Raw genomic sequence first — 72089 nt, 5'->3', positions numbered from 1 at the left:
CCATATTTGGAACGACCCGTTCCCAATTAGGGTTACAAGCCTTTTTGGTAATTTGGAACGCCCCGTTCCAATTTGGAAACGACCCGTTCCCAACTAATATTTGTAGGCAATTATAGTATTTTGGAATGGCCCGTTCCAATTCGAGAACGGCCTGTTTTGAGATACAAAATCACCCTCGTTTTAGTAGTTTGGAACAGCTCGTTCCAATTTGGGAACGACCATTTTGGGCTACTAAATTACCCCTATTGGGCTTTGGGCCCTCATACAATCTGTAAAAATCGAGCTGTTATATTGAGTTTAAAGTTCTTAATGCATATAGATCAAGTCTCAAATTTTTTAAAGGATTTGATAACCATTTGATATTTTGTTTCACTAATTCAAATCAACATATAAAATGATTTTATGATTATATGTCAATTTGAATTAAGGAAATATGGTATCAAATAGTTTTAAAATTTTTAAAAATTTTGAATATACTAATCTATGCATTAAAAACTTTAAATTCAACAGTTAGATCGTTAAAATTTGATGTAGAACAGGAGTTATTGAATAGAGTAAGTTTAGATAGACTTATTTTTGAAGTAAATGGATCATTCCTCTATTATTATTATTATTATTATTATTATTATTATTATTATTATTATTATTATTATAAAGGAAGTAAATAGTAACTGGTGTTTATTTTTGTGACCGTTGGTTGGGCTAAAGGGAGGTTGAGTCAATTTTTTATATCAAAAACAAAGAACACACCACATTTTACTCATGATTTCATTTTTCATTTTACGCTCTGAAGAACAAGGAGGAGAAGCGATATGCAGAATCTTAATAGATCATTTTAAAAATGCTTACTCGATACCAACATTCTACAAAAGGAAAGAAATACTTGCTTTGCATAAGCAAAGGTTAAACGAATTTGTGCAAATACAAATGGTCGTATACACATTTCTTTATGCATGGCGTATACACATTTCTTTGCCAAAAATCATATAGGAAAGCTACCTGACCCATTAAGGAGCTTTCCAAGAATTCTTGCACCAAAAAAGTATGCTATGACCTGGAAAACCGAGATAAAGGATTATACCAAAGACACCTTCACTTGGATGTGTCCATGGTTTCAGCCAAGTCAAGTGTTGACTTGATGTGGTAAGTTCCCTAATTTACCGTTGATGGGACTAAGAGGATGCATAGCTGTCGCAACCAAAAATTTTTGATCTCGCGACTAATGGTTTAGACATCCTTTCAAAAATCTCATCAATTAAGGAATGCTCGGAGACCTGACTAATCCTTAATTAATGGTTTTGAAAAATGAGTTCATGGATTTGCCACAAATGTTTTACTCAAAACATTGGAAAAAGAAAAGGTTTTTTAAAAGTCTAATAATGGCCTTGATAACCAGAATTGGGTTCGGGGGTCGGTTACGTGTAGGAAAGGTATTAAGCACCCCTACAACGCCCTTAATCGGTACCCTATGATGAAGTTAGCATAGTAAAAACTAATAATATAAATATTTAATCCCCTTTATGAATGATTAATTACATGCTCAAATTTAAATTAAGCGATTGACTCTAAAATGTTTACATGATTGCTTTTATTATAATAATATTTATCAAAGATAAGAAATAAAAGGGAGAGAAGAAGATTGATTGAAATACCTCTTGAACGACCTCTATTGAATCTTCAAATATGGAGACTTTTAGGCCTTTTTTGGCACCTTTCACACCACAATATGCCTCATAAAACTCAAGAAATATAATAAGAGGGAGAGAGAGACAAATTTTGAGCTCTAAGGAGTCTTGGATGACATTTTGTGGCCCTGAGAGCTGTGCCCGAGCCTTCTATTTATAGACATCAAAAAGTGGCCAAAACAGCCCAGTCCAAAATCAGAACTACCCATTCTGGATCTGACCGTTATGTGTTAATTTTGTAATTGGAACAGGCCGTTCTTAAACTAGAATGGCCCGTTCCAGAGATGAGTTTAACACATAACTGACTACGCTGGAACTGCCATTCCAAACAAGGGTTTTTAGGCCTTTTTAATAACTTAGAACGGATCGTTCCATTTTAGGAATGGCCTGTTCCAAACTTAGGTTTTAGCCATGTTTTAGGAACTTGGAACGACCCGTTCCAAAAACTAGGGTTTTAGGCCCTTTTAGGAACTTGGAACAGCCCGTTCCCAATTGGGAACGACTTGTTCTAGTTTTGCAACAGCCCGTTCTTGGCTATTAAAACCAGCTTGTTTGGACTTTAGGCCTTCTGATGTAATGTCCTTTTGTTTCCATGCTTCAGGAGCTCCTTTCCTTGATAATAGATGTCCATTTCATTGCTTTTGTGGGTCCAAAAAAAATTGGGTGTCTATAATAACCTATTCCCCGAGGCTAGTATTAAGGCAGCTTGGGAGAACACAAACCTTGCCGAACCTAGAAGAACTTGGAGGGATGTGTTTCTTCTATGCCTTTGGGTAATAGTCGCGGATTGATGCATCAAGGAAGCTTGGAGAAAGCCATTCTACTTCAGAGATAATGAGCTTGGTAGACCTCGAATAATTTAATCAGATGATTATCAACAATGGAGAAGAAAAAAAGGATTCACAGATATAACCAAGTCGATGGATCAAAGCGAGTAGCAACGAGTCGACTCCTTGACTAAGAGAATGGAAATCTTAGAAGCTTAAATAAAAGCCTTGGAATAAAAGGATGAGGAATCCAAAATTTACATTGAAAATCTACAAAGGAAGTGCAAGAAAAAGGAAATGGAGATCGAGCAATTAAAAGATGAATACGCCGATAGAAATACACAACCGACGGAAACACCAAGAGTTGATTTAGGTAAATAACTCTTGGAAGCCTTATCAAAGGTAGCACAGCTCAAAATCGAACTCTCAAGGCAGACATAAGAAAAAGAAAAAGCATAGGAGGACCTATCCAAGGCCAGATTTGAGGTGCAGGTTTGGTGGGAGATTACCTAAGAACAAGCCGCAACCATTTCTAACTTTCAATAAAAGGAAGAAAAAGGGCTCAAACTTTTCAAAGAATGATGGAGGACCACCCTCGAAGCTTCACGTGGGACCCATTACTAGGTCCATGGCTAGGAGAATGGAGGAAGATGGAGGAGACACCATGCCTAGAGCTATACTCATCATGAGTGTGGAGTATTCACCCTCTCCTAGGCCTATTTTGAGTTTATATCCCATTTTGCCCTTGTATTTTGGGGTACTTTAGATGATAGGATTTTATTTGTATTTTCATTTAGTCTTTGTATTTTGGGGCAAATTAGCTTAGGATTTATTTTTGGGCTTAAACCTTGACTTGTGAGGTCAAAGTCCACTTTTTTCTATTTTTAGGTCAAAGGGTTGTAGACACCCAATTTCGTCCGGGGGCATACAAACAACAAGATAGGACATCAGAGGGCCCAAAAGCCCAAATCAACTGTTTCTGATAGCCCAAAATGGGGTGTTCCAAGACTAGAACGGGCTGTTCCCAAAACGGAATGGGTCGTTCCAAAACAGGTTGTTATAAGCAAGATTTGAACCCAGAACGGGCTGTTCCACTTTAGGAACGGGTCGCTCCAGATTCTTATTTTACCTATAACAAACTTTCCTAGAACGGGCCGTTCTAAAACTGGAACGGGCCGTTCTCCTAGTTTGGAAAGGGTCGTTCCAGAACAGCTTTGTGTAAGTAAAGTTCGAACCCAGAACGGGTCGTTCCACTTTTAGAACAGGCCGTTCCAGTTTCTGATTTTACCCACAACGGAATAACCCAGAACGGGCCATTCTGAAATCGTAACGGGCCGTTCTAGCCCCCTTCTGATGCCTATAAATAGAAGACTCGGGCACAGTTCACCAAGCAACTAGAGAAATTTTGAATAAGACTCCTTTGAGCACGAAAATTCTCTATATCTCTCCCCTTTATTGTATTTCTTGAGATTTGTGTCGCATCTCTATCTTCTCTCTCTCCTATTGTATTTCTTGAGATTTGTGAGGCATACTGCAGTGTGAAAGGTCGCCACAAAGCACCTTCTCCATATTTGAAGATTCAATAGAGCTCCTTCAAGAGGTATTTCAATCAATCTTCTTCGATATCTTTTATTTCTCATCTTTATCTCTATATTTTATGATGGAAATCTAATCCCTAAAGATCCCTTTGGAAGAGGTAAGACCAAGAAGGGTGAAGGTTGATCCAAGGAGGCTCACACCTGAAGACCATTGGGCCTTTAACTAGGTCCATGGTTAGGCTAGAGGAGGCTTCTACAGAGGAGGTGCTTCTTAGACCTATGCTCAATATGAGTATTGAGTATGATTCCTCTTATTAGTCTCTTGAGTCTCCATTGTACATACATTGTATAGTTTGTTTTCTTGTACTTTGTATATAGTAGATACTTGTATATGTGTATTTTTGCCTTTATATTTGTGAGGCACTTTATTTCCTTTTATTAGCTATTGTATATTGTTTCTAGGGTAGGTTATTTGGGCACTTTGACTCCATTTAACCTAACCTAGAAATACACTCTTTTCTTAGTTTTCTAGTAGTAGGATTAGGAGTGGCATTAGCAAGCTAGAGAGTGTCACTAGCAAGCTAGAGAGTGCTACTAGCAATTTAGCCAAGAGGTGGTCCTAGGCTAAATTTTACATATTGGACTCATTTTAATCCTAATTTTTCATAGATTTTATTTTGTTAGGTTCCATTCACATTGGATGAACCTAACTAAACCAAATTAACATTTTCAAAACCGGTTGGAGTAAATTAAGTCCAAAAAGCCGCCTACCTTAGTTGTGTTCACATTGGCCGGATTGCTTGGCTCTTCTCAACCTTAGAAGCTTGAAGCACAAGCTTCTCCTTAGCTAGCTTACCAAGCAAGCTAAGTGAGAAGCTTGCTCTCCAAGCCTCTAGACCATGGACGGATTAGCTAAGACCTTACCATGGTTCCTAGTGAACCATGGTTAAGGCTAGCTTGCTCTCTAAGCTTCCTACTCCTATATACTTGTATTCCTTTCATTGTAAGACACTTTTGGATGTATTGAGATTTATTTTCTGAAGATTGTTCAGATTTCTCTCTTCTAAAAGTCCCTAAACCTCTTTGATATTCATCCAATTCTCTTATCTCTTCACTAGAAGAGTGTGGTGAGAATTGAAGAGACTTATCTCTTCATCAAGGAGTGGCATCTCTTGGGAGAGTTCTCCACCAAACCGTGGTGGTTCTAAGGTCTCCTCCTCCATTGGAGACCTTAGCAAAGCTTAGGAAGAATCAAGGAGCCGAAGATCTAGGGAGGAACTTGAAGAGGATTCACATCAATCCGGATTCTCCTACAAGTTTTCCATCATTTGGTATCAAGAGCTAGGTCTCCTTGGTAAATTCGTTCTTAATCTTTCTTGTCTTGTTTTTTTCAGTTCAAATCATGTTAAAATGTGTCTAAACTGTTCCTACATGTATTTCCTTTCATTGTCTTGAGTTTGTGTGCCTTGAGTGGTTCTTGTGTCACATCTATAAATCTATAGAACACACTCACTTTGTCTTGCTTGTTTTTGGTTCATGTTCTAAATTCTTGTGAATAAATCTTTGTGTGTGCCTTAGGTATTCTTTGTATGTATTTTTAAACATTTTAGGATTGATTTTATCTTCCATTGGACTCCTATTAATTTCTGACTAAAAAGAAACTCCTAAAAAGAAACAAGAATACAAGCATTTTACATTTCTTAATCTTCTAGTTTTGTCTTAGAGTCATGTGTAGTTGTTTTGCTTGTCATTAAATCCTTGTTGTGCCTTTTTATTTTTGAATCTAAATGTGTTAACCTCTGTTCATATATGGTGTCATTGTTGGCTGAACATTAATAAATCTTAGAGTGCTCATAAAATGATTCCAATGCATGTTGTTAGACCTAACATGTTCTAGAGTCAATTTTTTTGTGAACTTCAATTGCTATTTGTTTCTTAGCAATTTGTGACCAGCAATTCCTTGTGTGTCTTGTGCTTGTTTTGAAAAAATAAAACAGAGTTAGAAGTGTATTAAAAACGAAATCAAAGTGTACAAAAGATAAGAATAAACTAGTATCAAAACTAGTAACATTTTGTGGTTGAAATTTTTGACTAGTACACTTACACTTCTACTCTTCTTACTTCTCTTTTCTCCACCACTTGGAAACCTCTTTATTAATTGTGTGGCCTCTGTTTTAAGTGCTTACTCTCTGTATTCAAAGAAAAGAAAGAAAGAAAAGAGACAAAAATACCCGAAAAATAAAAGAAAACAAAAGAAAAAAACCTAGAAAAAGCAAAGGTGAAAACAAAACATCACTAGTAGCACAAAACATTAGCACAATTTTTCTTTTTGGTTTTTATAATCAATTCTAGTGCCATTCCTTGGACTATTCTTTTGTGTGCTAGCTTTTGAAATTAGCCTTTAATTGTTGCTTTGTGTCTTCATGGCTCTCTTTGTTTTGTCACATTAATTCCTATAAGAGTGTAGCCTATTATAATTGAGCTTTTCAGTTTTAATTTCTTGGCCTCTACTCTCTCTTGATTGATTGTTGAGCCTTGGTGAGATATAATACTTTTTCAAGCCATTACACTTGGAAGGAAGGGCTAATTGAGATATATTGGGTTAATCTCAAAGGGGTCTACACTTGAAGGAGATTGAGGTACAAATTAATTGAGTGAAACACCTTGTGAAGGCTCACTTGTTTGTTCTTTTTGCAGCCAAGACTTGTTTTAAATTTTAGGTCAAAGTTAGAGACGGATTTTGGAAGCAATTTAGTGACGGATTTGAAGAACTTGGTGACGGATTTGGAAACCTTAGTGACGGATTTGTGGAGAGCAATTTTCCACCTTCAAGTTGGTCATTCATCTTGACTCAAAGGCTGTTCCAAGCTTGTCCCTAACCGCCCTTGGTGGACATTCTTCAAGAAGTTTTGATTTGTGTTGTTTCCATTGTCTTGTAACTCCTTAACCCTACCTTGGGTTAACTTTTTAGTTTACTCTTGTTAAAACAAACCTACATTTAGGAGTGGTTGTTTTGGAAATTGATTAAGTCCCACCACTTCCTAAATAGTATTAAATAAAGATTCCTAGACACGTTTAGTACTTGTGGAAGGGTCCCCAAAGGCTTTAAGTGCCATTTGGGCTTCCACTAGGACACGCCTAGTTTTACTAGCTTTCATACTACGTTTAGAACTTGTGGAAGTGTCCCAAAAGACTTCAAGTGTCACTTGGACTTCCACCCTAGGACCCTACGACTAGTATATGCTCTACTTGCTTTCCTTTTACTTGTTTAATTTCTAAGTTCATTTAGAAGGCTTCCTTTGCCTACTAGGGGTTTCGTGCACACACACACAACTACTTGACTTGCTTGTGTGAAAAATTTGTTTTGTAAGAAAGGTATAAGGGGGTTTAGTAATTTCCACTTGAAAAGGCTTGGTTATTAAGTGGCTCCTTGTAGCTCACCTCCCTTGATAGTGCAACTTGTATACTTAGACCTCCAAGTACTTAGTATTGCACCAAAAAGAGAAAATCTTTTGTGAAAATCTTTATCACTCACTTTGCAAAATTCTTTAAGATTTGTGAAAACCTTTCCCTTGCAAAAATGAGTGATCATTCTCATGAAAGTAGTGTGCATGATCATCATTCTCCTAGGATTCATAAAAGCACTAAAGATGAACTTAGAAACTTAGGAATTATATTAAGAAAAAAGAGATAGAAAATGAAAAAAATAATGAAACAATAAGAGAGTTGTTGAATAAGCTTGTGGTGGGGGGTGAGACTAGCAAACCCCATGGCAATGAGGGTCATGGGCCTACTAGGCCCAAAATACATGATGGTGAAAGGCCTTCTAGGTCCCCTAGACATAAACATGAAGAAGAAACATCTAGGTCCAATAGTCACCATTCACACACTCACTCATCCTCAAGTGAAGGGTTTTATAGTAGTCACCATGATGATGGCTACTATCAAAGACCCCCTAGGCAACATAGGCCTAGGCATGAAACAACATCTTCTAGAGAACCTAGGTTTGACCTTCCTCCCTTCCATGGAAAAGAAAATGTTGATGATTATCTAGATTGGGAGATGAAGGTTGAACAACTTTTCACTTGCCACAATGTGAGTGAAGAGAGAAAGGTTCCCATGGCTACCCTAAGCTTTCAAGGGTATGCCATGTATTGGTGGACTTCCCTTGAAAGGGAAAGAAGAACTCATCATGAGCCTTCAATTCAATATTAGAATGAGCTTAGAAGTGCCTTAAGGAGAAGGCACATTCCTCCATATTTTGAGAGGGAGTTGATGGACAAGCTCCAAAGACTCCAACAAAGAAACCTTAGTGTTGAGGAATATAGGCAACAAATGGAGTTGCTTATGATGAGGGCTGGAATTAGGGAAAAGGAGAGAACCACCATAGCTAGGTTTCAAAGTGGTCTAAACCTAGAGATTAGGGATAAAGTTGAACTATTACCCTATAGAGACCTAAATGAACTAGTTCAACTTTGTGTGAGAGTAGAACAACAACTTAGGAGAAATCCTACCCTTAGGAAGGAATCTACCTCATACCCTAGAAAGGACTTCAAGAAGGAGGGTCATTCCCTCCTATTCAAAAGATAGACCACTAGAAAAACAAAAAGAAAAACAAAAAGAAAACCCATCCAATGAGACTAGAACTAGTTCTATTAAGTGCTTTAAATGCCTAGGGAGGGGACACATAGCTTCCCAATGCCCCACAAAAAAGACCATGATCATTAGGGGCAATGAGATCTTAAGTGAGGAAAGCACTTCATCTTCTTCATCATCCTCAAGTGAAGAAGATGCTAGTCTTAGTTCTAGTGAGGAAGCACCATGTGAAGGTGACCTATTCATTGCTCAAAGGTTACTTACCAACCAACCCAATGATCAAGACCAATCACAAAGAGAGAACCTTTTCCATTCTAGATGCAAAATTTTTAAGAAAACTTGTTCTCTCATTGTTGATAGTGGATCTTGTAATAACTTTGTAAGCCAAAGGTTGGTTGATAAGCTTAACCTAACTACTATAGCCCATCCTAAATCTTATAAACTTCAATGGCTTAATGAGGATGGACCTATAGAAGTTAAGGATCAAGTAAATGTTCCTTTCTCCATTGGAAAATATAAAGATGAAATTTTATGTGATATAATTCCAATGGATGCAAGACACATTTTACTTGGAAGGCCTTGGCAACATGATAGGAAGGCCATTCATGATGGTGTTACAAACAAAATTCGCCTAGTCCACCTAGGCAAGAAACACACCTTGACTCCTCTTTCACCTTCACAAGTGTTGGAGGATTAAGTATTTATGAAATCAAAAAAAAAAGAAAAGAGGAAAAAAAGAATGTTCTAGAGTTGGAGGGTAGTGTCTCCTCCAAGGAAGTTGTTCCTAGAAGTCAATTTTTAATAGAACATTCTATTAAAAAATGTCTTCTAGTTGAACAACCTCTTTACCTTCTCAATGATAAAAAGACACTACTCTTGGAAAAGAGTAAGGAGGATAGTGTCTCCTCCAAAAATCTTGTGATAAAGGAAAGTCACTTTTCTATTAAAAATGATTGCAAAAAGACTTTTCTTCTTCACCAAGATTTTAGCTCTTTTTCTATTGTTGCCACGGACTTAGAGCTTAAGATCCACAACCTAAATAATTTTGAAAATAAAGGATCTCAAGTTCTTAGTCTAGTGAAGAAGAAGTGGACTTCACCTAGTTTTACTTCTTATGCTACTACTTTGGTGGTGCCAAAAGTAGACAACCATTGCCTCTTTAGGACTTCTCTTACTTTAGTTGTTCTAATAAAGCACCCAACCTATGTTTTATATTGTTTATTAGATACATCTCATGGTGTCTTATTTTCTATTTTTGATCTTAAGGGAAGTTCAAACTTCTTTGAACTTAACTATACTACTTCCCTTCAAGACCAAATTAGATTCTATGACTTTTCTAAACTCTTTACACCCTCTTCCATGATGTATCTAACATATAATATGATCAAGGGTTGTCTAGGTAGTTTCCTTATTATATTCACTTTGTTTTCTTATAGAAGCCTAGGATACTACATAGGGTACTTTAGGCAAGATATCTTAGTATGTAGGAGTACTTCATTAGTTTTTTATAGTTTTAGTACTTTAACATTTTTAGGATTTAGCTTTACACTTAGACTACACTATAGTGAGGATCCTATTCTTATGCTTAGAGAACCCATCCTTCCTAGTCTAAGAACCCTTGTTAGGACTATAAAATGGATTCCTCATAGGGTGCACTTTCCACATGTATTATATGTATATATCATTACTAATGCTTTGTTTCTTCTTTTTGTAGGTGATGTTATCCTTGTGGAAGGACCACGGGATTTGACGACAAATCCTTTCGAAGGGGGAGGGTATGATGGAAATCTAATCCCTAAAGATCCCTTTGGAAGAGGTAAGACCAAGAAGGGTGAAGGTTGATCCAAGGAGGCTCACACATGAAGACCATTGGGCCTTTAACTAGGTCCATGGTTTAGGAGGATAGAGGAGGCTTCTACAGAGGAGGTGCTTCTTAGACCTATTGATGGAAATCTAATCCCCAAGGATCCATTTGGAAGAGGTAAGACCAAGAAAGGTGAAGGTTGATCCAAAGAGGCTCACCCATGAAGACCATTGGACCTTTAACTAGGTCCATGGTTAGGAAGCTAGAGGAGACTTCTACAGAGGACGTGCTTCTTAGACCTTTGCTCCTCATGAGCATTGATTATGATTCCTCTTATTAGTCTCTTGAGTTTCCATTGTACATACTTGCATAGTTTAATTTCTTGTACCTTGTATATAGTAGATACTTGTATAGGTGTATTTTTGCCTTTGTATTTGTGAGGCACTTTATTTCCTTTTAGTAGCTATTGTATATTGTTTCTAGGGTAGGTTACTTGAGCACTTTGACTCCATTTAACCTAACCTAGAAATACATTCTTTTCTTAGTTTTCTAGTAGGAGTGGCATTAGCAAACTAGAGAGTGTCACTAGTAAGCTAGAGAGTGTTTCTAGCAATTTAGCCAAAGGTGGTCCTAGGCTAAACTTTTCATATTGGACTCATTTTACTCCTAATTTTTCATAGATTTGATTTAGCTAGGTTCCATTCACATTGAATGAACCTAACTAAACCAAATTAACAAATTTCAAACCAAATGGAGTAAAATAATTCCAAAGAGCCGCCACCTAGGATGTGTTCACACTTGTGTTCACACTTGTGTTCACACTTCTGTTCACACTTGTGTTCACACTTGGCCAAAATGCTTGGTGCTTCTCAAGCTTGGAAGCTTGAAGCACAAGCTTCTCCTTAGATAGCTTACCAAGCAAGCTAAGTGAGAAGCTTGCACTTCAAGCCTCTTGACCATGGATGGTTAGCTAGACCTTACCATGGTTCCTAGTGAACCATGGTTAAGACTAGCTTACTCTCCAAGCTTCCTACTCCTATATTTTCGTTTTTCCCTCCTTGTAAAACACTTTTGGATGTATTGAGAATTGATTTCTGAAAATATTGTTCAGATTACTCTCTCCTAAAAGTCCCTAAACCTCTTTGATATTCATCCAATTCTCTTATCCCTTCATAGAAGAGTGTGGTGAGAATTGAAGTGGCTTATCTCTTCATCAAGGAGTGGCGCCTCTTGGGAGTGTTCTCCACCAAACCGTGGTGGTTCTAAGGTCTCCTCCTCCCTTGGAGACCTTAGCCAAGCCTAGGAAGAATCAAGGAGCCAAAGATCTAGGGAGGAACTTGAAGAGGATTCACATCAATCCGGATTCTCCAACAAGTTTTCCATCATTTGGTATCAGAGCTAGGTCTCCTTGGTAAATTCGTTCCTATGCTTTTTGTCTTGTGTTTGTTCGGTCAATATCATCTTGTACAATAAATATTAATAAAGGGGATTCAATATTTAATTTATTAATTCTTATCATGTTAACTTCATCATAGGGTACCGATTGAGGGCGCTGTAGGGGTGTTTAATACCTTCCCTACACGTAACCGACCCTCGAACCCAATTCTGGTTATCAAGGTCATTGTTGAATCTTTAAAAACCTTTTCTTTTTCCAATGTTTTGAGTAAAATATTGGTGGCGACTCCATGAACCTATTTTCAAAATCATTAATTAAGAATTAGTCTGGTGTCCGGGCATTCCTTAATTAATGAGACTTTTAAAAGGATATCTAAACCATAGGTCGCAAGATCGGAAATTTTCGGGTTGCGACAGATGGCGACTCCACTGGGAATGTTTAAAGAGGGTTAGGCCCATTTAATTGATGAAGTTAATAAAATAAAAATATTAATTTAAATATTTTTCCCCTTTACTTTGTTTGCTTTATTTGTTTGGCTTTAATATCTGTTTGCCTGTTTAAATTCCGCATATGTTTGAAATAAATTGCACACAAACCTTTGCACACAACAGTTCTCCCTACACCCGGGGGCATGAGGTTATTAAACATAGGGAGTGGTTGACGTACGACCTGTAACACCCCAGTTTTCAAAAAGGTTATTGTTATTATTATTATTATATGGTATTTGATCATAATTATTTTAATAATTATATAGAAATATTATTTTGTAGGTTTTAAATAATTATTATTTTGGACAATTATTTTGTACGTATTAAATAAGTATTTTTATTAGTATTTTTAAATAAATATTTATATGTTTTAAGAGAAGGTTGATTTTATATGATATTTTGTTATTGAAATTTATTATTATATTTTGGGTCAGAAATATATTATTATTATAGAGGAAAAATATTTTATAATATACATGTATTTATTTTATTTAATTATTTTGAGGAGAAAGAGAAGTGGGTTAGAAGAGAAGGAAAATGGGTTGGGTTGACCCAGCCCAATAGATTAATTTTAAGAAAGGAATCAGGTAGTGTTAACCCTATCTGCCTCATTTGCATTCTGAGGGATTAGGGAAAAAAAAAAAGAGGAGAAACAAAGAGCTCTAAGGAAGAGTACTCAGGAACGATCTTAGATCACACCAAGACCATCCGTCTTCTTCTCATCCAGGTAAGGGGGGAGTGAGAAACCTCGCTCTGGGTGTGGGATTGTATGCTGGGTAGTGGGATTGACCCCCAATCCTGTGTTTGTTGTTTTTTTGTATGCTCATGTATGAGGGATTTCTCCCAATTGTATCTGTTTTGCTTATTAATTTTCTTATATGCAATTAATTGTATGATTTGAGATCTCTATGGGTTCTTATGGGAAACCCTATGAGAAACAGGCAAAATATGAATATTTTCTATTTTGCTATCTGACTGCTCTATTGTATTCCTTGTTGAATGTAATGTGTAAGTATGTGATTAATTTTGAGAATAAATATGTTTTGATATGATTTAGAGTGCTCTGTGGGTTTCTACGGGAAACCCTATAGAAAACAGGAAAAATATAAATGTTTTCTGTTTTGCTTTTTGAATGTTCTGTTACGTTCCTTATGTGATGTATAATGTAAATATGTATTTAATTTTATAAATAAACGAGTTTTGATATAAATTAAAGTGCTCTGTGGAGGCTTTGTGAATATGATGAGATAATATGAAATGTGATAATGAAATGTGATGACGAAATGTGATGATGTGAAATGACCATGGGAAATGATAATGTTATATGAGAATGCATAAAGTCGTGATTGACATGCATCATTTGCATAAGTGTTTTAAGGGTACGATATGGAATACACCGCCAAAGAAGGCCCCCTAGTGTAAAAGATTTGGGGATTAGTCCTTGGAGATAGCTCGGTTTGGAAGTCCCAGTCTCGCCCATTGTGTGCATGGGATGTATCTTGCGCGGCTTAGCTATCCCGACGAGACTCTGGTAGTATATCCTTCTAGTGAGAGTGCGCAGAGGGTGTGACCCGGCATGTACTCCTAGACTACTCTTCGTGTATTGCTAGCGGCAATATGCCATGTGATGTTTTACTGGCGCCACATGCATGATAATATGTAGTTCGTGTCCATGCATATGCATTCTTAATGTTATATGATAAAGTGATGGTTTATGTCTTGGATGAGTGTGATGTTATTATTAATTTATCTATGTTATACTTGTTTTTGTTTTTGTTTGGCTATTTGGCATATATTTCTACACTGTGAGTCAAAGTGAGATGTTTCTCACTCCTTTTTCTCTTGTGTTGTTTTCTCTAACTGTCATACAAGTTATTATCAGCATGAGGCTGAGGATGTTGGTGATGAAGCTTAGGCTTCTATGTTGGGATTTGCTCTGATAGGACATGTGACATCGGGGCTTAAATAGGATTAGATTGGAATGTTATTTTTATTAAATCATTTTGAAAAAAACTCAGTTTCATTTCCTTGTAATTTCTCTACATGTTATTTGGATTAAGTTTATAAATGTGAACTCTTTACCCTTATGTTGTTGGAGATTTGATCGTCTTATGTTGAAGAATTGTATTTTATTTTATTTATTTTATACAATTACTATATATGTATGTTGGGGTAGAGGGTGTCACATTAAGTGGTATCAGAGCAGGTCGATCCAATCGACCGTGTGTGTTATGTGCTTATCACGACTCTGTTGTGTGCTCTGACTATGTCTTGTTTGTTGTGTACTATGATGATGTTTTGCTTTGATGATGATGATGTTCTTCTTGTGTTGATATTGTTGAGTTTGATATTGTTAAGTTATTTTGTAATTAGAAGAATGATAGTCATGATAGTGTTAGCTAATACCATTATGACCGTTTTTCTTCATTCTTATAATTTCTTATTTGTTTGATACTTCTTGCTTACGTAAGAAGTAGTGGTTGAGTGATATCCTTGTGTTGTAATCATGTGTGCGAGTAGTGATAGACGAGATATTGTGCTAATATTTTAGGAACTATTGAGGCCTTAGCTTTAGTTAAGACATAAATGAGAATAAAAAGAGAAATCAACCTATGTGCGTTAATCGGAAGTAATGGAAAGTGAGCCATGTATAAAGAGTTTAGGAAAAAGAAATCCACAATCATCAAGATGATAACTCTTGCCCTAAAAGGATAAAGCCATGTCGTACAATCGTGAAATCCAAGCAGAATAGAACTTGAGGAGGACGAATCCCTCAAACACTGAGTCAAAATGAATAGAGCTTTCTTGAAAGATGATTTTAACAAGAGAGAAGCATTGCCTGTTAACAAGCTGCTAGAATTAAAACTCGCAAAAAGAATTTTAGGCAAAAAAAAAAAATCGAGATGAAATATTTGTTCAAGCTGAAAATCGGTAGACCACTTGAATGTTCCTCTTGAGAAGCAAGACTCTATGGAAAGTTCTATCATTGCTTCTACCTATTCCTACTTCTTAGGAAAGGCTTAGGATATGGGTTGAAAATACCTTTATGAGAGAAGAAGCCAAAGGACCTCCCTCTACACGAGATCTTCTGAAGCACCCTCCATCTACACGAGATCTTCTGAAGCGCCACATCCATGCAAGTGGGGAGGACTAGCTCTACGGTTAGATGACTTAGGCCTCTCTAAGGGGCGACCTCCTTATTTTACTTTGTGTACGAATCACGAACTTGGGGCATGCCTGGGCCCTCAAGCTATATTAAATGGGCACGTGTAAATTGAAAATTCTATTTTAATGTCATACACTTTTCTACTTCATTTCTCTTCTCCCTTTTATCTACTCTAAGTCTCGTCAACACCTTAAATGAACAAGTACATTTGAAATAAGGACGTCATTAGAAACAATGGCTTAATACGCAATAAAAAACACATAAAGATCAATCAAATTGGGCATGACTTGTGGATAAAATTCCAAATGAAATCAATGCAAAGGGCATCCCCCTTTAATGAAGGAATGAAAGATGATCACAAATGCTGCAAAGACAAAAGCCTAGCAGGAAACCCACTAAGGGGGCTGTGCAAAAAATAGGGCAAGGTCCGCTAAGAGACCCACAAGCAAAAAGGGTAGCCTGGGCAAAAGTGAGGATCAAAGAAAATAGAAAATGTCTGCTAGGTAACACATCTCAAGTAACCTAGGAAAAAGTTAGGACAAAGCAGCATCCCGAGCTGAAAACTGAAAGGCGGCTCGAGAAGATCATTTAATCAATATGCAATCCCAAGTCATCGCTTAACTTTGAAGGAAATAATAAGCTAACGCGGAAAATGATTTCCTCACTTTGAATGTGCTTGTTCATCAGCCTGAACCACTAGCCTACCTCGGCCAGCCATTCTTCTATAAACCATTTTTGAAAAAATCCTTTCTAACAAAACTTTTACAAAATATATATATATATATATATATATATATATATATATATATATATATATATATATATATATATCTCCTTCCTCTCATTCCTCTTGACCTATATGGCATTAAGATAAATTTGAGAAATACACAGAATATGCACAGTGAACACTCACAAGGAAAAGATGGGGGTGTCCTAGAACAGAGTCTAGGTACACCTGATCTAAGGGCTAATATATCATATTCGGTACAAGCGAAAGGGCCGAACTACACAAATCTCAGGTTCAAGAAGCAACACTGAATTCAACAGGGCTAAAGGCTAACAGTCTATGTCAATGATCAATGCGCATAGATTAATTTCTTGAAAGTAAAAATAAATTTGCATTTTAAGCATTAGCATAGAAGCATCATTTCATAGCATGCATATGGCACGAACGTGCACAAAAGGGTATAAGTTCATTTATAAAAAAAAATATAAAAAAATAAAAAAAAATAAAAAATAAAAAAATTCAATCCATTCCTGTTTTGCATTTTCTTTTGCATTCTTGCATTCTTTGTGTATTTCTATCCATCACTTGTTGGACGAATCAAGAGGCCGAAGCACTCGCAAAAAAGATCAACAGCCAGATAGTGCCTTAAGAGCCAAGATCATGTAAAAAAAAAACGTAGCCCCAACAAGGGCATTCCATACAAGTGGTTTCATATAGCCACCAAGAAAAGAAAGACACATCAATAGCAAGACGGGATAGAACCAGACGAGGAAGAATAATCAAGCCTATAAGCATGAAGAGGCTATCACGCGTTACTTCTTCACCAAATGAAGGATAATCCAAGAGAATGCCAAAACCAGGAATGACTTCCTAACCAAAGCCAGGAGTAGCTTCCAAAATAATACTCATCAACAAAGATTCAGCAAATAACATCATGGGAATAGATCCTTCCACCAATGATGAAAATAAGAAAGCAAAAACATGAGAAAAATGCAAGCTTCACAAATGTTGAAAAAGCTGAAGCATTTAGAAAAATAGCAAAAAAAAAGGCAAGCTTCAAACATGAAAGAGCCGAAGCTAAACAAAAAATGAAATTAAAAAAAAAAACCTACCACAAGCAAACGCCTGGAGAGGCATCACAATACTTACATGGCATGGGCAACACCAGAATCCCTGTCAACCATCTACTCCTTTGCCCGCCAGCACAAGGGCACCACCTACTAGCAATCCTCGTCAAGGGGCAATAACATCATCATCACTAACAGATGGCCTGGAGAGGCTATGAAAATACTATGGCTTGGAGAGGCTATGAAAATACTACGGCCTGGAGAGGCTATGAAAATACTACGACCTGGAGAGACTATGAAAATACTACAGCCTGGAGTGGCTACGAAAATACTACGGCCTGGAGAGGCTACGAAAATACTACGGCCAAGAGAGGCTACGAAAATACTACGTCCTGGAGAGGGTACGAAAATACTACGGCCTGGAGAGGCTACGAAAATACTACGGCCTAGAGAGGCTACGAAAATAATAGGGCCTAGAGAGGCTATGAAAATACTATGACCTGGAGAGGCTATGAAAATACTACAACAACAAAGAGGATTACCTACCTTTAGAAGAGGTCGACTGAAGCCTTAAAATATCAGTCCAACCTGGAGAGGCTACAAAAATACTCCCTCTTAAACAAGCTATAAATAAAGGGACACACTATCACAAGAAAAACAATGGAGCATCTACTCGAAGACTGAAGATCAAGTGTATAGTTTGTCACCCGTGTTACCCCATAGAGTATACAACCCAAAACTCAGCTGCTCTAAAGGGTAATGATACGAGCAAATACACCTATCCAAGGGAAGCAACGTAGAAGCATCAACACAGAGATGAGAAGAAGACCCGGACAAAATGTCTACGTCTTTACTTGCCTTTGGAAAAGCAACACAGCTATTCCAAAGGACAGGTAAAGAGGGGCAGCTGTAAACACCCAATTTTGTCCGGGGACATACAAACAACAAGATAGGACATTAGAGGGCCCAAAAGCCCAAATCAACTATTTTTGATAGCCCAAAACAGGGTGTTCCAAGACCAGAATGGGTTGTTCACAAAACGGAACGGGCCGTTCCAAAACAGGTTGTTATAAGCAAGATTTGAACCCAGAACGGGCCGTTCGACTTTAGGAACGGGTCGTTCCAGATTCTTATTTTACATATAACAAAATTGCCCAGAACGGGCCGTTCTAAAACTGGAACGAGCAGTTCCCCTAGTTTGGAACGGGTCGTTCCAGAACAGCTTTGTTTAAGTAAAATTCAAACCTAGAATGGGCCGTTCCACTTTTTGAACTGGTCGTTCCAGTTTCTTATTTTACCCACAAAGGACTAGCCTAGAACGAGCAGTTCCGAAACTGGAACGGGCCGTTCTGGCCCCCTTCTGATGCCTATAAATAGAAGACTCAGGCACAGTTCACCAGGGGGCCAGAGAAATTTTGAATAAGACTCCTTTGAGCACGAAAATTCTCTATATCTCTCCCCTCTATTGTATTTCTTGATATTTGTGTCGCATCTCTATCTTCTCTCTCTCCTATTGTATTTCTTGAGATTTGTGAGGCATACTGTAGTGTGAAAGGTCGCCACAAAGCACCTTCTCCATATTTGAAGATTCAATAGAGCTCCTTCAAGAGGTATTTCAATCAATCTTCTTCTATATCTTTTATTTCTCATCTTTATCTCTATATTTTATTTATAACAAACGCAATCATGTAGATATTTTAGGGTTAGTCGGATAATTTAAATTTTAAATATGTAAATAAATATTAATAAAGGGGATTCAATATTTAATTTATTAATTCTTATCATGTTAACTTCATCATAGGGTACCGATTGAGGGCGCTGTAGGGGTGCTTAATACCTTCCCTACATGTAACCAACCCCCGAAACCAATTCTGGTTATCAAGGTTATTGTTGGATCTTTAAAAACCTTTTCTTTTTGTAATGTTTTGAGTAAAATATTGGTGGCGACTCCATGAACCTATTTTCAAAACCATTAATTAAGAATTAGTCTGGTGTCTGGGCATTCCTTAATTAATGAGACTTTTAAAAGGATGTCTAAACCATAGGTCGCAAGATCGGAAATTTTCGGGTTGCGACAAGGGTATTTTAGTCTTTTAGGAGGAAGGGTACCCACACATCATTTAGGGTTCATTTAGGGTGCATTTAGCTTGCATTTGGGCTTGCATTACTCAGCCATGCAACCCTAGATGTTTTCCTACTCCTATATATACCCTTGGCCTACCGCCATGTACACAGTTTGGATTATATGCATTTGAGTGAGCATTTTTCCTCAAAAGCCATCCTTAGTCACCTAGGTCCTCATGGCCACAACCTCCCCTCTCCTCTTAGAGTGAGTTTAGGGTTTCATTGAGTGGCCTTCACCCACATTTGGTGAAGAGCGCCAACTAGAGCACCCAAAAACACCATCCTCCCATCTTTTCTCCTATTTGCCCATTTTCTCTCTTCCACCCCTTTCCTTAGTTGTTTATCATCCTTGGAGAAACATCCTACCCCATAAACATCATATTAACCATGGAGAAGGAGTTCTTCTCATCCTTGGACGTCATATAATCCCCCATGGAGAGAAGGAGTTCATCATTTGGTATTAAAGCCAAGGCTGTCTTCAAGGGGTAACTAGTTTTCTTCTTCTTGTTAAGTCAGACGAAGACGAGAGCAATTCCTAGCAAGGTTTTGAATGGGACAAATATAATACATGTTGTTATTTCTAACAAGCATGTTAGTGTTTCAGAAGAACATGAGTACAGGAAAGATGAAGGACAAACATATGCATCAAACGATACAAGAACAAGACAAAAACACAATTTAAGGCGAAACATAAGGACTTAGACTGAAGATGGTCAATGACCAAAAAGAAATTCCAGAAAAAATTGAAAGTCTGATCATATACAAGGTTGACAAAGATGAAAGGAAAAGACAATATGTTAATGATCAGACAAAGGCCAAAGTATTGAACTAAATGTCAGACGCAAACGAAGAATGTCACGCAATCACCTGAGAAATCAAGCTTCAAAAGACAATTTGAATATCGTCCACACTCACAGGAGAACACACGAAGTCATCTGAATTTCAAGAAGAAAAGAAGAAAGGAGAAAATCAAAGCGCAGAACTAGAAGCATGCATGTGTCAGGAAACATACGTTACTTTTTCAGACAAGGACAAAACTTCACAACTATGAGACCAGAAAAGGAAAAAAAGGTTCCTAGGTCTCTGCTAAACTTAGACACTGCTGCTACCAAGACAGAGAACACTTCACACAAGGTCTATAACTAGAAGCAACATTCAATGCAAGAATTTGAGCATTAGATGACAAGAACAAACTGGTCATGAACGACTAAATCTGCTTCAACGGACACTTTAACTGGCAGATTTCACAAGACTATATATAGGTCTTAACATCAAACCTTAAGAGGCTGGCTGTTTAGCCCGAAATGTTGCAAGCATGAAGAAAAGTTATATTCAGACCATGAAGCAACAAAGGCAGAGATAAAGCAAGTAGAGTCAAATGTACCTTAGTGTAATTCTCTCTGTAAACTAAGGAATTCTAAATGTGTACATCTTAGAAAGAAAAATCTTAGTGAGTGTAGATCATATATGTATCCTCTCTATGAGAGTAACCCAAAACACTCGAACCCGACTATACATCTATCATTTGTAAAGCCTGAAGAGGCTAGGAAAAGAATACTTGTAAAGCCTGGAGGGGCTTGTCAAAGAATACTCACTGCTAGCCAGAAGTGGTTGATAAGAGAATACTAGTGTTGGTGAATGAAGCCAACGGGCCAGGAGTGGTCGAGAATACTTGGAGAACCAGAAGCGGTTTAAGAATACTAACGTTGGTGAGTGAAGCTAACGGGCCAGGAGTGGTCGAGAATACTTGGAGAAGTAGAAGTAGTTTAAAAATACTAGCATTGGTAAGTGAAGCTAACGGGCCAGGAGTGGTCGAGAATACTATTAGAACCAGAAGTGGTTTAAGAATACTAGCGTTGGTGAGTGAAGCTGGCGGGCCAGGAGTGGTTGAGAATACTCAAGACCAGGAGTGGTCAAGAATAATCAGGTCCAGGAGTGGATGATAATACTCAAATGTTCTTCAATTTGATATCTAGTGGAACATTTCAGTTGAAGGATACTAGACGTAGCTCAATTGAGTGAACTAGTATAAAATAGTTGCATTACTTTTCTTGTTTAACTAGGAACAAATCTTCCTTATTGAGTAAATCTTTGTGAAAAACTTCGTCCAATATTTATATATAGTTAAAACCAATTTTCAGATGAAGACACAAGTTCATTTAATAGATATATTACACTCAAAAGCTTTATCTACTGCTTGTCCTTAAATGAAACTATCTTGAAAAGGAAAACGTAAGAATTTCAATAATTATCATTATTTTCCTTAGCAGATGATAAACCCTTCAGATGCATTGACCTTATGTTAAAAAAATTTTGTATAACAGTCTGACGTTTAAAAGTGCATTGGACGAAGAACATCACTCTTGTGAAAATTATTTGAAAATTCCTTCGTACACACATATTCAACCCCCCCTTCTATGTGTTTTTCCACTAACTTCAATTGGTATCAGAGCTTGACCCCTTCGGTTGAGCATTTAACAATGCAGGGGAATACCAAGATCCATAGAAGAACGAAGGACAAAGGAAGCTGAAAAGCAAGCAAGACAAATGACTGATATAGGTAAAACAAGTATCATTTTACTTACTCAAATAAAGCATAAATCTACATTATATTAGGATAGATATCATCATACATTCTAGAATATTCATATACATTTATTGTCCATGCAGACAGAGACACAGTGAATTACTGCGTCTGTTTACACATACATTACTGGTCACCTTTTCATGATCATCATTGCATGATTATTCCTTTGTCCTTTGTGCACATGTGTGAGTGTTGGAATCTTTGACAAAAAATCTACACAAAAGGAATATAGTACAAGACACACTCCACTCACAATATGCTCCATCACCCACTCATGTGTTGCCACTTATCTCTTCCTTTTTGACTCCTATTGTGTGCTGAATTTTTAATCACCCGCAAGTGTAAAAACCAAGCAACATTTTAAAAGAAAAATGAAAAAAAATATGGATAGAAAGTGAAGAGAAAACCGTGACCTAAAAACAAAAGAAAAGAAAAGAAAAACAAAAAGGAATTGTTGCTAGACTTATGGACATTTGACCTAAATACCCTTGCACATTGGAGTTGGACTTGGACTGATTTTTTGACCTTATTTGAGACCCAAAACTGTGGCTGGACCTTATAAAAAAAGAACTTAAATTTTATAAGTGCAAAACCCACAAAGTTTTAATTTTATTCTAGTGTCATTCTAGGACTTTCTCTTTTAGTGCTAGCCTTTTAATGTGCCTTAATTTTTGCTTGTCTTCTTTGAAACTCTTATGTTTGTCTCATTAATCTCCCATTGAGTTTAACCTTTCTAATTGAGCCTTTTTAGTTTTATTTCCTTTGGCCTCCTTCTTACTCTTGGTTGATTTGTTATCTTTGGGTGTAGGTGAAGTATTACCTCAAAACTCCTTGGCAAATTTATTTGGGGATTGAGTGGAGATGAAATTCGTGGAGACCTAAAGTGTTTTGGAAAGGTTACCATATCTCAAAGAGTGCAAACACCAAAGGAGAGGACTAACATAATTTGTTCCTTGTAAAGGAAGCCGACTTGGAGAAGTTGAAGACTTATTCTTAATTTTGCTTGTTTCTTGTTCAATTTATTTTAGGCCATTTGTATTGGGCCTTTGATTTGCTTCCTTGGTTTGTAATTGGCCTTTTGATAAGTAGTGTAGGATAAAATTTGTGTAGTACTTGTGGGAGTGGCTTGAATACTACCGAGGTTACTTCAAGCTCCCACCCTAGGGAAATCTGACTAACACATGATCTATTACTTTCCTTGCATGTTTTATTGCTTTGGTAGTATACTTGCTTAATTATGATCTTTTACTTTGCTTGTTTTCATTTAGAAGGCTTCATTTTTCCTACTAGGGGGTCATGCACACACACACACACATACACTTAATCTTTGTGCAAAAATTGTTTTTGTAAGAAAGTGTAAGAGGGCTTAGTGAGTTTTACTTGAAAAAGCTTGGCTTTTAAGTGATTCCTTGTAGTCCACCTCTCTTGATAGTTTAATTTGTACACTTAGGGATTTTTACACTAATCTTAAACCTTAAAACATTTGTGAAAACCTTTTATCACTCACTCTTTGTGAAAATCTTTTGGAACCTCTTTTTGAAAACCTTTCTTGATCAAAGATGAGTGATCATTCAAGTGGACATGGGCAAAACTCATATAGTAGTAGACCTAGTGTTAGGGAAGAACTTAGGGAATTGAAAGAATACCTAATAAAAAAAAGAAGAGGAAAACCTAAAAAGAGAGGAAGAACTTAGGAAAAGAGAAAAAGAAAATGAGAAAAACAATGAGGAGATAAAAATGTTGCTTGCAAAACTAGTTGTGGGGGGAGAAGCTAGTGGTTCAAAACCTAGAGTCCCTCCAACAATGTCACAAAGAGGCAAAGGGGTTAGGATCCCTACAAGCATACATAAGGAGGAAAGGCATGAAACCCAATCTCCAAGTGAAAGCCTCCATAATAGTCATCACAATGATGATTACTTGGTGTTATGGGATGCCCCTCGGATCATCAAGTAGGGGAATGCTTGAGATGCCCTCCATTTTGGGCTAGGACTAATGGGATGTGTGATGCCCCGCTAGGTGAGTATTGTAATGCCTCTCCATGTGTCTGCTTGTGGTAGGGTTTTTTTGATTTTTTGATTTTTTTTTTAGCTTCGGCTTTTTCATGTTTGAAGCTTGCCTTTTTCTGCTATTTTTCTAAATGCTTCGGATTTTTCAACATGTACAAATTTTTCCTTTTTTCGTTTTATCTTTTGTTGTCATCATTGGTGGAGGGATCCTATCCCATGATGATGTTATTTGCTGAATCTTTATTGATGAGTATTATTTTGGAAGCCACTCCTGGCTTTGGTCTTGTAATCCATGTAGGCTTGCTTATTCCTCCTTGGCGAGTTTTTCTCTATCTTGTTGTTGATGTGTCTTTTTTCTTGGTGGCTATATGAAACCACTTGTATGGAGTGCCCTTGTAGAGTTAGGCTTCTAACGCCTTCTTGTTGACACGTGGCCTTACTTGATGGTCGAGATTTCTGGCGCTTGTGGGTACTTTGGCTTAAGAGTTCCCCATGATAGCAACAAACAAAACAAGGATACAAAATGCAAAGAGAGTACAAAGCTAGAATGGATTGGGTGATCTTTTTTGTTGTTGTTGTTGTTGTTTTTCTTTTTTTTTGTTTTTTTTTTTGTTTTTTTATACCCTTTTGTGCATCATTGTGCCATATGCATGTTATGCAATGATGCTTCTATGATAATGCTTAAAATGTAAATTTATTTTTACTTTCAAGAAATTAATCTATGCGCATTGATCAATGACATGGATTGTTAGCCTTTAGCCGTGTCGAATATATTGCAGGTGTTGTTTCTTGAACCTAAGGCTTGTGTAGTTCGACCCTCTTACCTATACCGGATATGATTTGTTAGCCCCCGGATCAAGTGTTCCCAGACCCTGTTCCAGGACACCTCCATTCTCTCTCTATGAGTATTCACTGTGCATATTCCGTGTATTTCTCAATACTATCTTAATGCCATGTCGGTCAAGAAAAAAGAAAGAAAGGGATATTTTTTATTTTTCAAAAGATTTGTTTTAAAAGGATACTTTTTTTATCTTGTTTTTAGAAGAACGGCCGGCCAAGGTTGGCTAGTGTTTAGGCTGATGAACAAGCACATTCAAAGTAAGGAAACCATTTTTCGTGTTAGATTAGTATTCCCTTCAAAGTTAAACGATGACTTGGGATTGCGTATTGATTAAATGATCTTCCCGAGCCGCCTCTCGGTTTTAAATTCGAGATGATGCTTTGTCCTAACTTTTGCCTAGGTAACTTGGTATGTGTTTCCTAGCAGACATTTTCTTTTCGATCCTCACTTTTGCCTAGGTTACCCTTTTTTTTTGTAGGTATCGTAGCGGACCTTGCCCTAATTTTTGCGTAGCCCCCTTAGTGGGTTTGCTACCGAGCTTTTGTTTTTATAGCGTTTGTCATCACCTTTCGCTCTTTCATTAAAAAGGGATGCCCCTTACACATATTTTGTTTGGGCTTTTATCCTCAAGTCATGCCGAATTTGTCTGATGTTATTTGTCCTTGTTGTACATTAAGCTATTGTTTCCAACAACAACCCTATTTGAAATGTACTTGTTCATTTAAGGTTTGTTAAAAGGGCTTGGAAGCTAAGGGTTGCTAAGGAAACCTTCCTCTCTTCACTTACCCCATGGTAAGAGAAGAGTTGCTCAACCTTCATTTCCAAATCTAAATAAGTTTCAACATTGTCTTTTCCATGAAATGAAAGAAGGTTAATGTTAGGTTCCTTATTGGAAGACTCCCTTAGTTTGTGTGTTCTTGGTGGCCTTTGATAATTATCATCATTGTGATTACTACTATAAAGGCTATCACTTGGGGGTTGTGTAAAATGTTGACTACCTTCACTTTAAGTTCTAGAAATTCTTATCCCTTTGCCCTTTTGGGACCTAATTGGGGGTGTTGGAAGCCGAAAAATTTTGATCTTGCCTATAGATGATTTAGACTTCCATTTTAAAATTTTCATTAATTGAGGAATGCTCGGACACTAAACTAATTCCCAGCTAATGGTTTTGAAAAGAGTTCATGGAGTCGCTACCGATGTTTTGTTCAAAACATCGAAAAAAAATAGAAAAGAAGAATTTTAAAACACCAAAACGACCCTTACAACCAGAATTTGGTTAATGGGTTGATTATGTGTAGGAAAGGTGTTAGGCAACCTACAATGCCCAGAACCACTACCCTATAATGAAACTAGTGTGCTTGCAAATAATAATTTAAATATTAAGTTTCCTTTTTATTAATAATTATTTACATATTTACATGATTTGCCCTAAAATTCCTATATGATTGCTTTCGTTTATGATAGAAAAGATAAATAGTAAAGAAAAATACCTATTAAAACGAGCTTTTATAGATGCTTCCATTGTGTAGTAAATTTGAGGTGCTTTTTGGCTACCTTTCACACTTTATAGTGCCTCACAAATCTCAAGAAATATAACAAAAAGAAATAGAAGAGTTCTAGATTTTAGAGGGACTTTTAGAGACTAAATTTTTTGGCCTTGAGAACTGTGCACGAGCCTATTGTTTATAGGCACGGAAAACCACCAGAATGGGCCATTCCGAATTCGGAATGGGCTATTCAAGACCTTTCTGTTACATGTAAAATTTGAACCTGAAATGGCCAGTTCTAGATTTGAATTTTGCTTGTAACAGACTAAGCCAGAATGGGGCATATTTTGACCTAGGGTTATAGGCCTTTTTCTAAGCTTCAAATGGCCCGTTCCGGTTTGGGAACGGCCCATTCTGAGCTACTAATTATGGCACTTTGTGTTTTGGATCTCTGGATGTCATGTTAGCCTACTCTTGTGTTGTTTTCGGGCCTTTGGAAACTTCTTCATGTTGAAAGTCCATTTCTTTATTTTGGTGCCCCGGACGAAATTAGGTGTCTACAGGGGAACCCTTGGTTTGGATCCCCCACTTTTTCCCCCTTATGACCAATTTAGCAAGCATTTCTTTTATTTCTTTATTGTTTTTCTCATTTTATCTTTCTTTCCTGCTATGCTCTTCCTATCTTTTTTCACTCTCCTCTTCTTTTCTTCTTATGTATTCCCTAAGTTCTCTAAGTTCATCTTTAAGACTATTTTTACTATTGTGGGTGTTTTTACCACATACACTTGAATGATCACTCATCTTTGATCAAGAAAGGTTTTCACAAAAGTTTCTTTGAAAAGGTTTTCATAAAAAGTGAGTGATAAAAGGTTTTTAGAAAAATTTTGAGTGCATGAATAGTGTTTAGAGGCCTAAGTGCACAAAGTAAACTATCAAGGTAGGTAGACTACAAAGAATCTTTTAAAAGCCAAGCCTTTTCTAGTAGAAACCACTTAGCCCCCTTACACCTTTCTCACAAAATCAATTTTGGCACAAAATTGAGTGTGTGCATGAACCCTTAGTAGGAAAATTGAGAGCCTTCTAAACGCATCAGAGGGCCTAAAACATGCATAATAATAACAAGAAGGAGTAAAGGAAAGCAATAAAACATACTAGTCAGAGGCCCTAGGGTGGAAGCTTGAATTGACTTTAGGGGTATTCAAAACACTTCCACAAGTACTAAACGAGATTATTATAAAAATTAATTAGTTAAGAGGTCAATTACAACCCAAACAAATGAATAAGGACCAAGACAGAAGTGGCCTAACAAAAAAAACAAGAAAAGGAAAAAAAATGGCACAAAAAAAAAACATGGAAATTAAAGTCTTCAAGCCTCCAATGGTGGTTCCTTCACAATGAGCAAACTTGGTTAGTCCTCTCCCAAGGTGTCTACACTCCAAGACTTTTAGTAATCCCTTCAAAGCACTTGGGCTACACAGACAACTCCTCCCACTCAAATCTCCCTAAAGTTGCAAGGGAACATTGAAGTATACTTCATCTACACCAAGTAAACCAACCAAGAGCAAGAAAGGAGGCCAAAAAAATAAAAACTAAAAAGGCTAAACTCAAGGGGAATTTTTATGAGACAAAACACAAAGAGTTCCATGAAAGAAAAGCAAAAATTAAGGCATATTTGAAAAGGCAAGCACTCAAAGGAAATCCTAGAATGGCTCTAGAGTAGAATTAAGTGTTTAATGTTTCTTGTTTTTATAATTTCATGTCCAACCTCCCAAGTCTAGCCAAGGTTTTGGTTTCAAATAGGGTACAAATATTAGTCCAAGTCCAAGTCCAAATGTGCAAGGGTATAATGGTCCAAGTCCACAAGTCTAGCAATAATTACTTTTTTTTCTTTTCTTTTCTCCAATTTTCACGCCAGCTTTGTGCATTCTTAGGAAAAGAAAGTAACAAACTAAGGAGAGGGCTCAAAATCCACAGATGATGATCATAGATTTTTGTGTGGTGTGCCCTTCATCTTCCTCCACTCTCCCAGCCATAGACCTCGTGATAGGCCCTATGTGATGCTTCAAGGATGGTCCTCCATCACTTTCTATACTAGATTGCATTGTGTAAGGTGCTTGGAAGAAATGTTGAACCAGATTCTGTGGGAGGACAGTTGCACCAGCTACCCACCCATAACATTATTTCAATATTATGTGTATTGTTGGGCATGTAAATAAAACGTGAGTAATTGTTTCCTCTGCATTCTTGCAAAATACACACATGTTGCTCTCCTCCTCCAACATTATATTTCTTCTCCTAAGGTTGTCTACCATAGCTAAAGCATTGTGATGTAACCTCCAACAAAAAGCTACAACTTTTGGTGGAATGTTGATGTTCCACAAAACATTAAGGAATAGCCATCCCCTAGTCTACTCCGGGTAAACTTAATAGTTTTGTATGCTAAACTGACAAAGTACACGCCATTTGATTCATGTATCCATTTCCAAGCAGGTACTACTTCCTTTTGAGGAATTTTTGTCTGTAATAGTTGTTGTAGTTCCTCCTAATTTTGCATTTCCCTACCAAACCACTCTCTCCCCCACAGTAAATTGCATTTCCACACATTGTCCACCCATGCTCCCATTGATGCTACTGTGTTATTTTGTTGGATCGAATTTAGAAATAGTCTAGGGAACCTATGAATTAAGGATTGGTTCCCAACCCAAGGATCATGCCAAAACCTTGTGTGTTCTCCTTGACCAATGATCCATTCTATTCCTTGGTCAAACCAGTTGTTTTGTTGTTCACCCCCATATACATTAGAGATATCCTTCCACCATATAACCAATGCGGGGTTGGGTGTCCCATCTTGTAGGTTTCTCCACCCATCATATCTGGAATTTAAAATCCTATTCCATGGTGATTGGTGTTGATGGAATAACCCCCACCGCCACTTACCTAATAGTGCATCATTGAACATTTCAATATCCTTCACCCTAAACCCTCCCTATTTCTTTGATTGGCATACTTTCCTCCAACTCACCCAAGATATTTTACGGGTACCTTCCTTTGCACCCCATAAGGAATTCCTTTGGATTATGACAATCTTCCTTTCTACCTTTTTGGGCATCTCGAAGACAGAAAGGTACTATAGTGGTAGATTTGTTAGGATAGAATTTATAAGGCAAACTCTTCCTAGCATTGACAAAAACTTGCTCTTCCAGCTAGATATTTTTTTTGTTGAACTTGAGCAGCACAAGTTTCCATGTATTAGCCTTTCTTGGGTTTGATCTAATTGGTAAGCCCAAATACAAAAATGGCAAATGCATTATCCTATCAGCATGGTCGCGAATCTCTCAACTTTCACTAGTTGTGCATGAACAGCCCCAAACAAGCACTTGTTGAAATTCACTTTTAATCTAGAAACGAGCTTAAACCACCTTAAAATACTTTTTATAGTAATGATGTTAGTCTTTGTTGCTTCACCTAAGAAGAGTGTTTCATCTACAAATTGAAGCATATTAACCTCCATTTTGTCGTTACCCACTATGTAGATTGTGTATAAACCTTTGTTAACAGCCTCTATCATCATCCCAAACATCCCTTCGGTAACAACTAAAAATAAGAAAGGTGCCAAGGGGTCACCTTGGCGTAATCCTCTTTGTGTGAAAAATTCCTTTGTTGGGCTCCCGTTGACAAGAACGGATACTTTGGCCAACACAAGACACTCTATAATCCATTGTCTACTTTTACTCTATAATCCATTGTTTGGTCCGAAATAGTGCAAGCATGAAGAAGAGCTATATTCAGCCCATGAAGTAACAAAATCAGAGACAGAGCAAATAGAGTCAAATGTACCTTAGTGTAATTCTCTCTGTAAGCTAAGGAATTCTAAATGTGTACATCTTAGAAGGCACAACCTTAGTGAGTGTAGATCATATATGTATCCTCTCTGTGAGAGTAACCCAAAACACTCGAACCCGACTACACATCTATCAGTTGTAAAACCTGAAGAGGCTAGGAAAAGAATACTTGTAAAGCCTGGAAGGGCTTGTCAAAGAATACTCACTGCTAGCTAGAAGTGGCTGATAAGAATATACTAGCGTTGGTGAGTAAAGTTGAGGGGTCAGGATTGGTCGAGAATAATACTTCGAGAACCAAAAGTGGTTTAAGAATACTAGCACCGGTGAGTGAAGCTGGCGAGCCAGGAATGGTCGAGAATACTTGGAGAACCAGAGGTGGTTTAAGAATACTAGCCTTGGTGTGTGAAGCCGACGGGTTAGGAGTGGTCGAGAATATTTGGAGAACCAGAAGTGGTTTAAGAATACTAGCGTTGGTGAGTGAAGTCGATGGGCCAGGAGTGGTCGAGGCTACTCACACTACTAGAAAAGTGTAATTTTCTTGTAAATTTTTCTGCAAAAAAATATTCATAGAAATTTTTTGCGAATTTTCTTGCAAAAAAATATTCGCAGAAACTTTTTGCAAATTTTTCTGTAAAAAAAATATTCGTAGAAATTCTTTACGAATTTATTTACGAAAAATAATTTACAGATATTTCTTACAAATTTTGCTACAATTTTAATAATCATAGAAATTTTTTTCCATCGTAAAAATTTGCAGAAAATATTGTAAAAATTTTATTTTGTTTCTTGTAGATTTTCTTGCAAAAATAAATTCGCAAGTAATGTTTACTAAATGGTAGAAAAATTTTGCAGGTAACTTTTCCTACGGATTTTCCTGCAAATTTTAATCCGTAGGAAAAATAAAAAAAAATATATTTAAATTTAAAGTTTAATATTTTAAAAAAAACTTCAAGTCCCACATCAATTGAAAATAAAGCAATTAAAGAGTATATAAGTTGGGGCAACACTTACCTTATAAGTTGATTTATATGGTTGAGTGTTAGACTTATAATCTACCATCTTAGAATTTAAATGATTATGTATCACATGTTGGAGGCATGGAAACAAATGCTTCGGATGAATTCATTGTGAGCATTTGAAATTTGAAAAATTATTGATAGAATTTATAGTAATTTCTTTATTTTTTTCGTAAAAAATATTCTTGCAAAATTTCTTACGAAAAAATTCGCAGGAAACTTTCCTGCGAATTTTTTTCGCAAGAAATTTCGCAGGAAAATTTCCTGCGAATTTTAAATTCGCAAAAAATTATTATTCACGAAGGTATTACCTGCAGATAAAATTCGCAGGAAAATTTGCAGGAACGTTTCCTGCAAATTTTTATAAAAAATTCGCAGGAAAAGTCGCATGTAATAAGAGAAATTCTAGTAGTGTCAGGGCCAGGAGTGGTCGAGAATACTCAGGTCCAAGTGTGGACGATAATACTCAAATGTTCTTAAACTTCATATCTAGTGGAACGCTTCAGTTGAAGGAGATTGGACGTAGCTCAATTTGAGTGAACCAGTATAAAAATACTTGTTCTGCGTCTTAATGTTTCAAATGCAATTTATTTGATTAATCTAATTCACTGAAAACTTTGTCCAATAATTATCGTCTATTAAAGCTATCTTCAGACAAAAACTATAATTGCTCAATTGATTACTCTAAAAGAACAATTTTTGTTTATGAAGTATTTTTCTCTTAGAAGATGATGAAACTTCTAGACGCAAAATGATTTTGGTAAACCAATCTTGGGTTGTTTCCGTTCAAGCATTCACTGATGATATCTTTACTAGACGAAAGAGAGCTTTATTGCGAAATTTTTTAAAACTCCTTTGTTCATTTACACACACATATTCAAGCCCCCCTTCTATGTATTTTTCCGCTAACTTCATATACCCCCCCCCCCCCCCCCCCCCCAAGAATGTAGATTAAGCATTTTCTATGACATCTGGCAAGACCTTTTTGAGCCTTCTTGCCAATATTTTTGCAATGATCTTATAAATGCATCCTATAAAGGAGATGGGCCAAAATTGTCTTAATTTTTGTGGATCAACCACCTTAGGGATTAAGGCAATGAATGAGGAATTAGTCCCACTAGGTAATTTCCCACTGGTGTGGAATCCCTCCACAAATCTCATAATATCCCTTTTCATAATGGCCCACAATCACTTGATGAAAGTAAAATTGAACCCATCAGGTCTTGGACTTTTGGAACCCTCGCACTCTCAAATCTCCTTTTTAACCTTAGTCTCTTGAAAAGGTGTAGATAATAATTCATCCTGTTGAGAGGTTATCATCTAGAAGATCACTCCATCAAGTTTTGGTCTTTGCCACTACACCTCCGTTTCTTTAAAGAATTTGTTAACCTGTACCCACTCCTCAGCCACCCTTAGGCTGCTCAAGCTATTTTTCCTTCTTTCCCAATTTATAACCTTATGGAAGTATTTTGTGTTCGTGTCACCCTCTTGAAGCCATGTGATTCTATATTTTTGCCTTGCCCCTGACTCACTTATTTTTGCCAATTCCCAAAATTAATGATGCAATTTTTTCCTTGTTGTATGGTCCTCTTCATCTAGTCCCATCAATTCCTCCTTTATGTCTAAGTCGTTCATGTTCTATTCAATTAGGCTAATTTGATTCTGGGCATTACCAAAAGTATCCTTATTCCATTCCTTTAGTTTAGCTTCCAGCCTCTTCAACTTTTCTTTCAGCATAAAGGCCCCCTAGTGGCCAGCCCTCCACCGTTGGTTCTGACCATATATTTCTCTACCATGCTGAGAAAGGTTCTATCCTCAAACCAGCAGTCCAGTGTTCTAAAAGGCTTAGGTCCCCAATTAGTGATTGAATTTTTCAGAATAATCGAGTAGTGATCTGATATATTTCTATCTCTGATATATTGTGTGTTGCCCGACCATTTAGATAACCAATATGATGATATGAGGAATCTATCCAGTTTGTTGCAAGCTATCTCGTTGGGTCAAAACCATGTAAAGGATCTCCCCATAGCTGGTATGTCTAATAGCTCCATGTCTGCAATAAATTCATTGAAATGTTCCATTTCCCCTGTTATCGTACCAATCCTCCCCTCTCCCTTCCTTTCGCTTTGATTTCTACCATTGTTGAAATCACCAACCACACACCAAATTGGCACTGGTGATGACTTCTTTTTTCTTTTAAGTCAACCCACAACCTTTTTTTCCAACAGAGTACATGGACAATACACATTGGTGATTACCATTGGTGTGTGACCTTCCTTCGATACTCTTACCACACCTAGAAAGCCCTCCCCTGAAAACTTACTCTAAGTCTCAAATACCTGCGAATTCCACAGACAGATTAATCCTACAGTTGCCCCTTGTGCTGGTGAGTATGTGTGTTCTACCTCTGATTCACCCCACAATAACTGGAACTGTATTTCAGTTATGCTTTCCATCTTTGATTCTTGAATGCACATAAACTGTATTCCTTCCTTAATGACAAAGTTCTTGATTATTCTCCACTTGAAGCATTACCCCAATCCCCTTACATTATATGATGCTATTATCATTGATTGACCCCAAACATCCCTTCTTTGCCTCCCATCCCTTGTTGATCCCTATCTTCCATTTCTAACAATTTCTATATGATCTCCATTTTGTTCCCTTCACAAGTTACTCCCACTATCATGCCTAGATCCCAAAGTTCTCGCACCTCCACTTTGTTATTTCATAGCTAGAACATCTTATTGCAATTTCGGATACCTCCGTCAGACAATGAGTTGCTCGATGCATGTGTAGTACTCCAAACTTCCTTCCCCGTTTGTGGTTTTTGTACTAATCTCTCCATCTGTTGAAAGCCACATTCTTTTCTTATGATGTCATTGACCGAACGAATTTTGAGTTTGCTAGTGTTGCTTATCCATTGTTGCGTAGGTGTTGTCAACGCCTCTCTTCACTGGGCGATCAGTTCTTCCCTATCTATTTTTGTAATCAGATTTATCCCTACGCATTCTATTAGCCCTTTTCTCAAAGTAGATTTGGGATCCTTCAGCTCAATTCCTTTACTGATTATAGTGGTGGAATTGGAAAGCTCAACCCTAGCTTACAATGTTGGAGTGTGGTCAGGGTCTACAATTGAGTTCGTAGTCTCGTCCTCCAACTATCAAAGATTTTTGGCCTTTGTTGTGATGGCTTGATGATTCGGCCCATTCAAGAATGCTTCTTTGTTTAGCAGTGGAACACCTCTTTCTATTGGGCCTATGGGCCCACTTTCAAAAACCTCCGTCTATTATCTCATTTGTGTCGTCCCTGTGTATTGCTTTATCGTTTGTCCCATTTTTTGAATTTTTCATGTCATTGTCACCTTTCTGACCTACTAAATCTGCTCTCCTTTCACTTGTTCCCTCTTCGTCAATTGTTCCCTTTCTAACACCCCTAGTGTTGGTCTTTTACCTTTCTTGTGTTTAGTTGCTCCATTTATCCTAATAATCTGATCAGTTGGTATACCAACATAGGCACTTTCATCTACACCGCCGTCTAATAGGTTGTTGTCCAAATCTTTGGTGGCATTGGACTATGCTTTACCCTTTGGTTTACAACATGGTTTTCTGACCTCCAAGTCTCGCTAGATTTGTTTGATCTTCTTGAGGTGGTTGTTGAACCGATTCTTCCTTGAGTTCATTTTGTAATAGACCACCATATTTAGAGCATTTTAAGCAAGATGAGTGTATATCCATTATGATGATGCTTTTCTGACGATGATAGGGTCCCCCATGATGACTTATCTTTCCATTTCCAGCAGTTGCATCGGCATGTTTCCTTCTCCGTGTCTTTGATTATCCTGATACTGCATACCTGTTCATTTTTTACTTCATTGCACGAGTGAATCTATTCCGTTAACGATGTGTTGATAAGTACCCCCCACCTCATCTAGCCTGTTAAAGTTCCTTGTGTCATCGTCCAAAGTGACCAACGTTCCTATACCGGATAATGGTATGAATATTAGGGAAAGCACCTTAGAAGAATCTATAACTCCTCGCGATCACATTGAAGATTTCTCGTATCATTAATGGATCCTCTTATGGGCCTGCATATGGGCCTGACCCATCAAGGTTAGTATAAATAAGTATGACCAGTGACAAAGAGAGGTACGTTTTGATAATTACCAAATTGAGAAGCATTGATATCTCTGAGACCGAGGACTGACTTAAGCATTGGAGTGCCTTTTGCAAGTACCCCTCTCTTTCCCTAGGATACCTCATGGAAGACGAAGACCCAGCAGGAGTAGCAAAATTATCGGAGTACCCTCGTGCAGGTACATTTTGGCGCCCACCGTGGGGCCCGTTGTGAAGGCCCGCATTGTTTATCTCTTTTGCAGGAAGAAGATTTTGTAGAGGATGGTCATTACCAGGAACAACAACCACTCGGTTCAACCTGAACAGGACTCGGGGCTGGTTGCTGTGGAAGATCAAATTGATCTCTCAAAAGCTGTGAATATGCTTCGTGAAGAAATAGCAGCTGTCAAGAAAGCCCGAGAAAGAGACGCTCAGGAGCTTGAAGTACTCAGGAGAGAAAATTCCGAGTTGAGAAGCTTGAACAGAACTTGGAACCCTACTGAACAACCCAACAATGAGGCCTCCTCATATCACGTACCAACAACTCCAAAAACACACGTTCCTCTCATGCAGTTATCAACCATTCCTGGGAAACCTCCCTCTCGGATAGTGGCAACACCCGGCTCATACAAGCACCCTTTCACTCAAAACATTATGGAGACAACCATATCTGATAGTTGGAGAAACCTTCCTTTAGAGAAGTACGATGGATCCTCAGATCTCGATGACGACTTGAATGCATATCTCACACAGGTTACCTTGCTGACAACAAAAGACGCTGCTTTGTGTCGCCTCTTCCCCACTTCACTAAAAGGACGAGCATTGAGTTGGTTCATTAAGCTTTCCCCCAGCTCCATAAATTCATTTGAAGAACTAACATCTTTATTACAGTACAATTTGCTACAAGCAGACCTTACCAACTGACATCATTGGCGTTGGCCAACATCAGACAGGAAAAGAAGGAATCCTTAAGGTCATTTATGGATCGTTTTAACAAAATCGCAATGGAGATAAAAAAACCTGAACCCAGCTGTCGCAATGGATAGGTTGAACACAGCGTTGAAACCCAGACCTTTTGTAGATAGTTTATGCAAAAAACCTCCGCTGGATATGAATAACTTGAGGAGAAAGGCTGAAAAATACATGAAAATGGAGGAATTAACTTAATCAAGAAATCAAGCTAGAGCCGAGGCTATGCCAATTGAGAAGCAAGAAAGAATCTAACGGAAGGAAAGCTCTCGGCCAATTGAGATGGACCATACAGAATTAATCAAAACATGCGAGCATACAAGCTAGAAGAATTAAATGGAAAGTTAATGCCAAGAACATGGAATACAACACATTTGAAAGTGTATTACAGTTGAAAAACATTGTAATTCGGTGTACTCTTTTCCTTGCTTAGCTTTTTATCCCTAAAAGAACGTGAAAGGGTTTTTGCTAAGCAATGTTTTTAACGAGATACCCTAGTGAATAATAATACAAGAAATATTTTCAGGTTTAACGAGCTCCTAGACTCAAGACCTCGGCCAAGGACAAACTCGGTCGAGCGTGAAAAATAACTCAAGACCTCGGTCGAGGACACACTCGGTCGAGCGTGAAAAACAACTCAAGACCTCGGTCGAGGACACACTCAGTCTAGCGTGAAAAATGAATCAAGACCTTGGCCGAGGACACACTCGGTCGAGCGTGAAAAACAACTCAAAACCTCGGCCGAGGACACGCTCGGTCGAGCGTGAAAAACAACTCAAGACCTCGGCCGAGGACACACTCGGTCGAGCGTGAAAAATGAATCAAGACCTTGGCCGAGGACACACTCGGTCGAGCGTGAAAAACAACTCAAGACCTCGGCCGAGGACACACTCGATTGAGCATCAAAAACAACTCAAGACCTCGACCGAGGACACATTCAGTTGAGCGTGAAAAACAACTCAAGACCTCGGCCGAGGACACACTCGTTCGAGCGTGAAAATCAACTCAAGACCTCGGCCGAGGACACGCTCGGTCGAGCGTGAAAAATGAATCAAGACCTTGGCCGAGGACACACTCGGTCGAGCGTGAAAAACAACTCGAGACCTCGGCCGAGGACACACTCGGTCGAGCGTGAAAAATGAATCCAGACCTTGGTCGAGGACACACTCGGTCGAGCGTGAAAAACAACTCAAGACCTCGGTCGAGGACACACTCGGTCGAGCGTGAAAAATGAATCAAGACCTTGGCCGAGGACACACTCGGTCGAGCGTGAAAAATGAATCAAGACCTCGGCCGAGGACACACTCGGTCGAGCATAAGAAATAAATAAAAACCTCGCTCGGCCGAGGAAACACTCGGTCGAGCTTGAAAAATAGCTCAAGACCTCGGCCAAGGACACACTCGGTCGAGTATGAAAAACAACTCAAGACCTCGGCCGAGGACACACTCAGTTGAGCGTGAAAAACAACTCAAGACCTCGGCCGAGGACACACTCGGTCGAGCGTGAAAAATGAATCAAGACCTTGGCCGAGGACACACTCGGTCGAGCGTGAAAAATAACTCGAGACCTCGGCCGAGGACACACTCGGTCGAGCGTGAAAAATGAATCAAGACCTTGGTCGAGGACACACTCGGTCGAGCGTGAAAAACAACTCAAGACCTCGGCCGAGGACACACTCGGTCGAGCGTGAAAAACAACTCAAGACCTCGGCCGAGGACACACTCGGTCGAGCGTGAAAAATGAATCAAGACCTTGGCCGAGGACACACTCGGTCGAGCGTGAAAAATGAATCAAGACCTCGGCCGAGGACACACTCGGTCGAGCGTAAGAAATAAATCAAAACCTCTCGAGCTTGAAAAATAGCTCAAGACCTTGGCCAAGGACACACTCGGTCGAGTATGAAAAACAACTCAAGACCTCGGCCGAGGACACACTCAGTTGAGCGTGAAAAACAACTCAAGACTTCGGCCGAGGACACACTCGGTCGAGCGTGAAAAATGAATCAAGACCTTGGCCGAGGACACACTCGGTCGAGCGTGAAAAACAACTCAAAACCTCGGCCGAGGACACACTCGGTCAAGCGTGAAAAACAACTCAAGACCTCGGCCGAGGACACACTCGGTCGAGCGTGAAAAACAACTCAAGACCTCGGCCGAGGACACACTCGGTCGAGCGTGAAAAATGAATCAAAACCTTGACCGAAGACACACTCGGTCGAGTACAGAAAACAACTCAAAACCTCAGCCGAAGTATAACGTCCAACACCTCGACCGGGACGCATTCGGTCAAGAGTAACATCAAACAAATCAATATGTATTAACCGAAGACATAATCCATTGAACACGACTTTAAGCATTTTAGACCCCTCGGCCTCGGCTTTTAATCAAAACTTTCAATGTTATAATATTATGACATCGCGGTCAAAATCCACTGCGTAAAAACCTTGTCAAAAACAATGATTACAAAAATTTTATATATAAATAAGAATCGGCCAAAAAACTTGAAAGCTAAATTTTATATATTAATGGTTCACAACCAAAGAATTGCCAGGGTTAAATGTTTATAACCCTCGGCCAAAAACTTTTCAAGTTATTTGTGATATTAAAAAGTCCACGGTCGAAAAACCTTAGCAAAAGCTAGGCTTCACATTAAAAGTCCTCGGTTTTATTGAAAACGATGTGATTCAAAAGCGAGGTGTTGAAGCCCCTTCGGCCAAAATTGTCAAGGCCAAAAGCTTACAACCCCTCGGTTAAAAACTTACCAAGTTCCCTTGTAATAATTATGACTCCTCGGCCAAGGAAAAACTCCTAAAAACTATTTTTATACATTATTAAAAGGAGTTAAAAGGAATTAAAAATTGCTTGATTTATGCCCTCGGTCAAAGGAGTTAAAAAGAATCAAAAATTGCTTGATTTATGCCATCGGTCAAAGGGGGTTAAAAAGAATAAAAAATTACTTGATTTATGCCCTCGGTCGAAGGAGTTAAAAGGAATCTTTTAAAGGACAAAGGCAAGGGTCCTACTCAGCTCTTAGTTAAAAGGAATCTTATTAAGGAAACCGTTTTGGTCTTCGGCCAAACGTTTAAAAGCGAGAAATCTCACATATAAAAGATTCCTTGGTGAAAAAGTTTTGAAAGCCAAAGTTTTATATACATAAATATGGTAGTCCTCGGCCAAGTATGATTGAAAGCAGCAGCCTCACATTAATTGAAAGACGGCAATATCAGAGAAAGCAGCAGAAAAGATCCGCAAACATTTCTTTTTAGGATTTCTCTATTTTTTAATATTTATCAAAAAGCCTTGAAACCCTGGGGGCATGTATACCGGATAATGGTATGAATATTAGGGAAAGCATCTTAGAAGAATCTATAACTCCTCGCGATCACATTGAAGACTTCTCGTATCATTAATGGATCCTCTTATGGGCCTGCATATGGGCCTGACCCATCAAGGTTAGTATAAATAAGAATGACCAGTGACAAAGAGAGATACGTTTTGATAATTACCAAATTGAGAAGCATTGATATCTCTGAGACCGAGGACTGACTTAAGCATTGGAGTGCCTTTTGCAGGTATCCCTCTCTTTCCCTAGGATACCTCATGGAAGACGAAGACCCAGCAGGAGTAGCGAAATTATTGGAGTACCCTCGTGCAGGTACAGTTCCCAATTTCGCTACCAGTTTTGCAAAGCACTACATGTCCTAAACTTAGATAGGTACTCCATAGCATTTCACCCATACTAGTGTGTTGCCCGGTCGGAAATTAGGCTCCCACCTTTGTATCTTGTGATGTTTTTGATATTATATCTTCCTCATTTATTTGGTTTTCACTCAGTCCTATTATGAGGATCACGTCGTCTCTGAGATGTCTCAATCTTAACTCATCATTTTCGTTTAGCAGGCTTGCCTTTTAGCTTGTCATACAGTGTGAGATCCTTCAAGAATCCGACCCAGCTATTTTCCAGCCATTCTTTATTCACCATACCTCTGGTGTGTTGAAGCTCCTCCCCTACCACCCTGTCTGGTGTTGTTTATTCTTCTGTCTTCACTACCACACACAGGACTTTCCTTTTTGTCCCCCAGCCACTACTTGGGCGTAAGTTCGTTGTTTTGTTGGTGCTGCTTTAATAGTGTAGTTCTTCCCCTTCACCTCTTGCCTTTGATTGACACCATGATTCTGGATTGTATGACTCTTCTACACTCTCCCCATGTCTCCGGTATCGAGTATATTAACATGCATCTTAACATTACCTATCATAATCCTATTGAGCTACCACTCCATTTGCTTTTCGTCCAACACACCCACGAATCTAATAAATCCGTGCCTTTGACCAAACTTGTTCCTTCTTCTAGCAATAAATACCTCCCATACTTTGCCACATCGTATGAAAATCTTCCATAAGTCTTTTTGTTCGTATGCTTAAGGGAATCTTGAAAAGGAAAAGGTAGAGGTGTCCTTGCGTTGTTGGTTTTGTTGTTTCCCATCCACTCTTGCGTTGGTGGTTTCGCTGTTTCCCGTCCCCCCCCCCCCCCCCCTCCATCTTTTTCACTTTTTTCCTATTGATGAACATTTGTTATTCATTAGTATCCAAACACTACTAAATTTTAATCCATTAGCAACATTTTCTTATTTACATTTGTTAAAATATTACTATATATTATATAAATGTTATTTTGTAACACTTTTTTGAAAAATGTCATTATAGATAGAGTAACATTTTTTATTTTAATACTATTCTTTCCAATTGTTTTCAAAATCAAAGTCTCATATCGAGTAAAAAAAATTTACATAAGTTATTTTGCAACATTTTTTTAAAAAATGTTACTATAATTGCTTCTAAAATCAAAGTCTCACATCAAGTAAAAAAAAATATATTTCTCTTATATCTAATTGTAACTCATAATTAAAGTCTCATATCGAATAGATTAATGATTCATAAAGAGTATATATACTGATATAGTTATATTTAAGATAAATGAAATTTAATATTCTATATATAATTAGTAGTGACTAACTAAAAATTTCTTTCTCTAAAAACTTAAAAAATTCCTAGAAGTTTAGGAGACATATCAATATAATAATTGATAGTAATATTTAAATTAAAATTAATTATTATTTTATAAGATTAACAAAATCTTGGCAACATCATTAAAATGTTACAAAAAAAAATTATTAAAAAGTTACAAAAATACTACTTTGATAACATTTAAAAAATGTTACCTAATTATGCAAAAATATTACTAAAAGTCTTTAGCAACATTGACTATATACAACATTTGATAATATGTTGCTAAAATAAATTAGCAACATTTATACATAATTAAGTAACATTTTTCAAATGTTGCTTTGCTAAATACCATTTGTGTTGTAGTGAAACTATCATATAGCTAAGTTTAAGAATTTTCTGAATATCTCTATTTGGAAATCTCTCATATGTTTTCAACACAGAATTCCATTCTTTTTTCACATCAGACTTGCAATTTCATTTTGAATAAACGGTTTGTTTATTTTTCGTAATATATTATTTGATTTTCATAATGGATGTTTTGAAATTTCAAAATCACTATGCACACCTCAAAACAACCATCGGATTGTTTGCTCGAAACAATTGAGTAATCAAAACTCACATACCTAATAGGAAGTGGGTTACTCATTAACTGACTTTTCATTTTTTCATATCCCATCAGTATTCTTTGCAACCTCTCGTGTCGCCCTAACTACAGGTTTCTTGAAACTATATATTGATGGTAAATGAAACCTATAAATCTCGAAATCAATTTGGTATCTCATTTTTGCGTTTTAATTTGTTTATCTTTATTTTTTTTACAAAACTCATGGACACTTCTATGATGTACGGTAGCCAAAGTGTAAAACAAGATTCATAAATGCTTACTAATGTGGGCTGGAATATTATCTGTGTGAATCAGTTTGTTCGACATACCATGACCACCTTTGTTGAAGTTTCAAAAGAGATTATCAAAAACACAAAAGCACAAATGAATATAAAACAAAAGAGAAACTAACTTGTATCAAGGTAAGAAGATTTGTTTACCAAATGTGTAATTTTGAGAAAACAATCCTGATGAAAACATTAGGAGAGACTTAATTAATATAATTTCTCTTTTAAATTTTTAAAGGGATCTTTAAGTTCTTAGACTTCTTAAGTTCCTTTAATAATTTTCATTAATATTAAAAGTCATTTCTAACACAAAAAAAAAAAAAAAAAATAAGATCTCTCTGAGACCACATCCTTGAAGAGATCTTCAAAGATGATTTTCCATCAAACCCATTTATTATTTCACCATCATATGATGGTTTTGATATTTCAAATAATACATGTACTAATTTCAGTATTAAAATATAAAATGATCACACGCAACCTACATTACTAAACGCAACCTACATTACTAAAAACTCCAAAATATGCGAGGATCCCACAGAAATTTTCTTATTAAAGAAAACCAAACAAAATTTCAATTCCACAGAAAGACACTGCAACACAGTAAACAAATAAGAGAAATTCTATGGTACCCATCTTATTTGAGAGGGTACCGGTACAGTTTTTAATATTTTATATTTTTAATAATTTATTTAAATAATATTTATAATATTTTATTCTTTCAATTTTTAAATTATTTAGTTATTTTATTTTTTATTTTATATATTCTAATTTATTTGCAATAATATTATTATATATTTAAATAATTTAATTTTAATAATTTTTTAAGTTTATTTTTATTTTTTCACTTAAATTTTTTGAATTTCTATATTTTAATTTTAATAATTTTTTAAGTATTTTTTTTGTCTTTTTGTCATAAATTTTTGAATTTCTATATTGTAATTTTAATAATTTTTTATTTTTACCATTTATTAATTTTTCTTTTTTTTAATATTTTATAATATTATTGAAATCTTATAATTTTAATTTTTATAATTTTATCTTACTTTTTATTTTATAAGTATAATTTAGATTATTCATTTTATAATTAAATTAATTTTTTTAAAATTTTTTATGAGTTTACATAGAAAAATGTATTGGAACCCCTCGATCTTTGAGGGTACCGTAGCAACTCCCAACAAATAATACAACGACCAAACCTATGTCCTCAGCGCACATCTAATCGTGGCTTTGAATTTATTAATTCTTTTACATGTGACATAAGCTTTATTTTGACAATGATTTAGTTCTAGTCCTTAGTAAGGTAAGCATCAATTTTTTGGCTCTCTTCAACTACCAACTGCAGCATGCCATAAGGGTCGGGAATGTCATCATTTTGTTTCTCATATTGCACGACCCAATGCACTATGCTTCCCTTTTCCTTTGGGGTAACATGCAATGTAAACTTGAAGCTCTTGTAATGTTCCAGCAGGTCTCCCTCTATAACCTTGAAATTCACTTTGTTGTTTTCCCTCTCAATGCCTTCAACCACCTCCGTACACTCGCAAGTTTTCCCCTCTGTTGCCCAAAACCAAAGTTAAACACACACATTAGTTTAGATAAAAACAATAACTGATTTAAATAAAGTTAGAAGATTGTTTTTAATCCAATAAACTTACAAATTAATATATAATATTTTTCTTATTTCTATTTTCTATTTTGAAATGAATAACAAAAAAATCACATTATTACAAATTTATCAATTAAAATCACATATATTATTACATATTCATCAATTAAATAAGAGTGTGGTTTCTCTTATTTTCTCCCCCTTTTAAAACCTTTTAAAATTTAAAAACAATAAAAGTATCCCAAAATTCCTAAATGATTAAAGTGTCCGAGTTCAATGTTTGGTAGAAAATTTTTTAACCAGATTTTACTTATAGAAGAATCAGAATCATATTATTATTAAGATTATTATAAGGTGAGATTATTGTAAGGCCAAACTTTAAAAAGATGGGTGCAAAAGAAAAAGAAAGACATAAACTTGCTGGAATTCACTTCAAATATAACTATTACTTTAGAAATATATTTTTTTCATTTCACTGGAAATTAACACAGTTCATGTACGTATAGGCTAAGATGAAGTGCATGTAAGTATATGTCACATGGGTGTAGTATAATCTATATATACTTCTGTTGAAACCTATTTTGTGAAATGCAAACAACAGAGTGTATGTTTTCTTATACCGTGTAAATAGTTCCAGGAGATGATGGATCCTTCAGTACCCCATTCACCTTTATGAATTTCAACAGAGTGTATTTTTTCTGGGAAAATGTTGGCAATAAGGTGTGTCCTGTTGCAAAAAACATCATAGAACTTCTCACCAGAAACCTTGGTATGCACGTTAGTTTCAACTTTTTGAAGTCGAGCCATATTTGCTTCACTCCTTAGAAGGTATATATGCACGATGTAGCTGTATATATTTCTGAAAAGAAAAAAAGAAAGTTACACAAAATGTTCAGATCGAAAGGTGTGACGGATCCAGAAATTTTAGATAGTGAGCGTAATAATTATTTATATATTTATATTACAAAAAAATTTACATGTAATTTTTTAAAGTATAAATATATTATAATTATTTTTTACAAACTTTTATATCTATGTTTATGATTAATGATGAAAATAAGTTAGGTCAGACTATGTTATATTATAATTTAGTAGGTTTGAACTTAACTTTTTTTAAAATACATGTCTTAAATATAACTTATTTATCTATCATAGACATTTTTTAAATGTTTGATTAGAACTATAATCTTAAAAATATACTTTATAATAATTTAATACTAATAAAAACATAAAAAAAATATATTAAATTGTATAAAAATTAAGTTTAATTTATTTATAATATAAACATATTTTTAATATCTAATATAATATTTTAGATGATAACTTATTTCAAAACATATTTTATAATAAAAATTCTAAATAGAATATAAATGTTCCAAAATCTTTCTCATTTTGATTTTTTTAATCAAAATATACAATCTTACGATCTTTACTATTTTGATTTTTTTAATCAATATGTACATAAATAAAAGTACAAAAGGTAAATATATATGCTACAAATTTTATTTTATCAAAAATTAAACTTTTTAAAAAATTAATTCGTTATTAAAGAATATTCTTTATCACATATAAGAACTAATCTCTTTTGAAAGTTTGATAAATATCAAATAAATGAATAAATCTTTTAAATTTATATTTTATATATATGATTTAAATATATTTATTTATTTTGTTATAATATAACTTTTATTTTTAAAAATATATTATTTTTTATATAAAAAATATGTGTGTGTCAAATGGTACTGATGGTCCATCCCTGATTGAAAGGAGAGGAAGTGAGATTAATTACAACACTTTGTTGGCACTCACACTTCAATTCTCCGATTGATTTATTAAATGACCAACATTCAGCTCATGACATTTTATAGGCAAAGAAATACAATAAATTAAAATAAAATAAAATTATGATTAGTAACGACAATAATAATATAACAGAAGAAAATTTAATGGCTAAGAACAAAATATGGCGGTGCGGTCATGCAGCTGTATGGACAGGTGGAGTATTCTGAATTTTCAAGCAAAATATTTCGATCGGTCCAATCATACAGTCGACAAAAGTTTCATTTTGATTTGATTCTACAACCATTGCCTTGATATAATTTGAGTGATAAAGATATTTGTACATGTGTAAATTTTAGAAAATAGAATAAAATTAAAAGTTAATACTTAGAGGGTGAAAAGTTAATGAGTAGTTGTAGAAATAAATTTTGAACAATTTTAAAAAGTGAAAAATAAAATAAATTAAATAAAAATGATAATAAAAAAGTATTTAAATATATTTTTATTTTTATATATTAAGTGATTTAAGATTTTTATTTTTAATTTTTATTATTCTAAAATTTATAAAAATTATTTATAATTTTTTAAAATATTTTTTATCATTGTAAAATGAGTAATTTTTAATTTTAGTCTTTATAAAATATTTTTTTAATTTTTATATCTCTAAAATATAAAATTATTATTTTTAATTCCTAACAATTATTTTAATGTAGGTAAATAACATTTATATTAAATATGTATAAAAAAACAAAGAAATTTTAAAAAAAATTAAAACTTACTTATAAAGAAGAAAAATATATTTAAATCATAAAATAAAAAGTAATTTGAGAAAAATTTATAAAAATAAATGTCTAAAAAACTTGTATACCAAAAAATAAAGCAATCTTTTGTTATTAGTATAAACAATTAGGAGTGTGATTTATATATATATATATATATATGACAGCATCAGCAGCAGCAATTTTATTATTTTTATTGGTTAATTGTTAAAGGAATATGGCTCTACGGGCTCACCTAGCTATAAATGGTTAGTTGTTAAACACTTTTTTTATATATATAGAAAGTTCTGTTATATTAATTATTAAAATTAAATCATTGTTAAATAAATTCGTACAATATTAAAAAAAACTTAAAATTAACTATATATTTTAATTTTAATTTTTTATTATACATTTACATCCATTTACTTCCAAATAGGATATGATTATTAATTTATATTTTCAATAAATTATTTTGATATTTTTAATTTTAAACATTAATATAATAATTGTAGAAAATTTAAAAATAAAATGGGTGGTAACATGTGTCACTACAACTTAAAACATATTCTTGCACGTAAAATAACAAGGTTCTTTATAGTGTGCGATTTAACATCGATCTTGACCGATATTGACATCGTTGGTGTTAATCAGTTTTCTTTATATATATTATATCTCTTACCATGATTATAAGCAACTTCAAGAATATAAACAATAATTAATATGATTATTTTAAAATTTTCCGTATTAAATTTAAGTTTTATGTTAAATTATTATATTTAATACTAGTTATAAATAAATGTATAAAAATAGAGTTAATAATAAAAAAATAGAATTAATAATAAATAAAATATGTAAAAGAAATTTATTCGAATAATTTTAAAAATTAATAATTGTTTTGTACTGATGATTAAAAAAAAACCAATTTATTACTTATAATTAAAATAAAAAATAATATTACATTTTAGAAATATATTTTCTAATTTAATTATTATAGATAATTATTTGAATTTTAAAAGACGGATAATCCCAATGGTTAATTAAAGACGTTTTACCGACAAGTTACACACAAGTTAAGATTTAATATTTCTTTATATAAAGATTAGTAAGGTTGGAGTTGCCTCACATACTATTAACACACACTTTTGTGATTTGAAGAGGAGGAAAGATCGAATACAACATTTTACACATTGGCAGTACTTGTATTGTATTTTATTTAATGTTTACAATAATTTAGTGGTTTCTAACACTTATAAAATAAAGTACATATTGGAAACTCTTCATTATAATTTTAAGGCAATTTCTTGTAGCTTTCTTGTATTCTTAGACAAGAAAACTACTTAGTTGTTTGTTACACACCTTATTGATTCGTAGTATCTATTTTCAATCTTTGTGAGGTTTTTTTTATATATATATTTTTATCAAATAAATAGTAATTTTATTCTTTAACTATTTTTAGTTTATCATTCATTTTCATATGTCTTTGGATGCAAGTTTGATCTTGAAGGGATTTCCTCCGATAAATCGGAAGAAATTTCAATATATTGTCCTAAGAGTAAGTTAACTATCAACCTAGCAATACTTATAGTTGAATTAAAATATATCATAACTACCATTATTTATGTTTTATATTCACTAAATTATATTAGTCACATCAACAGGGTAATCATGAGTGCAACTATTATGTAATGAAGTACATGTGAACACCATTGTTAATTACCAACAACATTAGGGACTCATGGAGAGAGGTAATCCATTCTTAAATCAAATTAATTACTTTAAATGATTACTTAAGTTCTGTATATAAAAAGGCAGAAAATCAAGAGAGCATATTTAGTTAAATAAGTGCTATAATAAGATTCTATACAGAGAGCACTTAAGAAAAATATGTTATCTTTTGTTTATTTTATTATTTTATTTGTTAAAAATATATATTATAGTGTTTTTCCAAAAACAATGCTCTCTCATTGTCATTCTTGAGGTTCATTGTTGAGTCTCCCTTCATCGTCGTTCACAACGTTCACGTGTCTCACACACTATCATCTTTGATGCATTCACCACGTTGCAAGGGATCACTCACTCATTCTATCTTTCACGACATTATTTCCAATCATTGTGTCTCTTGTTGCCATCGTTGACGTTCATTGTTAAGTCCTCTTTAATGTCATTCTCAATTTTTTGTACATCTCACACTCCTGTCACCTCGTTGCATTAACGACATTACAAGTAAAGGATCATTCACTCATTCTACCCTCTATTCCATGTTTTTTTATTGGGTGTTTCTTTCTTCTTCTTTTTTTCTTCTTTATTCGATATTTTTTTCTGTTAATGCTTAACCTTATTTCAATTTTGAAATAAATGGTGTGAGAAAAATTTAATAAATATGAGTAAAAGAGAATCCTTCTCTGATACTTGAACCTAATCAGAAGAATTGGATTTTCTTTTACCATATTACATTTTTTTTCTTTAAGAAATAAAATCTTTGCAAGATTCAGGGTATAACGAAGTTTAACATTTGATAGAATCTTTTAGAAATATTATTAATTTTTGTTCCAGTGACAAAAGACATAGGAGAATACAGGGTGTTGTAACGTAGTAAGTTATTGTTTAGAGTTTAGTTAACGCTAGAGAGAAGAGTATATAAGACTTTCTCTAAGAACGAAACCTCATAAACTCATTCTCAAAGGAATTCTAGAGAGAAGTTTTAGAGAGAAGGGCTCTAGGTTCGTGAGCTCCTTTCTCTCCCAAATTTCTCTATTTGATTCTTCTTCTTCTCTAGGTTACTAATCTCCTGTGTCTCTTCTTTGAATTCAGGCTGGAAAGTGTGATTTTAGTGGATTGAAGTCTACGGGTCAACCGTTCAGAAATTCTTCTCCTTTTTCCTCTTCTTAGCTATTCTGAGCAAAATTCCAGGTAAGGGAAGCTAGGATTTGGGGTTTTGGGTTGGAATTGTGGGGATATTGAATGAATTGAAGGTTAATGTTGGTAGATTTGTGAAATCTACAAAATGTGGAGAGGATTCAAAGGGGTTTGTGTGGAAATGGGGGTTTTGTTGTTCTTGAGGAAAAGTTGAAATTTGATGATCTTCTTGAATCTTTGTGGATGCATGTCGTTCTTCTTTGATTTTCTGAGTTATTTGATGTTAATACTTGAAGTATTTGGGGTTACATGTCTTGATCATTGCATGGATTGAGAGGATTCGGAGATTTGAGTTGTTCATATGTTGACATGAATTTTCTGGGCTTGGGACGCTAAGCGTGGGATTTTGGGGTTTAGCGTGGAAATTTTGAATGCTGCTGGAACTCTAAGGTTAAGCGTGGGATTTGAGGCTTAGCGTGAGAATGAGATGTGCCTCTGGAAGGTGACCCTGAGCGTGGAATCCTGGGCTTAGCATGAGAGCTGAGTTGTGCCTCTAGAAGGCTGAGGCTGAGCGTGAGTTCTAGGCTAAGCCTAGGGACTTAGTTTAATAAAATTCTTTTCTAATTAAGTTGGTTGCCTACATGATGGATGAGTAGTATGTTGGAAGCTTTTTGCTTGAGTTGTATTATATGCTTAAATGAGGTTAAATAAGTTGTAGAGATGTGGTAAGATGAGGAACAAAATGTGTTGAACGTGTTACGTGTTGTCAAAGTTGTCATATGTTGTATAGTTGGTTCATATATGTATGATATATGATGAAAAATTGGTACTTGATTCATATGTATGCTTGGTAATGATATATATGAATGTTTAAACATGATTTGGTATGTACTATCATATGAGGATGATATTGATTATGATGGTGGATTGACCATGTATGATGTATGATGCATTGTTGCATGTGATGCCTTATGGCATTTGTCTAGCCTAGGACTTGAGGAGAAGAAAAATGTTTTCAAACTGGAAGAGCTCACATAAAGTCTCTTGAGAGTGGTGCTTGGATAGCCCACTAGTTTGGGTGAGTCTCCTTTAAGTCCTTAGCTAGTGTTGGAACGGAGTATGAGGTCGAGGGTTATTCCCTTAACCAAGTATTGAGGAAGATGTATGGTTCCTTGCGGATAGTTGGTGGGCAAACTCCAAAAGTGACATGATAATGCATGCCAAGGTCGTGATAAGCCTGTACCCAACTGTGCTATACTTGACGGTGGAACCGAATTTCCAAGTGTGTAAGTGACATCATCCGAGTAAACCCGAGTGAGGATTTATATCCTGATTAGCTGTGACCAAGCGGGCGCATTGGGCGTGAAAACGGTTGGGGTGGTTTCGGTAGGATTGGGATGTCACTTATACTGCTCTGCTGTTAGGAGATCTCTTAGGTGAATGCGTGACGACGCATTAGATAATTGATATGAATTGATATCTGTCATGATGTTGCTAATATTGCATGATTTCTAACATGATGAAGTGTGTGGTATTTGGCTTCATGATATTGTTGAGTTTCATTTTATGCATGAGTAGTATTGGATAGAGTGTACGGTGTGGCTCTATGAGTATGATTGGATGAATATGTAGTATAGATTATCATTCTATATTTGTATGGTTGTTTATTAAACTCTAGCTTACTCTTCTGTTTTCATGTGGATGGACTGCGATGATTATACTGTGTATTGGAGCAGGTCAGGGTTAGGTTAGAGTTGATGTGACCGCTACTAACGAGATCAAATGTTTTGTCCCAGTGTCGGAGTTAGTATTGGAGTGTTTGACTAGTCGTGCTTAACCGGCCCTAAGGTGATATTATCTTTGGATGACTGTACATATATAGTTATATTTTGTACATAGTTATTATTATTTTTATATATACCGGTATGTATGGGTTATCCAGTCTTAATATCTTTTCTTAGTTCACTAGTATTTAGTTCAAATCCACTAAGTATAAGGAGTACGGCGGGTCATTACAGGTGTTATTGACTAAAGTGATATTTTTAGAAATGTGGAAGTCTTAGATAAAGTTCAAGAAGAAAAATTGCTTTAATTTGGGTAAAGGAGTTCTCTTGAGGAGCAGGTTTGGAAATTCTTTTAATCTCCCTATTGCAAATATATCTGAAAAATTTGTTTGTTTGTTATGTAAAATTACATGTTTGTTTTTATACGTGGAACTGTGTGTAGCTAAAGAAAGTACATTCAAATTTCAACGCTCTTAATAACTGAAAATTCCAGCTAGAGTTTAGTTTTAGTATCTCTTATATTTGTATTTACTCACATCATCCATGATCTTTTTCCTTTGTTAACTTGTTTGTTAAAAACATTGGTTATCTAATATAACACCTATTTTTTTTCACAAGTGTACTATGGACCTCCAAATCATTACTGAAAGCATTGGACCAAAACTTATTTATGGACCTCCAAATCATTACTGGAAGCATTGGACCAAAACTTATTCTTTGATTTGATTGCATAATGAAGCTTTCTGAAATTTTAAGGATTTAACTAAGTTTTAGTTTTTAATATGTTCAATTTTGTACTTTACAATCACAAGCTATATATCTCAGCTTGTCATTTCTTGATGGCAATAACTATCATTTGTTAATTAATTAATGATCTTAGTGACTTTTGGTATTTTAGTTTTTATCTGTTTAGTGTGTTTTAAGTTTTTATTTTTATCTTGACTTCTTTAAGATGTATGTAGATATGTGTGTAGACGATAAATATGTTATAGTTCTTTAAATAATGAATTTGAAATAAGAAGTTCGTATGCATTATCCGCAAAGGCTTTTTTGTCACAAAAAGCTACTAAATAGAATCACATCACACCCGAGGCAAAGAACCTTAAGAATTCATTGTTTATAAATCACTTAAAATAAACCCGTTGAATCTCATGACAAATAACTCCTAAAGCAAAATATGCATTCATAATACCACAAATATTATTTTCTTTTTATTACACTTGTGTGTGAGTGTATACTAATTATATAGATAAATTGTTTCTCTTATATTAATTTTTTATTTTTATTTTAAATTTTAAATTTTAATACTAATAGAGTAAACTATTTTTTATCACAAAAATTAAAACTATTTCATTATACCTGTACATGAGTGTACATAACTAGGTGCAACTATAATTTCTATATATATTGGGTATAATATAAATATTACAAGAAAATTGTCATATAGTGACACACACTCTATAGTAACACTATAAATGTCACTAAAAATTACTTTTACCCACACAATAACTACAATATATGTTGGTATATTATTAAAAAAGTGTGAGTATAGACTATAGTAACACATAAAATATGTTATTAAATCTCATTCAAAATCAACATTAAAATTGTGTGTAACTATATGTCAAATATATTGTACCTATAATAACACTTATTGTATCTTGTATCACACATTTGTTAAGTCAAATCATATAGTGTTCATTTTTTTATCCTCTCAAATAACAATACACAAATTACTTGTGAAAGAAACAACGTAAAAAATAGTTTTTATTTTTGTTGACAGTGGGATGCTTGATAAGTTTGTTCTGTCTTCTTCCAAATTTTTTATTAGTAATGCATCAACATAAAAAGTATAACATAACACTTTGGATCATTCTTTTTTTTCTCTTCTTTAAAATGTATTAAATCATTATATTTGGTATTCATACAAGGACATCAACTTAGAAAGTGTAAGATTATATGTCGTATGATCAAAATCCATCGTAGAATGTTTGAACATTCTATATGCATCTCGAGTTGACATGTCAAAAGTAATCAATATAAAATGTAAAAAATAACCAACATAGATTATTCTACACAATAGCTGCGTTCTGTGAATTGCTTTAAGTACACATTAATTGCTATATAAATTATTTTAATTTTTCCTCCTAATAAATTTTACTAGTTCCACCGACCCTCTAGCTACAGCACACAAACATACAACATAACATACGTGCCCAGCTCACGCCCAGTCATGCTAACATAATTTATTAAGCTTTTAACATACATATATAACTGATGGCAATAAGGGGGCAACTGTATATGCCCAATACATAAGATATCAATTTTTTATTCTCACATAGCATCAACATAGCACATAAGCTTTATATTGACTGATTCAGTTTTGGTCCTTAGTAAGGTAAGCACCAACTGTTTTGGTCTCCTCAGCTATTAATTGCAATAAGGCATGAGGATCATGAATGTGGTCATTTTGTTTCTCATATTCCGAAGTCCAAATTACTACACCTCCCTTCTCCTTTGGAGTTACTTGCAATATAAGCTTTAACGTCTTGTAATGTTGCAGCACGTCTCCCTCTATAACGTTGAAGGTCACTTTATTGTTTTTCTTGTCAATGCCTTCAACCACCTCCTTAGCCACACAAGTTTTCCCCTCAGTTATTGTCCAGAACCAAAAATGATTAATGTTTGTTTTAGATCTCAATAGTCATTAAACTTGTTAACACTAATTACCCTCATTAGTCATTACTTCTAAGCCAACATGAAATCGACACTTAATTTTGGACTGCATATATACAACATACTTATATAGTGAAAAACCATTGCTCAGTGGTAATGAGTTGGAGTAAATTACGGAAGATTTTAAGTTTAAATTCTGTTGTTATCATGTGTAATTTTTATGGATAAAATTATAATATAATAATTTTTTTATATTCAAAGACGACAAATTATAAACGATAAACAGCATGTCATAAATCATTCATCAAACAATAATCTAAGTCACCAACAGTACATATTGAATTAATTAAGTTTAGTTCCACTTATTTTGTCCCATTTTCGTATTTGTTATCTTAAAACAGATTTTTCTAAAAGAATGTTTCCGAATCCCAAATAACATACACTTAAACAATCACAACATCACAAAATTCCAAAGAAATTTGTGTAGTATACAAAAGTTTATCATCATTACCCATTAAAAAAAATAACAAAATTGCTAATTATCTATACAGAAGGCAAAAAGACATGAAATTTTATTACTTCTTTTATAAAAGTAAGAAAAATAAAACAGCAAAGTCACTTAGAACAACAATTACAATTAATTTTTTTCATTTATCTGGCAAATAGTTTATAAAAATTAAATGGGTGAGGGGTGGTGGATACTAGGCTAATAAGATCAAATATATATGTAATATGGCTGTAAAATAAACTATATATAATTTAAAAAGTTTGAAACATATTTTGTGTAAATGAAAACTAATTTGTAGATAAAATTTGAAGTTGAAGTTTCAATTACCATGCAAATAATTCCAGAAGATGATGGATCCCTCGGTGCCCCATTCACCTTCAAGAATTTCAACAGACTTTATTGTTTCAGGCATAATAGTGGCAACAAGGTGTGTCTTGTTGCAAAAAACATCATAGATCTGCTCAGCAGAAGCATTGATGTCCACGTTAGTTTCCAACTTTTGAACATGAGAGTAGGCCACATTTGCTATTCACTCCTTAGAAGGTATGGTAAATATGTGTACTATATACAAATGTATATATATGTGTGTGAGAAAGGAAAGAACACATTGAAACTAATTAATATTGATTTACAAAAAGTGTTTAATATTTAAGTTGTGCTATATAGAACATTTTCCACATATATTTAATAGAATCCAGTTTATTACGATATAAATATCATACAAGATGATAGTAGTGGTCTAATCTTATTAGATGTTAAAACTAGTTAAATATATATAAATAAATAAATAAATAAAATAAAATCATACACATATATGCATTTTATAGTTGAAAAAGCATCGTCAATATATGCAGCATGATCATCCCATTTTATTGCTAATGAATTATTAGGAGAATGAATTATAATGACACCGTTATAGCATAACCTGCATTTTATTAGTTAGTTGCTAAAGGAATATATGTGCTTAGAGATGTCACCAGAATTAACCACCACTAGCAGAGGCATATTCTTTCCTTTCCATATATATGGGTTAGAATAAAGATGCCTCCAATAATATGCATGGTTCTGCGGGCTCACATAGCAAAAGAGGAGAAATCATGATGTAAAATTCTTGGAAGATGCTAAAACTGATGTGACTCGAGTCCTGATATAGGTGCTACTCATTTTAATTCTTAGGTTAAATTGTATTTTTCCGCATATTTAAAGTTGAGGTTTTAGTAATTGTGGTGGTGAAATATTGTAGAGTTTGACTGGATATTTTAAGAGGAGAAGTTAAGAGAAAGAGTAGTTTTGGGTGTACAACCATATTAAATACTCAAAAAGAGTCTTTCTATTTATAGCTATCCTATTATGCTCAATTAGGATACTTGTGATTTAAAATAAAAGAAAAAAGACTTTTCATTTGGTCCTAAAGCATTTTAGATGAGAAAAATAAATTGAGGAAATGATTAAGAATATATATGAGAAATTAAGAGTAAAGGGACGCAAGCAGCACCTTATATAAGTTGATCAACAAACTAGCTCGAAACCAAACTAAAGTGGGAGGAGAAGAGCTCGAGTTGGTGCATTTGATTCAAGCCAAAAAAACCTCCCATCAAGGAGACTTAATTAATAATTAATACTCACTAATACGAACTTGTAATTTGTTATTTTCCCCATTTTATTTATTTATTTTTTACATAGTTTTAATAAATTGAGTGATTTAACGCTAACTAGGAGTCCAAGTTTTAACCAGAGATATTTTTTTAAGTTGTAATTTGGGCCTTATGTTGTTTTTATTTTTTTTTTTTGCCCTTTGCCCATGTTTCTTTAAAATTGGTTAATCTTATATGAATCAATTCTATAAATAAAGGTGTAATCCCTTTCGTTTGAAAAATTTGAATGATATATATATATATATATATATATATATATATATATATATATATATATATATATATATTGATTTTGACTTCATTGTTAGTGAGTTAAGCACTAGTTCCTCTTTTTAGTTCTTGATGGATTAGAATCCTTATGCATCCTATTTGAGGTATTTGTGACATATTCACTTGGTTTATTGCATACTCTCTCAAGTATGGTCCCTTATTTTTATTTCTCACTTATTCCATCTTTTATTAGTTTAATCTTCTTATTCACTTTGTTTTTCTACCGTTGATATTATATATATATATATGGACTTTTAGATAATCGAAAATTGATACTATCAAGTATCCTCTCAATGTTCTCAAATGCCTAGACTCCCATGGTAACCAAAGACAGCAAAGGAGTCAATAAAGAGAATAGAGATGATTTATCTTTGGATAATTTAAGGCACCTAAGTATGTATGGTTCATACACATTTGGCACCCTCGGTCACCTCTACACATTGAACTTATGTGATTCATACCTATTCGACATCCTAGGGCACTTATACACTTGTTGAAAGTATAATCAAAGTCCCACATCATTTAGAAAGGACGAGAACTATAGATTTATAAAGTACACATATTCTATTAGAATGAGGCATTTTGAGAGATAACCAAAAGTAAAACTACGAGAACTTAAACCTAATTAAAGAAGACAATATCATACCAATTTGATTTTTGGCAATAGTGAAATATCGTCAAAAAGTTATAGCATATAATATGATATTAATTAGATCATAATCAATATAAAAAGAATAATTAATCAATGTGTAATTAGATTGAATGAAATGAAATGATGTAGGTTATTATTTTATTATACAAATTTCTTTAAAAAATAAAATCAATAAAACGTAATTGGTAGGTTTGGATATTTAAAGAATCCTCTAGAGAAACATCGGTTACTATTAGACTAAGGTTGTATTGACAAAATTCTACTCGTTGATTTTCGTCTATTCAATTTCTTTACATCTTATTTTCATTAAAATATTGTCAATATTATGTAAAAGTATTTTTCTAACCAACAAGTTGATCATTAGATTGAGTAGTATTGGCCTCGATTTTCTTAAGTAAACTTTTGAATTCAAGTATTGTGTATAGAAAACACTACAAGAAAATTGTAAAATAGCGATCGAAATTAGCGATTGAAATTTATCAGTCATTATTTAGCGACTGATTCTGAATAATCAAATAGCGACTGGTTTAGTGACCAAAATAAGTCATCGCTAGAAAATCGATCGCTATTTTAGTCGCTGCTTGATTGTGTTTCATGAACACAAAGGTTGCGACAGAACAGCGACCAACTAGCTACTAAATTGTAAAAAATGTTGCAACCGAATTAAATTCGGTCGTTAAATAAGAAATTTTGATTTTTTTTGGCGACGGAATTGAATTCGGTTGCTAAATATTAGTTAAAATTAGTGACGAATTTAAATTTGGTCGTTAAATATTAGTTAAAATTAGCGACAAAATTGAATTCGTTCGCTAAATATTAGTTAAAATTAGTGACGAAATTCTATTCGGTCACTAAATAAAACTTAAAAATATATATAAATTGCTTAAAAGTGATGATAATATTGTTATTGAGTATCAATCCCATTTTTTTTTTGTAAGAGCAAGACATTAATTTATAATAAAAAAATATTTATATGCACTCCTACATAATTAATACCAATAGTTATTTATGTGAAAAAATATTTAGAGGTTTTTTTACCATTGGATTTTTTAGGCATTTTTTTAATTAGAGTATATGAATTTTTTAAATTGCTTATTTATTTTGATCCATATTTATAATATATATTTCTAACTTATGATAACTTTATTTTTAAATAAATTTTTACATTTAAATTTTATTGATAGAAGAGATGTGATATCTTGAGGAAAAAAAATTATAACATTCCTCTCTCTTTCTAATAGGAAAAGTATGTTAAGTCTCATTTATACATATGTTTAGATAGGAATTGTTGAACAATTCCACTCACCTCATGCACTCTTGCAATATAATTGTTCTCTTTTTGATTCAATTTTTGAGCAGATATAGCTAACCCAAAACTCATCTAACAATACCATGATTCAATTGTTCTCTTGAAGACCCATTGGATTGGAAATTAAAAGAGCAAAGGAGCAGGAGAAGTAATATCACGTCGGGTACAAGAGTGTCCGCGCCGAGCTTAATCAAGATAGAGAGCAACACACTCTGTAACTCAGCACTGAGTCGGGCGCAAGAGTATATCCGCACCGGGCATGTTTCGAGACAGAGAGTAATTACCCTTCTGGAAGACCATGCGTCAGGTGCGAGGTATAATGCGCCAGGCGTGTGAACCCTATCCTGACTTGACTAGTTCGTATTTGAGCAAAGCTTCGAGGCTTTTCCGCCTCATTCACACATTGGGCGACTTCTAGGAGATGTGGAAGGGATTCTCGGTGCTTAGGACCGTTCGTGTGTGGGTCTTTCCTTCGGTTCTTCCATCTTCTCTTTCATCCTTATTTTTATTTCACTCTCGTTATTTTGAGTGGTTTTACCCATTGTTTTATGGGGTTAGATGTAACCAACTTAACTCTTATATATGTAATCTTCACGTCATCAATGATATATATATGATGTTTCATTCATTGTTGTGTTATGTTTCTATTCTTAATGCTTTCTTTGGATTGATTCTCCTTTGCTTGATATAGAGTCCATTGGGTATTGGAAAATAACCTTTGAAACTAACTGTGAAACAAATGCCTAGTGGGAAATGTATCTAGGAATGGAGCTTGGCCCATTAGTAGTCTTAAACCCTAACCCGTAATGCAGGTGTGATTAGGTTTTGAGTAAACTTATGGGCTGACTAAGCAATAAATGTAACAAGAGAATAAAGATTCATGAGTGTGAAGTTCGTGATATTTGACCCCACACTCTTACAAAATCACAATACCATTTTTATCCCTTCCACACACACACAAAGTATATTATAGGTTTGAAATTCCAATAGTCATAACTTTTATTTGAATTGCATGACAATCTATGAAAAATTGAAATTATTCTTTGGTCACAAATAGTCAATAAATACTTATTTTACCTACTAGTCCTTGTGGATACGATTTAAATTTACTACTTGAACGGCCGGTATACTTGTCATGTTTGAGTCCGTTGATAGAATAAAAATAATTTATAACAAAGATAGAAACTAATGTCAACGGAAATCTCAACAGAGTACAAATGTATTTTCTTAACTATTAGTATTTCTTTATTGTTGTGTGATAAAATTGATTATTTTAAATTATTTTAAATTATTTAACTAGAATCTTATTAATAATTTACTATATGATTTTGATATTTTTGTATAACTAATATCTGGTTTTAAACTTGATATGAAAATATTATGATATAACTAGATAAGATTTTAAATTAATATTTTATTAATGGTTGATAATTAGAAAATAAAACAAGGATAAATACATTTTTTAAATTTTATATCTTAGCTTTAAGATGAATAAATATATTAAGTTAATTAATAATAATGTTAAAATGTTAAAATATTTATAAAAATAATATTTTAAAAGAGAAAGGTTATAATAACGTTAGTGTAACTTTTACTAAGTATTACATCGCTCAATAACTTTATATTAAATGTGAATTTTATAAATTCAACTGTTAGATTGAAAGTTTTTTACTCTTAGATCATATATACAAAATTTTATATGAATTCAAGGTTATTAGATACTTCATTCTTGTAAAATAAAATTGACGTAATATATACATTTCAAATAAAATATGAGCACTTTGATTACTTTCAAGTTGTTCAATTTTAACAAAACTTGATATAAACATATAAAGTGATATGAACTTTCAATCTAACGGTTGGATTTACAAAATTCACATTTAATATAAATTTTTTGAGCGGTGTAATACTTAGTAAAAGTTATACCAGTGTTATTATAACCCTTATCATTTTTAAATATATAAATTATTACTTAAACTTTTAAATTTATATTAAATAATTTAAATTGTATCATAATATTAATTTTAAATAGAAATAAGTAGATTGTTAATTATAAAAGTAAGTATATATATAAATAAAGATTAATTAAAATATAATATAATAATTATTATTAGTAATATAATTATTATATATATTATTATATATTTATAACGGTCCGGATACACCAAAATGAGAAGGATCCAAAGATAGTATAAGTATGAGATTGGATAGTTGAGGATGACTTAAATGAATTAATTTGTACTACTTATACTAACAACATGCATCTACTTTTCGGTAGCTTATCTCATCAGAACTTCACAATTAAATGTGTTTGACTTGGAGTAATACAGGGATGAGTGACTTTCTAGGAAGTTTCCAGAAATTGTGTAATTAAGGACAAAACATGCTTAAAAGTTAAGTATTGTGAAATAGAATCCTTGAGAGAGCAAATATGAGTGGTTCGTAGCGACCAAATTTGCGACGTTTATAAAATTTAATAAAATAAAAAATAAATATTTAGCGACCGATTTATTCAGTCATTAATTTGGTTCATATACTTCAGCGACCAAAATCATTGCAACTATTTTGCGACCGAAATTTTCGGTAAAATTTTTTCGTTGCTAAACAACTTTGCGACTAGGGTTTTAGCGACCGCTTAAATTTGATCGTTAATTCCGTCGCTAAAGTAAATAGCGACCGCTTTTGGTGATCGCTAAATGTCATATTTTGTGTAGTGAAAAAATATGATTATAAGAGAAGATTACTGAAAATTATCAACCAAATTTTCGACATAAATTAATCATGTATGAAGTTGATGAATACTTCAATAATAATATAACTAAAATATATATTATTTTTTTAAAATATAAAAGTTGATATCTCGAAATAAATATTTTCCCAAATTTAATATTAATCGGGAAAATGAATTATGAAATGACACTGTTTCCTGTTATGAGATTGAGAGGGCATCACCTTAGACTGCATGTTGATATATTTTATTGGTGAGTTGATAAAGAAATATGTGCTTGGAGATGTGGCCACTGAACCACCACTGGCAGGTGCATCTTCTTTCTTTCAGCATTCTATATAACAATAACATGAGTCTGTGAGCTCATAATCTAAAATTCTTGGAAAATGGGAGAAAACTAGTGGGGGTTGATGTACAAATGCATAATACTTTGTCAATCAGTGCTAATCATTAATTTTGAATTTTAGTTTTACACCACAACTTTATTTTAGTCTTTGAGTTCAGAAGATGTTAGTTTCATCCATCAACATGTCTGAATGTTTTCAGTCTTGTCTTCCATATATATACTCAGACAAAAATGAAGTTTTAGCAAGTTAGAGATGAAAATGATTAAGGAAGACTAAATTGAAGGTTAATTTAATTTATTGCTACCAGATATAACAAATTGAGGTCCAACCAAAGAAAAATGTTTAAGAGTTATGAATATTAAAGATAAATAAATTAAGACAAATATATGCACGTATTATGTATATAACTAGGAATTAATGGTGTATATAATGTTGGATAACATCTTGACATACATTAATTAATATTGTTAGGATGAAAAAGCGAACTAACAAAGATAGTCTATGGAAGTCATCAATAGCCACCAAATTAAAAATAAATAAATAAATAAATAAAAAAGGATAGTCTATGGAAGCTACAGAAAGGATAATATCTGGCAAATTTCATTGATACTCATTAAAGGAAATAACAACATTAACTAGCTATATGAAGGTCCTATAATCTGAACCATACACATGGTTTTATTACAAATAAAGTATAATTAGTGATTTTGTTATAATGTGTGTTTGTTGGGTCAACAATGACGGAACCTTGAAGAAGAATGATGGTCGAATTCTTCATCTTTGTTTTTAACTTCTCAGATCTCTATCTATAGCTCTAAATTGAAGATAATCAAAGTAAATGATGGTGAAAGAGTAGAGAGGAGGCGTGCCACCTTTTAAGGAAAAGATAAGCAATAAGAGAGAATCTTGCTCCAAGGAGGAATTTCTTGATGAAAGATCATGAGTGGTACTCCTTAATGAACAAAATCTTGAAGAGAGAATTTTGTATAATTCAATCTCACATAAATCTCAATGTGACATGAATCTACAAGGGGAAGATATATATAGACTAAGTTAGCTTAGGGAGCAAGATAAGAAACCATGGTTAGAAATAAGCCAAGTGATGGAAGAGCATGGATGAAGAGACCTACTACAAGGGCCATGGCAATTAAGGAGAACTCAAGAGGAATGGACTAGTTTAGAGGGAGGTAGGTCCATATTGATTTTTAGTAGGGTTATTACATGATTCTAAGTCCAAATCTTTTTAATAGTGTTTTTGATTGTGTCTTGTACTTTTCTTAAGCCTTGTATTTCGGGCTAGCTTAGTTAAGATTTTCTTTGGGTTATGTATTTGGGTCATTAGATAGGATATAGACCTACCTATAAGAAGGGGTTATACGTTTAAGTTTCATTTAGAAGCCATTTAAAATGTATTTGGACTCCATGTGGCCGGCCAAGGGTGGCGCACATGGCATGTCCCAAATGCATCCTCAATTGCATTAGCCTAACTTTCTAGATACAAGAGCACGTGGTAGCTCATGGGGGAGAGGTTTTGCACCAAATTTGAATTTAAATTCAAATTTGGCGCACCTAGGAGTCAAGTAAACCATACCATGGTTTAACATGACCCTAGACTTAACATAGTTTCTCCAAGACGTTGCCTAACTCTATATAAGACCTCCTTTGTGTGTAAATTGATCACTTTGGATTATATATATGAAATTTTCATTCAAAATTCTCTAACTAGCTAGAGCCAAATAGCTTAGGGAATCTAGCTTTCTTAAGTTCTTTCAACAAGGAAACCTTCCTAATGAACTTAAGCTTCTTGTTCTTCCTTCCTTGGAAGACTTTCAGCACACCTTTCTACTACACCTTATCCTTCATTTCATTTGGTCAAAATCATTTTCAACCCTCAAGAAAGACATATATATGGATCATTGGAGTTTAAGAAGAATGGATTTTTCTACTCATCTACGAAGGAATTCCATCACCAAGGTTGGCTTAACCATGATGAATAGAAGGCCAATTCTCAAGCTCATGATTGAGTACTGCCTTGGCGACAAAAAAGGTAAAAACTTTGATGTCACCTGGTACAATTATAGAACAGAACAATATTTAACGTGCTCAACACAAAGATTGAATAGAACGAAAAATAGGACAGTTTTGACGAAAATAATTGTTGAGTTTTAATGTTGATTGATAAACAACTTACAAAATCCTTTGATCGACAAATCGCGTACAACACTCTTTGATTGAAAAATCGCACCCTTTGATCGAAAAATTGCACTCACGCTCTATGTCCTTTGATAAAAAAAAAATAATAATAAAATAAAAACTACGTACTTTGATAAAAAAAAAAAAAAAAATCACACCAACACTTCGAACTTCATTGGCCGTGAAGAATTGTATTGTTTTAACATAAAATGGCCTTTGATCTAAAAGTCGGGTAAAAAATCCTTTGATTGGAAAACCGTGTATAATAATACCCTTTAATAGAGAATTGTGTACAACACGTTTGATCTGAAAATGACACCCTCAACAAATCCAACAATTTTAAACTAATAATTATATATATTTTTATTTTAAAACATAATAAATAAAGAGTTAAACATAAATAATATAAAAATTTAAATAAAAATAAAAATTATTTAAAATATTAATATAACTTCATTAAATGACGTGAATTTATTTTATTGATATATATTAGAGAAAGCATCTAAACCTCTCCATCTTTAAAAATATAATAGCAACTCCAATAATAAAATGAAACCATTCACGATATGTGCAGGAGGGAGAAGTTTTCACATATGATATTATAACAAAAGAAAAAGTATATATGTTAGGCGTACTCGAAAATCATGTGACTCGAAAAGATTGATAGCGCTGCCTGAGAAGTAAAATCAACACATGCTGAATACTTGTGACTAATCTCATGTGGGGCGTGAGAGCACTCGAAATTATGGGACTCGAAAAAACAAGTGTTGCTCGAGAATAGTTGAAAAGTTGAGACTCTCAGAACATGGAGGTTAAGCCAAAACGGTTACCAAAAAATTAATCGAGGAAACAAGGAACGTGGGAAGAGTGGTTAAAGGAAGTTGTGAGTCAAGACCACGTAGCAAATATAGTGGATAGCGGTTATGAGTCAAAAGCGTACATGTACAGAATTAACTGCCCTTGATTGCTCTATAAATACAAGGAGTACGGACCTTTACGGTGGTCGGAAAACTCATACTCTAACCAAATTCTGAAGCATTCTCTGCCTGCACATATGGCTTCCATGCGAGGAATCATCTTTGGGTATGATTACTTCTCGGCCACTTGTCTTTTCTCTTTTTAGGAGTAAGATTAGTGTAGTCTTTCTTTTCTCTTCTCTTCTTTTAATTACGTAGTCATAGACTTTAATCTTGTAATGCTTGAACATTATGTAATCTGAACATGATTTGTATTGCGAATGTATACATTGTTCATTCTATTCATATTGTTATTTGCATGCGGGAACATTGCTTGTTTGTTTTAATCGAAGAACATTTTGAAACAAGTAGTTGCTAAGACTTTTTCATCCTACTCTCCATTCGCGGTAACACGATAACACAGTAAAGCACCTAAATTGAAATACGTTCGTATGCTAGTCTAAATAAAAAGAACCAAGGATTTGATGGTTAATTCCACCGTAAACAAATTGGCACGCCCGGTGGGACTCGTTTAATTCAGAACATAATTGGACTAGTTTAGGTGTGTGAATTGCATAAGATTAAGGAGTGGGAGAACTATGTCTACGTCTAATAATCCGAATGCAAGCCATAATAATGCAAATGTAGAACAGCCTAACCCCAATCCTGATAGTGCTACTAATGTGACCGGGGGGCAAGGTCTCCTCCTGTGTTACTCGAAAACACAGCAAGGCCAAATAATGTAACTCAGGAACTGGTAGATGTCACGAGGGAGTATCCTTGGGGTATGCCACCTAATTGGCGAAGTACCCAACCTATACATGCTGATATGCCAGTACCCTTGATAGGGCCTAATCCCCAAATGCATATATCCCCACAGGGATATAATCCTGGACCAAACGGCATGGGGTTTGTTATGCAAGACCCCTATCAACATATAGGAACGAGTCAGGAAGGTTCGTTAATTCGACAAGGCAGTTACGTACCCACTGGAATTAGTAACCAGGCTATGATGGCTCTTAGACAGCAAATGGACCATAGTAATCATGACATGGTCAATTTGTTGTCAACTCAAATGCATAACATTATGACTCCCCTGTATGAATTGATAAACAAAATAGGAGATAAACTAGGTGAGGGAACACCTTCGAGAGCCATGAGTGCGAACTTGAATGACAGAGAAAACCTTGGGGGGCATGGAAATTTTCAGAATGTAATTCGACCTAATGGGAATCCCAATGATCATTTAGACCAGATGGTGGAAAGAATATTAAATAGGCATGGATTCGATGTAGGTCGAAACGAACGCCCATATTTCGTGTCAGCTTTTCCTGATTATATTACCCAAGCAGAACTACCTCGAGGAGTAAAAGTACCCAAGTTCTCGAAATTTGCAGGAGAATTGACTGAGTCAATAGTTGAACACATAGCTAGGTATGGAGTCGAATGTGGGGATTTAGCAAATAACGAATATTTAAAAATGAAATATTTCCCTAGTTCATTGACTAAACATGCTTTTACATGGTTTACTACCTTACCTCCTAATTCGATACACACATGGGTACAGTTAGAGGGTAGTTTCCATGAACACTTCTTTAGAGAGGAAACAAAAGTTAGTATAGTCGATCTGATGAATATCAAAAGACAAGATAATGAAACTTTGGATGACTATTTGAATAGATTCAGGAAATTAAAATCTCGATGTTACACCAATATACCTGAACATGAACTAGTTAGGATTGCGGCGACAGGGTTAGATTTCTTGATACGCAAGAAGTTAGTAAACGAACAGTTGAGGGATATGGCCCAACTGGCTGAAAAAGTGAGAAGGATCGAACAAATTAAACTAGAAAAAGAAAGGTTGAGAAAATTTGACAAATTTGTTCGAAAGGAGAAGGTAGCGTATTTAGAAAATTCAGATCTTGGGGAAGATTCTAATTGTGAAGTCTCGAGTGAGGAGTTTGAGATCAACTTAGCAGAACTACGCCCTGGCCCTACGTATCAGTGTCAAATGTTAAAACTAGGAGATAATGTAGAAGGTAATTCGAGTAAGAAGTATAGTTTTGATGTAACGAAAGCGAAAAAAATATTTGATATTTTATTAAGAGATAAACAAATCATACTCCCAGAAAATCATAAAATTCCCCCATTCGAGCAAAGAAAAGGAAAGAAATTTTGTAAATATCATAATATGTATGGTCATTGGACTAACAATTGTGTGCGTTTCAGGGATTTTATCGAAAAGGCGATTACTGATGGTCGCCTTGCTTTTGAGGAGAAAGATATGAAAGTGGACACAGACCCATTTGCTGCTCATACTGGATATGTCGAGCCAGTCTCGATAGGAGGGATCAATATGGTGGATGTCACTGTCGAAGAGGATGACAATATTGAGCCCATTTCTGATGAGAAGCTCGAGGAACTAATGGAAGATTTTGCTAAGGAGCAGGAGCCCATTTATCCTAAAGAGGGGGATAGCTTAGTTGATTTCTTGTCGAAAAAGAAAGAAGCTGATAGAGAAGTGATGTTATGCCCTCGATGTAGTGCTGTATTTGATAGGGCTGCTGCTAAGGCTTTTGAGGAGTCAGATATGATGATGAATTATAAGGCTGAAAACCTTCGACAGAAGCCTAAGCCCAACGTCGGGTTGAATGCTGGGTTAACTATGAGGCAGGTTCACATGCCTCAATATAACGCTCCAGTAGGAAAGATGGAGATGTATAATTCATCGAGGTTTGGTAACACTTTTGTTCCAAATGCTAATGTGCCTATTGGCAAATGGAATGCACCGCCAAGACCTATGGTCGGAGGAATAGGTCGAGGGAAACAAGTGATGGCTTATCCACGGAACCCAGTGCAAGGAAATCTAGGGAAATTCCCAACGGGAAGTTATGGTCGTGGCTTTCGACAACCTTTCAACAATTTGAGTAAAACTCAGTGGAGAAGACAGCAAAGGATGCGGAAAGCTACTTTTGAAGGAGTAAAAGGAAATCATTTTTCGATCCCTGTTCCCCAGAGAGGAGAGTCATCTCAAAAGTTCGTTGACAATGATGAGGACATGATCACTGATTGCTTCGAGAGTGGCTTCGAGGACTCTTTAGAGGACATTTGTGGGGTAGTTTCGATCTTACCAACTGAGTATGCTGGAGCCATGGAAGCTGTGAATGAACAAGAAGATATCCATCGAGAGGACTTCTTCGAGGACCCCAATTATGAGTCGAAAATCGTATGGGTTAACCAAATATCAAGGGTTATTCCCAAGTTTAACACTGTTGTGTTCGATTCTCCTACTGAGGAGATGAAAGGACACCTCAAGCCTTTATTGCTGACATTGTTGATTGAGGGGCAAGAGGTAAATAAGGTTCTTGTTGATGGAGGGGCAGCTGTGAACATCCTACCCAAGACAATGCTGAAGAGGTTTGGAAAGTCCTTAGCGGATTTAAAACCTCACAACATTATGATTTCGGATTATGCCGGAAAGTCTTCTCAGCCTGAAGGTATGATTCTGCTCGACGTACAAATTGGAAGTGTGAGGAAGACTACAATGTTCATAGTAACGCCATCTAAGGCAAACTTTAACATCCTGCTAGGTCGAGAATGGATTCATGGAGTAGGAGTTGTTCCATCCACTGTACACCAAAAGATATTTTTTTGGAATGATGATGAAGGGTTAGAGATGCTTGAAGCTGATCAGAAAACCTATGAAGTTGGGATGTATTTCGCGGACCAACAATTGACAGCGTTTGCGAAAACTAAACCTTTCGATGCTTACAATTCTAGAATGATGGATGAAGAAGAAGGCATTAAGAAGATGTTTTGCTGGGATGTAAGGAGAGGTTTTGTGATTCGAGCCGAGAAGGATTCGGCTCCACTTGAAGAATGAAGGATAAAGATCCTTACTCGAGCTTTTTAGCTCGAATATCGGCTTACGTAGCCGATCGAACGGCCAATATGGCCGAAGAAGTGCAAAGTGAAAAAGCATTTTTTAAGGAAGTTGATAAAAACAGTACGGCCACATGGGCCGATGAAAAACAAAAAATAGAAAATCAAGGAGACCATGGAGTTTCCAACAAAAAAAAAGGAAATCAAGGAGACCAAGATGTCTCGAGCAAAGAAGAAGATCGAGGGAACGGAAAAGGCCACGCGGTCGAAAAAACAACAGAAAACCAAGAGCAAGAGCTAGATCCCAAGTTGGATTGTATCTTCGACGACTCACCGTTGGGATTCGAAAGAACGGAGAAAGAGGAATATAAGTTAGAATCTCAGGATCCACTTGAAGAGGTAAACTTAGGAACGGGTGAGGCTAGAAGAGTAACCTACGTGAGCAAATTCTTGCAAGGAAATCTAAAGGAGGAATTGCTTCGAGTTTTACATGAGTATAAAGATTGCTTCGCATGGGATTACGAGGAAATGCCAGGATTAGATCGAGAATTGGTGGAACATAGGTTACCCACAGTCCCTGGAAAGAGACCTGTTAAGCAAAACCCTCGAAGATTTGCCCCTGAAGTAGTCGAGAAAATTAAAGAAGAAATTGAAAGACTGCTAAAAGCGAAGTTTATTAGAACTTCAAGATATGTTGAGTGGGTCTCGAATATTGTGCCTGTGACAAAAAAGAATGGAAAACTCAGAGTCTGCATTGATTTTCGAGATCTCAACAAAGCAACGCCCAAGGATGAATATCCTATGCCTATTGCTGAAAACATGATAGACGCCGCTGCAGGTAATGAAATTATGAGTTTGCTTGATGGTTATTCTGGGTATAACCAAATTTATATTGCAGCTAACGATGTGTCGAAAACTGCTTTTCGATGTCCAGGTGCCTTAGGCGTCTATGAATGGGTGATGATGCCATTTGGATTAAAAAATGCTGGTGCTACTTATCAGAGGGCAATGAATTTAATATTTCATGATCTAATTGGTAAGTTTGTACAAGTATATATTGATGACATAATTGTTGGGTCGAAACGAAAAAAGGATCATCTAAGCCATTTAAAATTATCGTTCGAGAGAATGAGAAAACATGGTTTGAAAATGAATCCACTAAAATGTGCTTTTGGTGTTACAGCAGGAGAGTTTCTGGGGTTTGTCATACACCAGAAAGGAATTGAAGTGGATCGAAACAAAACGAAGGCTATTATGGAGACTAAACCTCCATCGAACAAAAAGGAACTTCAATCTCTCCTAGGTAAAGTGAACTTTTTGCGAAGATTCATATCGAACTTGTCTGGTAAAACTAAAATCTTTTCTCCTCTTTTACGTTTAAAAAAGGAACAAGAATTTCGATGGGATAAAGATCACCAGAAAGCATTCGATAACATCAAAGAGTACTTGGCTCATCCTCCAGTACTCGCACCAATCTCTGAAGGGAAGCAACTGAAGTTGTACATTTCAACTAGTGATTCGACTATTGCGGGCATGCTGGCGCAAGAAGATGAAAATGGCATCGAGAGAGTCATCTATTATCTAAGTCGAATGTTAGTAGGAGCAGAAATTAGATATTCCCCTTTAGAGAAATTGTGTTTAAGTTTATATGTTGCTTGTACAAAGTTGAAGTATTACATTAGGACTCGTGATGTTGTAATATTTTTTCGAAGTAATGTGATTAAGTATATGTTGTGTAAACCTGTTTTACATTCTCGAGTTGGTAAATGGGCACTTGCATTAACTGAATATTCACTTACTTTTGAACCACTAAAAGCAGTTAAAGGTCAAGTACTCGCAGATTTTCTCGCTGATCACTCGAATGAGTCAAAAGAGATTTTATACTTAACCACGAAACCATGGCAATTATATTTTGACGGATCGAAACATGAGTCAGGCGCTGGAATAGGTCTTTTAATCCTAAACCCTCAGGGATTGCCGACAAAAGTGTCACTTAAAATGAACAAAAAGTATTCGAACAACGAAACTGAGTATCAAGCGTTGATAGCTGGACTCGAAATATTATTGGAGTTGGGTGCTCGAAATGTATTGATTCGAGGGGATTCACAATTAGTTGTCAAACAATTAACACAAGAATATAAGTGCTTAAATGAGAGGTTAATTGAATTAAAGGATCGAGTCGTGCAATTACTTAACACTTTTGATGAAGTCGAATTACAACATATTCCTCGAGGCTCAAATATCATTGCAAATAGGTTGGCTCAAACAGCCTCAGGGTATAAAGTAAGTGAAGAATGTCTTGAGTATTTAATCCACACAGAAAATGAATTGGTGGAGCACCGAGAAATTATAAATGTTAGTTTAGTGAGTCAGCAAGATTGGAAAAGCGAATTGATCGAATAATTGCGAAATCCCAACCTAAAGGTAGAAAGGAAGATTAAACTCCAAGCCCTTAGTTATCTTTTACTGAACAATGAATTGTATAAAAAGGGTTTCGACGGAGTTTTATTCAAATGTTTGGGGAAAGATGAGAGCTACATAGCAATGGCGGAGATACATGAAGGTATTTGTGGAGCACATCAAGCTGGAAAGAAAATGAAGTGGGTATTATCAAGAAAAGGTTTGTATTGGCCAACTATGATCAAGGACTGTATCGAATTCGCAAGAAGTTGTGAAGAGTGTCAGAAACATGGACCGATACAGAGAGTGCCGGCCAGTGAGTTGCACTCGATTATCAAGCCTTGGCCATTTCGAGGATGGGCAATGGATTTGATTGGCCAAATACACCCACCTTCCTCGAAGAACCACAAGTATATACTAGTCGCCATAGACTACTTCACAAAATGGGTAGAGGCTATTCCTTTAAAAGAAGTCGAGCAAAAAGACATAATTGATTTTGTCGAAGATCACATCATTACAAGATTTGGGATTCCCCAAACAATTACTACAGATCAAGGCACAGTCTTTACAGGTCGAAAATTTGCTCAATACGCAGAATCGAGAGGAACCAAGCTAATAGCCACTACACCATATTATGCACAAGCAAATGGGCAAGTAGAGGCTGCGAACAAAGTAGTGATTGGTTTAATCAAAAAGCATATTTCCAATAAACCTCGAAGCTGGCACGAAACACTGGTTCAAATACTATGGGCTTACAGGAATTCACCTCGAGATGCCACGAAAACTACTCCGTATAAGTTGGTATATGGACATGAGGCTATTCTTCCTGTTGATATTAATTTACAATCAATTCACATACAAAAACAAAACGAATTACCTGTTGAAGATTATTGGAATTTAATGTATGATGAGTTGATTTCTTTAGAGGAAGAAAGGTTAATGGCCTTACAGAATCTTGTTCAACAGAAAGAAAGAGTTGAGAAAACCTATAATAAGAAAGTAAAAATGCAACGTTTTCGAGTTGGGGAATTGGTATTAAAAGTTATACTTCCCATGGATCAAAAATCTCGATATTTGGGGAAGTGGTCATATAATTGGGAAGGTCCTTTTTTAGTCGAACAAGTATATTCAAAGAACGCATACGTAATTAAGGAAATAAATAATTCAAGTGCAAGCAAAGTCATAAATGGGAAATACCTAAAACATTTCCATAAGAGAGTAGAGGAATAATTGTTCAACATGAGGCGAAGATAAATTAAAAGGCTGAAAGACAGAAAAGAAGAACAAATTATTACAAGAATTGCTTCTTGAAGTCCTCGAAAGCTTTATAAGCTTCGTCCAAATTTTTCTTGCGAGATGCACATTGAGATTCTAAGTGCTTCTTCTGCTCCAAAGTCTTGGCTAGTCGAGAAGAGATAGCTCTGCCCTCTTCCTTAAGCCCTGTCTGATGTTGCTTGATTTATTGACTTTTAACCTTCACACCGTCCTTCTTCGAGCGAGTTCTATCAAGCTCGTGCTTTAAAGCTTCGATCGCGTGCTCGATATCAGCCTCCTCCTTTTGCAATGCTTGTAAAGCAGAAATCATTTCTTCCGTTGATTTCTTG

The 72089-nt window shown here is 35.0% G+C and overlaps 3 protein-coding genes across 3 annotated transcripts; 1 reads left to right on the top strand and 2 right to left on the bottom strand.

Moving 5' to 3' along the window:
• Nucleotides 1-43256: 43256 nt before the first annotated feature.
• Nucleotides 43257-44634, bottom strand: LOC109802086 (MLP-like protein 43). Its single transcript, XM_029272431.2, has 2 exons — nt 44350-44634; nt 43257-43677 (listed from the first exon to the last, which is right to left on the bottom strand). The coding sequence occupies exons 1-2, from the start codon at nt 44534-44536 to the stop codon at nt 43409-43411; spliced, it is 456 nt and encodes a 151-aa protein (XP_029128264.2). The 5' UTR covers nt 44537-44634; the 3' UTR covers nt 43257-43408.
• Nucleotides 44635-53286: 8652 nt separating this feature from the next.
• On the bottom strand, nt 53287-65109 carry LOC145952375 (MLP-like protein 34). The gene is made up of 3 exons (XM_083064728.1): nt 65014-65109; nt 54421-54468; nt 53287-53559 (listed from the first exon to the last, which is right to left on the bottom strand). Exons 1-3 carry the CDS (start codon nt 65107-65109, stop codon nt 53287-53289), a joined length of 417 nt encoding a protein of 138 aa, XP_082920854.1.
• Nucleotides 65110-68082: 2973 nt separating this feature from the next.
• LOC145952374 (uncharacterized) lies at nt 68083-70488 on the top strand. Its single transcript, XM_083064727.1, has 4 exons — nt 68083-68923; nt 68984-69073; nt 69269-69742; nt 69845-70488. Exons 1-4 carry the CDS (start codon nt 68083-68085, stop codon nt 70486-70488), a joined length of 2049 nt encoding a protein of 682 aa, XP_082920853.1.
• The last annotated feature ends 1601 nt before the right edge of the window (nt 70489-72089 follow it).

The sequence above is a fragment of the Cajanus cajan genome, chromosome 10 (genome assembly GCF_000230855.2).
Source record: "Cajanus cajan strain Asha chromosome 10, NIPB_CcT2T_4, whole genome shotgun sequence".
NCBI lineage: Eukaryota > Viridiplantae > Streptophyta > Magnoliopsida > Fabales > Fabaceae > Cajanus > Cajanus cajan.
This window is presented reverse-complemented; position numbering and strand designations above follow the sequence as displayed.

Coding starts and splice junctions, on each gene's coding strand:
- LOC109802086 (XM_029272431.2), bottom strand. CDS start 44,536: ATGGCTCGACTTCAAAAAGTTGAAACTAACGTGCATACCAAGGTTTCT. Junction 43,678..44,349: donor CTCCTGGAACTATTTACACG/GTATAAGAAAAC, acceptor TTTGGGCAACAG/AGGGGAAAACTTGCGAGTGT.
- LOC145952375 (XM_083064728.1), bottom strand. CDS start 65,109: ATGCCGTTTGGTCCAGGATTATATCCCTGTGGGGATATATGCATTTGG. Junction 54,469..65,013: donor TATCAGCATGTATAGGTTGG/GTACTTCGCCAA, acceptor AAATTCTTGAAG/GTGAATGGGGCACCGAGGGA. Junction 53,560..54,420: donor CTTCTGGAATTATTTGCATG/GTAATTGAAACT, acceptor ACAATAACTGAG/GGGAAAACTTGTGTGGCTAA.
- LOC145952374 (XM_083064727.1), top strand. CDS start 68,083: ATGAAGGATAAAGATCCTTACTCGAGCTTTTTAGCTCGAATATCGGCT. Junction 68,924..68,983: donor CATGATAGACGCCGCTGCAG/GTAATGAAATTA, acceptor TTTATATTGCAG/CTAACGATGTGTCGAAAACT. Junction 69,074..69,268: donor ATTTGGATTAAAAAATGCTG/GTGCTACTTATC, acceptor TTGGTGTTACAG/CAGGAGAGTTTCTGGGGTTT.